Genomic DNA, 72,089 nt, shown 5'->3' on the forward strand with positions numbered 1-72,089 from the left:
TGACTATCAATAAGCTATGAATCACTTACCTCACAAAAATCTTCGTTACTCGAACTTCTGCAATACAGCGAGCGCCAATACTGCCAGCTAAATAAAAGATTCTAACTACTGAAGACACTAACTACTGATAGGCATAGTCTGCAAATGAATTTTTTTTTTGGTAGAGAACAAACAATGTATTTACTTTAACAATGTTCAAAAGTCATCATATATATATATGACCAAAGTAATATACACTCCTGGAAATGGAAAAAAGAACACATTGACCACCGGTGTGTCAGACCCACCATACTTGCTCCGGACACTGCGAGAGGGCTGTACAAGCAATGATCACACGCACGGCACAGCGGACACACCAGGAACCGCGGTGTTGGCCGTCGAATGGCGCTAGCTGCGCAGCATTTGTGCACCGCCGCCGTCAGTGTCAGCCAGTTTGCCGTGGCATACGGAGCTCCATCGCAGTCTTTAACACTGGTAGCATGCCGCGACAGCGTGGACGTGAACCGTATGTGCAGTTGACGGACTTTGAGCGAGGGCGTATAGTGGGCATGCGGGAGGCCGGGTGGACGTACCGCCGAATTGCTCAACACGTGGGGCGTGAGGTCTCCACAGTACATCGATGTTGTCGCCAGTGGTCGGCGGAAGGTGCACGTGCCCGTCGACCTGGGACCGGACCGCAGCGACGCACGGATGCACGCCAAGACCGTAGGATCCTACGCAGTGCCGTAGGGGACCGCACCGCCACTTCCCAGCAAATTAGGGACACTGTTGCTCCTGGGGTATCGGCGAGGACCATTCGCAACCGTCTCCATGAAGCTGGGCTACGGTCCCGCACACCGTTAGGCCGTCTTCCGCTCACGCGCCCAACATCGTGCAGCCCGCCTCCAGTGGTGTCGCGACAGGCGTGAATGGAGGGACGAATGGAGACGTGTCGTCTTCAGCGATGAGAGTCGCTTCTGCCTTGGTGCCAATGATGATCGTATGCGTGTTTGGCGCCGTGCAGGTGAGCGCCACAATCAGGACTGCATACGACCGAGGCACACAGGGCCAACACCCGGCATCATGGTGTGGGGAGCGATCTCCTACACTGGCCGTACACCACTGGTGATCGTCGAGGGGACACTGAATAGTGCACGGTACATCCAAACCGTCATCGAACCCATCGTTCTACCATTCCTAGACCGGCAAGGGAACTTGCTGTTCCAACAGGACAATGCACGTCCGCATGTATCCCGTGCCACCCAACGTGCTCTAGAAGGTGTAAGTCAACTACCCTGGCCAGCAAGATCTCCGGATCTGTCCCCCATTGAGCATGTTTGGGACTGGATGAAGCGTCGTCTCACGCGGTCTGCACGTCCAGCACGAACGCTGGTCCAACTGAGGCGCCAGGTGGAAATGGCATGGCAAGCCGTTCCACAGGACTACATCCAGCATCTCTGCGATCGTCTCCATGGGAGAATAGCAGCCTGCATTGCTGCGAAAGGTGTATATACACTGTACTAGTGCCGACATTGTGCATGCTCTGTTGCCTGTGTCTATGTGCCTGTGGTTCTGTCAGTGTGATCATGTGATATATATGTGTGTGTGTGTGTGTGTGTGTGTGTGTGTGTGTGTGTTTGATGACTTTTGAACATTGTTAAAGTAAATACATTGTTTGTTCTATATCAAAAAACTTTCTTTTGCAGACTATGCCTATCAGTATATATATATATATATATATATATATATATATATATATATATATATATATATATATATATATCCCCCATGAACCATAGACCTTGCCGTTGGTGGGGAGGCTTGCGTGCCTCAGCGATACAGATAGCCGTACCGTAGGTGCAACCACAACGGAGGGGTATCTGTTTAGAGGCCAGACAAACATATGGTTCCTGAAGAGGGGCAGCAGCCTTTTCAGTAGTTGCAGGGGCAACAGTCTGGATAATTGACTGATCTGGCCTTGTAACACAAACCAAAACGGCCTTGCTGTGCTGGTACTGGGAACGGCTGAAAGCAAGGCCGCAATTTTTCCCGAGGGCATGCAGCTTTACTGTATGGATAAATGATGATGGTGTCCTCTTGGGTTCGAATCCTGCCTCGGGCATGGATGTGTGTGATGTTCTTAGGTTAGTTAGGATTAAGTAGTTCTAAGTTCTAGGGGACTGATGACCACAGATGTTAAGTCCCATAGTGCTCAGAGCCATTTGAACCATTTTTTTGTCCTCTTGGGTAAAATATTCCGGAGGTAAAATAGTCCCCCATTCGGCTCTCCGGGCGGTAACTACTCAAGAGGACGTCATTATCAGGAGAAAGAAAACTGGCGTTCTACGGATCGGAGCGTGGAATGTCAGATCCCTTAATCGGGCAGGTAGATCAGAAAATTTAAAAAGGGAAATGGATAGGTTAACGTTAGATATAGTGGGAATTAGCGAAGTTCGGTGGCAGGCGGAACAAGACTTTTGGTCAGGTGAATACAGGGTTATAAATGCAAATTCAGATGGGGGTAATCAAGGAGTACGTTTTATAATGAATAAAAAATAGTAGTGCGGGTAAGCTACTACAAACAACTTAGAGAACGCATTATTGTGGCCAAGATAGACAAAAAGCCCACGCCGACGACAGTAGTACAAGTCTATATGCCAACTAGATCTGCAGATGACGAAGAAATTGAAGAAATGTATGATGAGATAAAAGAAATTATTCAGATAGTGATGGAAGATGAAAATTTAATAGTTATGGGTGACTGGAATTCGATTGTAGTACAAGAAATAGAAGGAAACGTAGTAGGTGAATGTGGATTGGGGGGAAGAAATGAAAGAGGAGGCTGCCTGGCAGAATTTTGCACAGAGTACAACTTAATCATAGCTAACACTTGGTTCAAGAATCATAAAAGAATGTTATATACATGGAAGAAGCCTGGAGATACTGACAGGTTTCAGACAGATTACATAATGGTAAGACAGAGATTAGGAACCAGGTTTTAAATTATAAGACATTTCCAGGGACAGATGTGGACTCTGACCACAATCTATTGGTTATGAACTGTAGATTAAAACTGAAGAAACTGCAAAAAGGTGGGAATTTAAGGAGATGGGACCTGGATAAACTGAAAGAACCAGAGGTTGTAAAGAATTTCAGGAAGAGCATAAGGGAACAATTGTCAGGAATGGGGGAGAGGAACACAGTAGAAGAAGAATGGGTAGCTTTGAGAGACGAAATAGTGAAGGCAGCAGAGGATCAGGTAGGTAAAAAGACGAGGGCTAGTAGAAATCCTTGGGTAACAAAAATATTGAATTTAATTGATGAAAGGTGAAAATATAAAAAATGCAGTAAATGAAGCGGGCTAAAGGAATACAAACGTCTACAAAATGAGATCGACAGGAACTGCAAACTGGCTAAGCAGGGATGGCTAGAGGACAAATGTAAGGATGTAGAGGTTTATCTCACTAGGGGTAAGATAAATACTGCCTACTGGAAAATTAAAGAGACCTTTGGAGAAACGAGAACCACTTATATGAATATCAAGAGCTCAGATGGAAACCCGGTTCCAAGCAAAGAAGGGAAAGCAGAAAGGTGGAAGGAGTATATAGAGATCTATACAAGGGCGATGTACTTGAGGACAATATGATGGAAATAGAAGAGGATGTAGATGAAGATGAAATGGGAGATATGATACTGCGTGAAGAGTTTGACAGAGCACTGAAAAACCTGAGTCGAAACAAGGCCCCGGGAGTAGACAATATTCCATTAGAACTACTGACAGCCTTGGCAGAGCCAGTCCTGACAAAACTCTACCATGTGGTGAGCAAGATGTATGAGACAGGCGAAATTCCCTCAGACTTCGAGAAGAATATAATACTTCCAATCCCAAAGAAAGCAGGTGTTGACAGATGTGAAAATTACCGAACTATCAGTTTAATAACTCACACCTGCAAAATACTAACGCGAATTCTTTACAGACGAATGGAACAACTGGTAGAGGCCGACCTCGGGGAAGATCAGTTTGGATTCCGTAGAAATGTTGGAACACATGAAGCAATACTGACCCTAAGACTTATCTTAGAAGAAAGATTAAGGAAAGGAAAACCTACGTTTCTAGTATTTGTAGACTTAGAGAAAGCGTTTGACAATGTTGAGTGTAATACTCTCTTTCAAATTCTGAAGGTGGCAGGAGTAACATACAGGAAGCGAAAGGCTATTTACAATTTGTACAGAAAGCAGATGGCAGTTATAAGAGTCGAGGGGCATGAAAGGGAAGCATTGGTTAGGAAAGGAGTGAGACAGGATTGTAGCCTCTCCCCGATGTTATTCAATCTGTATATTGAGCAAGCAGTAAAGGAAACTAAAGAAAAGTTCGGAGTAGGTATTAAAATCCATGGAGAAGAAATAAAAACTTTGATGTTCGCCGATGACATTGTAATTCTGTCAGAGACAGCAAAGGACTTGGAAGAGCAGTTGAACGGAATGGACAGTGTTTTGAAAGGAGGGTATAAGATGAACATCAACAAAAGCAAAACGAGGATAATGTAATGTAGTTGAATTAAGTCGGGTGATGCTGAGGGAATTACATTAGGAAATGAGACACTAAAAGTAGTAAAGGAGCTTTGCTATTTGGGGAGCAAAATAACTGATGATGGTCGAAGTAGAGAGGATATAAAATGTAGACTGGCAATGGCAAGGAAAGCGTTTCTGAAGAAGAGAAATTTGTTAACATCGAGTATGGGTTTAAATGTCAGGAAGTCGTTTCTGAAAGTATTTGTATTTAGAGTAGCCATGTATGGAAGTGAAACATGGACGATAAATAGTTTGGACAAGAAGAGAATAGAAGCTTTCGAAATATGGTGCTGCATAAGAATGCTGAAGATTAGATGGGTAGATCAGATAACTAATGAGGAGGTATTGAATAGAATTGAGGAGAAGAGGAGTTTGAGGCACAACTTGACCAGAATAAGGGATCGGTTGGTAGGACATGTTCTGAGGCATCAAGGGATCACCAATTTAGTATTGGAGGGCAGCAATGGAGGGTAAAAATCGTAGAGGGAGACCAAGAGGTGAATACACTAAGCAGATTCAGAAGGATGTGTGTTGCAGTTAGTACTGGGAGATGGAGAAGCTTGCACAGGATAGGGTAGCATGGAGAGCTGCATCAAACCAGTGTCAGGACTGAAGACCACAACAACAACAACTTTACAAATTTCCTTTTTCTGGCGGACACACGTCCAGATCGTCCGCTTATAGCAACCTCTCAAAACTCCGCCATCTCTCTCTCCACATCCACCACTGCTGGTGGCTCACCTCCAACTGCGCAATGCTACGCGCTGTTCACGTCCAACAGCCAAACACTACACAAGCGAATATTCCAACAATGAGTCTAACCAGCCACAGACTGCACACAGCACAGTCACTGATTTTCATACAGAGCGCTATGTGGCGTTACCAACATAAAAACTTAAACAGCCTATTTACAATGGGGATGCGTTACCCGATACAAAGTTAACTGTAAGATTCCTGAAACGTGTACTATTCCACGTTAGACATCGCTTATAAACACCTTCGCAGGCGTATTGTTGAGAATTATACCTCCATCTCGGGCACATATCAATATGGATAAAAAAAGAAAAGAATAACGTTCATAGATGAGAGACGTAAGTGGCCGCTGTAACCTTCCCGTATAAAATAATAAAAATGATAATTTTTTTGTTAACATCTTAACTCATGAAAACCGATAAATTCGACATAAACAGCGCTACGCCATGGCCCTGTGAAATCAGTCTGAATAAACTGAAAAATTCTTACCTCATGATGGTGTCGCCGGATAATGCTCTCTATATATCTGTTCGTGAATGGCTCAGCTTAATGCAATGCTGACCTATCTAACTAATACTGGACAACATTTGTCTGAGACCCGAATTGTTAGAAAAACTGACTTTGCTTATTAACACAGCTGCACAGCTGGTCGTCTGATTACTGAAGAAATCATGACTATGATCTGAGAAAATTTATGAAATATTTAAATTTAAATAAATGACTGGATCGGGACTGGCAATGACTTAAGGCAAAATTATTCCTTCCTTTTTTGTTGGCTCGTAAAAATTATTTTCTGAAAATCTTTTACATTATTGATAAAGATCTGCAATCCATTATACGAAAAATTAAATATTACAAATCTTGGTCAACTGGTGCTGACGATTCACAAAAAGATTGAAACAAATTCATATTAACATCTCAGACAAGTGACTTAACTACGCGCATGGCAATAAAATTAACAACATTTACCTTACAATACATGGCTGTGAACAGAGCTGTACCAGCAACAGACAACTGCCCTGTAGCAGCGAGCGATTGCAACTGCTGCCGAGACTCCTCTGGCCTGCGACTCTGTTGCAGCAAAGATATTTTCTGTCGCAGGTAGCGCGTGAGCAGTACATCGAAATTACATTTGCTCCAGCAGGGTGGTGAACCCCTTACACCACGAATTTGTTTAGTAAACATCGGGAGTCATAGAAATGCTCAACGAACTGCGATGGGTGCCTCTTGCGTAAAGTCGTAAAGACTGAACTTACTAACATTGTTTTACAGAAATAGAGACTCATGGGAAGAAGAGCAGGCAGACGTTCTTATCATCCCATTACATTCGTGTATTTAACAAAAACAGTTGCATACGACAATGCTGCACTGCACGCTGTGAACGTAGATACGAGGATCGTCAATGAGTAATGCAATACTTTTTTTATCGGCCAGTTTTGGTTGAAAAATTGCGGAATTTGCTGTGGGAAATCGTTGTTATTTCCGTTTCGGGCACCATAGTTTCACGAAGTTCCAATCGGTAGCGGCGCTATATGTAGCGTTCATTTTAAATGACGGTTAAACAATGAACTGGTAGCCAAGATCGCAGGAATTCTTTTTATTCCATGATTACCGATTTCGGTGAAACTAAAGCCGCCATCATCGGATCTTAGGACACATACAGGTTACAGCATCAAGGCAAACAACGGTGATATTAATAGTTGCCTATTATTTTGAATGACGTCTGTAAAGGAGGTGCTTTCCAAGCAGAGAGCTGTTGTAAGTTTCGTTTGGTGGAAAAGCAAAGTAGGTATTCACAGGAGCTTGCAGAATGTCTCTGGAGACCTGGCAGTGAACAAAAGCACTGTGAGTCAATGGGCGTGGCGTCCTTCATCATTGCAACAAGGTCACGCAAAGCTGTTGGATCTCCCGGGTCTTGGCCGCCGCACACAGCTGTCTTTCTTGTGATGTGGGAACACACGGGCATTCTCATTCGAGGTCATAGGTGGATCACAGTGAGACACCTCGTTACACATGTGGACGTCTGCATCTACATCTACGTAGATACTTCGCAAGCCACCGTACGCTGCGTGGCTGGGGGTTCCCTGTATCACTACTTGCCATTTTCCCTCCTTTTCCACTCGCAAATACACTCCTGGAAATGGAAAAAAGATCACATTGACACCGGTGTGTCAGACCCACCATACTTGCTCCGGACACTGCGAGAGGGCTGTACAAGCAATGATCACACGCACGGCACAGCGGACACACCAGGAACCGCGGTGTTGGCCGTCGAATGGCGCTAGCTGCGCAGCATTTGTGCACCGCCGCCGTCAGTGTCAGCCAGTTTGCCGTGGCATACGGAGCTCCATCGCAGTCTTTAACACTGGTAGCATGCCGCGACAGCGTGGACGTGAACCGTATGTGCAGTTGACGGACTTTGAGCGAGGGCGTATAGTGGGCATGCGGGTGGCCGGGTGGACGTACCGCCAAATTGCTCAACACGTGGGGCGTGAGGTCTCCACAGTACATCGATGTTGTCGCCAGTGGTCGGCGGAAGGTGCACGTGCCCGTCGACCTGGGACCGGACCGCAGCGACGCACGGATGCACGCCAAGACCGTAGGATCCTACGCAGTGCCGTAGGGGACCGCACCGCCACTTCCCAGCAAATTAGGGACACTGTTGCTCCTGGGGTATCGGCGAGGACCATTCGCAACCGTCTCCATGAAGCTGGGCTACGGTCCCGCACACCGTTAGGCCGTCTTCCGCTCACGCCCCAACATCGTGCAGCCCGCCTCCAGTGGTGTCGCGACAGGCGTGAATGGAGGGACGAATGGAGACGTGTCGTCTTCAGCGATGAGAGTCGTTTCTGCCTTGGTGCCAATGATGGTCGTATGCGTGTTTGGCGCCGTGCAGGTGAGCGCCACAATCAGGACTGCATACGACCGAGGCACACAGGGCCAACACCCGGCATCATGGTGTGGGGAGCGATCTCCTACACTGGCCGTACACCACTGGTGATCGTCGAGGGGACACTGAATAGTGCACGGTACATCCAAACCGTCATCGAACCCATCGTTCTACCATTCCTAGACCGGCAAGGGAACTTGCTGTTCCAACAGGACAATGCACGTCCGCATGTATCCCGTGCCACCCAACGTGCTCTAGAAGGTGTAAGTCAACTACCCTGGCCAGCAAGATCTCCGGATCTGTCCCCCATTGAGCATGTTTGGGACTGGATGAAGCGTCGTCTCACGCGGTCTGCACGTCCAGCACGAACGCTGGTCCAACTGAGGCGCCAGGTGGAAATGCCATGGCAAGCCGTTCCACAGGACTACATCCAGCATCTCTACGATCGTCTCCATGGGAGAATAGCAGCCTGCATTGCTGCGAAAGGTGGATATACACTGTACTAGTGCCGACATTGTGCATGCTCTGTTGCCTGTGTCTATGTGCCTGTGGTTCTGTCAGTGTGATCATGTGATGTATCTGACCCCAGGAATGTGTCAATAAAGTTTCCCCTTCCTGGGACAATGAATTCACGGTGTTCTTATTTCAATTTCCAGGAGTGTAGAATGATGGGAAAACGACTCTCTGTACGCCTCCGAATGAGCCATAATTTCTCGTATCTTCGTGGTCCTTATGCGCGATGTATGTTGACGGGAGCAGAATCGATCAGCAGTCAGCTTCAAATGCTGGTTCCCTAAATATTCTTAATTGTGTTTCCCGAATAGAACGCCACCTTCCTTCCAGTATTCCCGTTTGTGTTCCCGAAGCATCGCCGTAACACTTACGTTCTGTTCGAACAACCCGGTAACAAATCTAGCAATGCTTCTCTAAACTGCTTCCATGTCTTCCTTCAATCCGACCTGGTACAGATCCCAAACACTCGAGCAGTACTCAAAAATTGTTCGTACCAGCGTCGTACATGCGGTCACCTTTACAGGTGAACCAATCTTTCCTTAATATTCTCTCAATAAACCGAAGTCGACGGTTTGCCTTCCCTACCACAATTTTCACCTGCACGTTGCAAAAAAATGGTTCAAATGGCTCTGAGCACTATGGGACTTAACATCTGTGGTCATCAGTCCCCTAGAACTTAGAACTACTTAAACCTAACTAACCTAAGGACATCACACACATCCATGCCCGAGGGAGGATTCGAACCTGTGACCGTAGCAGTCGCGCGGTTCCGGACTGAGCGCCTAGAACCGCTAGACCACCGCGGCCGGCTGCACGTTGCACCTCACATCGCTTCGCAACGTTACGTCCAGATACGAGGGTTATTCGAAATGTGAGGAACGATCGGCCGAGAATTGGAAAATAAAGTGAAAATCTGATGAAGCTTTGCACAGATGCGTTGGGCAATGTGTCTAGTACGCTCGATCGCATCATGTCGCTCTTTTCAGTTCCGACCTCACAGTGAGAACGTAAAGGTCACTGGAAATTAGCGTCTCCCACCAAGTATGAGGGCCTGCCGAAAGATTTCGCCTGAAGCTATGCAATCCACATAACTGTCATGAGGTTCGTTCTACACGACAATTCTGGGCCGCACTCTGCAGGGGCAATGAAGATGCTCCTTCACCATTTGCAATGGAAAGTGTTTGATCACCCACAATACAGTCCGTAACTGGCTACCCAGAGGTTCATCTCTGCTCAAATGAGCCGCTTGCTATGAAGACAATATTTTGACATAGACAACGAGCTGCAGTCCAGAGTAGAAAATCGTCGAAAAGCACTGGCGGCTGTCGCCTATAACGAGGGAATTGGAAAGTTGGTACAACGCTACAACAGATGTCTAAGTCTGAGCAGCGACTGTGTAGAGAAGTAGCTGGAAGGTGTAGCTAACCGTTGCAAATAAAACAGTTTTGATTTTCACTGTGGTTTCCATTTCGCGACCTATCGTCCCTTACTTTCCGAATAGCCGTCGTATTTAAACGACTCGGCTGTGTCAAGCCGGACACTAATAATACCCTGGCACGCTTGTCCACTAGTTGGGGAACTCAAAGGTGTGTGCCCACTTTGTTCCTCGCCACCTAACAGACCATAAAAGCAACGAAGCACCATCTGTGCAGATTTGCTTGCGCGTTGATACGCTGATAGTGAATTTTTTTGTCAAACATCATCACACTTGATGAAACATGGGTTCATCATGTCCAGCCGGAAACAAAATGGCAGTCTGTGACATTATTGTTCATATTTTGTAAATATTTTATTGAAACTGTTAAAGCAGAAGTAGAGACATCTTGTTTGAAGCGAAATCGATACTGAAACTCTTTTGATAACATTAAAATGAATGTACATATTAAGAAAAAGGGTGTAGTATTTACTTTTAAATATTGTAAAGACATCTATTTCTTATAATTATTAAATGTAAAAAGGTGCTATAATGTAATTATGTATGTAATAGTTACTGGCAGTCATTTAGGGCTGTATGAGATATGTGTAGTATAAAAGATGGAGTACTTCCGTCAGGAACGGAAATCTGTGTAAGCGTAGAAAAAGGTAGGAGCGGAAACGTTTGGCGCGCTTTGGCGGGCGCAAACAAAGCCAGTCGGCGGCCAGTGATCTTAGAGGCAGCACGTACAGAGCAAACATAGTGCGGAGTGCGCCATATTGTTGCATCTTGCCTCGGTTGGAAACTGCAGTTTATCACGGCTTGGTATGGAGAGAAAAACAGGCTACTGGTTATAAGATGGATCATCGCTATGAAGAGGAAATAAGTCCGACATCGATAACTGCTCTTGGCCGTTGTGATATTAATGCAGTTGTTGCCACCAACGCCACCGTCGGTGATCACAGCTTACAGGGTACGACATTTTAGTTATGTATTATAGTGTGTGCCAGGAAGTTGAAATGTGCTTTAAGAATAATAATCGTCATCCAAATTAACAATTGTATGCACCTGGTAATTTATCCCGCTCATAAACCAAGCACGATCCTAACCTGGTAAATGAAAATGCCGAGTGACCTGTATTCAGCCAAGACTGTGAAATCTTTAATATATTGTTGGAAAATCAGTGATTAATCAGTGAAATAATTGATGGCAAGAATAACTGAGAATTTCATAATCAACATTACTATTATTTTCTGCGTTAAAATGATTACGTAAGGTTATGCCAGATTCAGAGACCACGTCAGATAAATTGTTTGCTGCTTTCACATTACGTATTAGTGAAAGGAAATACTAAGTTGATGATTAATTGTGATAAATAGTAACGTTAAAAGTTTATAGTGAATCAATGAAATATTGAGTACCAAATATGTTGATGTAGAAACCTCCCCTGTCCAAATTTACTTTTGTTTTCATGATATCAGTCTGTTTGATTAAGCAATTAGGTGCTGTAGTTTTGTTTCGAGCGGCTATACTTTTCTTGTATTGCTGAACCATCTTTTATCTAAATCTAAAGTGAAGTCTGTTAGGTAAGTAGGGAGTTGCAATCTTTTCTGCTGTCCTACTCAGCTTCATTACGTGTGCCTAATTAGACTGGCGAATAATAGTATACCACCAACCACATATATTGTTATCGACGCAGAATAGTAGTCTAACTACTGTTACTTGCCATACCTCTGAACTAATGACTTATTTGAAGAAACGTGTTAAAGTCTGGTGCTTATTCCTTAGGTTGACACACACGATTATTACACTTGTTTTTGTGGTTTTGCTGTCCGGATAGGTAACTGTATTTCTGTTTATTACATTGCTTATTATTAACAGTATAGTATAAGAATTTTACAGTTGGCTTTGTATGACAGTATGTTTTGTAAGCCAATTCAGACAACATACATGCAGGTGTTACATCTGGTTCTACATATCAGGACAGTAAATAACACACACGACATCAAGTCAAAAGGAGCAATATTGCTCCCCTCAGTAAATTGAAGAAACAACTTCAGCGTGTCCGTCGCCACAAAAATGCAAACGAGTTCCTCCGTCTCTATGACCACGCAAGGCCTCACACTAGTCCGCAGCTCATAAAACTTCATTGGACTGCTCTTCCTCATCCATCCTACAGCACGGATCTCGTACCTTCCGACTTCCATCTGTCTGGCTCGGTCAAGGATGCACTCCGCCTTAAGCAGTCCGTGATTGACGGGAGCGGGGATTGATGCAGTAAGACGTTGGCTGCGACATCGAGCAGTAGAGCAGCAGCGTGCGGGCATACACGGCTCACGGCTCCCAGTAAGGTGGCGTAAGGCCGTCGTGTTGAGCGCAGATTACGTTGAAAAATAGGGTTCTGTAGGCAAAGGAGTTGGGAATAATTTGATGTATTAGAAACTTGACTAAAAGAACCTGCTTTCAGAAAAATAATGTGCTACATTACTTGCTGAACGCCGCTCGTTCAAATCTGAGAAGTGTGGTAATATACAGAGCATGAAAATTTAACCGGTGATTGTTGTTGTGGTCTTCAGTCCTGAGACTGGTCTGATGCAGCTCTCCATGCTACTCTATCCTGTGCAAGCTTCTTCATCTCCCAGTACCTACTGCAGCCTACATCCTTCTGAATCTGTTTAGTGTATTCATCTCTTCATCTCCCTCTACGATTTATACTCTCCACGCTGCCCTCCACTACTAAATTGGTGTTCCCTTGATGCCTCAGAACATGTCCTATCAACCGATCCCTTCTTCTAGTCAAATTATGCCACAAATTTCTCTTCTCCCCATTTCCATTCAATACCTCCTCATTAGTTATGTGCTCTGTCCATCTAGTCTTCTGCATTCTTCTGTAGAAACACATTTCTAAAGCTTCTATTCTCTTCTTGTCCAAACTATTTATCGTCCATGTTTCACTTCCATGCATGGCTTCACTCCGTACACATACTTTCAGAAACGACTTCGTGACACTTAAATCAATACTCGATGTTAACAAATTTCTCTTCTTCAGAAACGCTTTCCTTGCCATTGCCAGTCTACATTTTATATCCTCTCTACTTCGACCATCATCAGTTATTTTGCTCCCCAAACAGCAAAACTCCTTTACTACTTTAAGTGTCTCATTTTCTAATGTAATTCCCTCAGCATCACCCGACTTAATTCGACTACATTCCATTATCCTCGTTTTGCTTTTGTTGATGTTCATCTTCCTCCTTTCAAGACACTGTCCATTCCGTTCAGCTGCTCTTCCATGTCCTTTGCTGTCTCTGACAGAATTACCATGTCATCGACGAACTTCAAAGTTTTAATTTCTTCTCCATGGATTTTAATACCTACTCCGATTTTTTTCTTTTCTTTCCTTTAGTGCTTGCTCAATATACAGATTGAATAATATTGGGGATAGGCTACAGCCCTGTCTCACTCCCTTCACAACCACTGCTTCCCTATCATGCCTCTCGATCTTACAACTGCCATCTAGTTTCTGTACAAATTGTAAACAGCCTTTCGCCCCTGCCACCTTCAGAATTTGAAAGAGAGTATTCCAGTCAACATTTTCAAAAGCTTTCTCTATGTCTACAAATGCTATAAACGTAGGTTTGCCTCTCCTTCATCTATATTCTAATATAAGTCGTAGGGTCAGTATTGTCTCACATGTTCTAACATTTCTAGGGAATCCAAACTGATCTTCCCCAAGGTCGGCTTCTACCAGTTTTTCCTTTCGTCTTTAAAGAATTGGCGTTAGTATTTTGCAACCGTGACTTATTAAACAGATGGTTCGGTAATTTTCAAATCTGTCAACACCTGCTTTCGTTGGGATTGGAATTATTGTATTCTTCTTGAAGTCTGAGAGTATGTCGCCTGTCTCATACACCTTGCTCACCAGATGGTAGAGTTTTGTATGGGATGACTCTCCCAAGGCTGTCAGTAGTTCTAATGGAATGTTGTCTACTCCCGGGGCCTTGTTTCCACTCAGGTCTTTCAGAGCTCTGCCAAACTCTTCACGCAGTATCATATCTCCCATTTCATCTTCATCTACTTCCTCTTCCTTTTGCATAATATTGTCCTCAAGTACATCGCCCTTGTATAGACCCTCTATATACTCCTTCCACCTTTCTGCTTTCCCTTCTTTGCTTCGAACTGGGTTTCCATCTGAGCTCTTGATATTCATACAAGTGGTTCTCTTTTTTCCAGAGGTCTCTTTAATTTTCCTGTAGGCAGTATCTATCTCACCCCTAGTGAGATATGCCTCTACAGCCTTACATTTGTCATCTAGCCATCCATGCTTAGCTATTTTGCACTTCCTGTCGATCTCACTTTTGAGACGTTTGTATTCGTTTTTGCCTCCTTCATTTGCTGCATTTCTATATTTTCTTGTTTCATCAATTTAATTCAATATATCTTCTGTTAACAAATTTCTCTTCTTCAGAAACGCTTTCCTTGCCATTGCCAGTCTACATTTTATATCCTCTCTACTTCGACCATCATCAGTTATTTTGCTCCCCAAATAGCCAAACTCCTTTACTACTTTAAGTGTCTCATTACCTAATCTAATTCCCTCAGCATCACTGACTCAATTCGACTACATTCCATTATCCTCGTTTTGCTTTTGTTCCAATATGTCATTTTATTCTCCACTCTTCTGTATGCAAAACCATTTCTTTTAACATAACATGCATTCAGTGCGACAGCCTCACGCCACGTTACGGCAGGTTCTGTATGTCAGCATGGTACCACTAATAGTCAACGTCGGAGCCAAATTCTCTTGCGGCATCAATATTCTTTCCGTCTTCCACCTATTGTTTCCCGCGGAATACCCTCTCCACTGGCCCAAACTGATGGAAGACGAAAGGTGCGACGTCCAGGCTGTACGGTGACTGAGGAAGAATAGTCCAAAGGAGTGTTGTGAGCTCGTTTACGGTACGCAGTCTTTGTGAGACATTGCGTTGTCATGTAAAAGGAGAAGTTCTTTTGCATTTTGTGGCGATGAACAACCTGAAGTTGTTTCTTCAATTTTCTGAGGGTAGCACAATACAATTCAGACTTTATCGTTGCACCATGAGAGACGACATCAAACAGAGTAACCCCTTCAAAGTACTTGGAAATCGTCGCCATGACTTCACAGGCTGAGAGTGTACCTATGAACTTTTTCTTCGGAGGAGAAGTGGTACGGCGCGACTCCATGGATTGGCGTTTTGCTTATGGTTCGAAGTGATGAACCCATTTTTCATAGCGTGGGAAGATGTTCCACAAAAAACTGTCACAGTCAGTCTCGTAAAACGTAAGCAAGATAGGTGGCAAGAATCCTATCGGGCACACGCCTTTGAGTGTCCAACTAGTGGACGAGTGTGTCAGCGCTATCAACAGAGACGTCCAGTTGTGCAAAGAGATGTTTGATTGTGATCCGTCGATCACTTCGAATGAGAGTTGAAACGTCCCCTTAGAAAAAATTAAAAATGACAGTACTGGAAAACCTCTTACGTGATTTTATTTTCAAACAGCAGAGCAAAACTGAATGTACTCAGACATTTCTCTCTTTACTTACTCTGATCATCACTAAACTGACACAATATTTTTAGCGCAACGCAATCTGACTTTCAATAATCCCTACAAAAGAATGGCTCTGACTAACAATAACCTATACCTTTCATGAATCACTTACCTCGCAAAAATCTTCGTTATTCGAACTACTGCAATACAGCGAGCGCCAATACTGCCAGGTACATAAAAGATTCTAACTACTGAAGGCACTAACTACTAATAGGCATATAGTAAGCAAATGAAGGATTTTGATAGAGAACAAACAATGTATTTACCTTCATAGTGTTCAAAAGTCATATCAATTCATGTCTTCCATCTTGACAAATTTCCTTTTTCTGGCGGACACACGTCCAGATCGTCCGCTTATAGTAACCTCTCAAAACTCTGGCATCTCTCTCTCTCCACATCCACCACTGCTGGCGGTTCACGTCCACCTTGCGCAACGCTACGCGCTGTTCACATACACAAGCGAATATTCCAACAATGAGTCCAACGAGCCACAGCACAGTCAGTGATTTTCAAACAGAGCCCTACGTGGCGTTAGAAAACATAAAAACCTAAACAGCCTACTTACAGAGTGTCAGCAGGAGTCACCGCTGTGAACAGCCGGCCGGCACGCAAGAGATAGGACAGATTTGCGCGAACTTGCTGCGATAATGAAAGACGCCTCACCCAACGATTCATAGTGCTTTTGTTCATTGCCAGTTCTCAGCAGACATTTTGCAAGCGCCCATGAACATTTGCGATGCTCAGTGAATAACATGCTGAAAGATCTGAACGAAGCTTGTGTGGAATATGGGATGCAAATAAACATCAATCAAATAGAATGGTCATCAGTACAAGACGCAGACTGTCCAGTATTAAAATAGGACAATCTACCATTAGCCAAGTAAGTGCATTTAATTATCTTGGAAGCACAATAGCTGAAGACTTGAGATGTCACCCGGAGGTGAAAACTCGAACTGCCATAGCGAAGGAGGCATTCAACAGAAAGAGGGGACGCTTATGTGGCGAATTAGATAAAGGTCTAAGGAAAAGCCTTGGAAAATGTTTTGTCTGGAGTGTGGCACTATATGGGGCAGAAACATGAACGCTGAGAAGAGAGGATGAAAAAAGGTTAGAAGCATTTGAGATGTGGATGTGGAGGAGAATGGAGAGAATAAGCTGGATGGAAAGAGTGAGTAATGAAAGAGTATTGGAAAGGGTTGGTGAGAGAAGATATCTACTGAAGGTTGGAAGAGAAACGAAAAAGAACTGGTTGGGACATTCATCGAGAATGGAGTGCTTGCTAGCAGATGCTTTGGGAGGATTGGTTTGTGGGGGAAGGCTGAGAGGAAGAAGGAGATACAAGATGATAGACGACATAAAGGGAAGACGAAATTATGCAGACCTGAAGAGGTTGGCAGAAGACCGGACAGACTGGAGAACTACCATGTGAAAACCTGCCTTTTGGCAGAACACTAATGATGATGGTTTTCCGTCAAAAGAAGCTCAATAACAGCTCTCTGCTTGGAAAGCGCCTCTGTTACAGGCGCCATTTTGAAATCTCCGTACAGCACCGCCACCTATCGGAACTTCACGAAACTATAGGGGCTGAAGTGGGAATATTCCGCGATGTCCCACAAAAAATTCCGCATTTTTTCAGCCTAAATAGGCAGAGAAAAAAAATGTGTGGCATTACTTATTGCACGGGCCTGTGTAAGTACTCTTCAGCTCCTACCTGTTCGTCCCGAAGAGATCGTGAACATAAAATTAGCGTGACAAGAAAATTCATGGTAAAATAAAGATAATTATTGTTCCCATTCATTCTCAGTGACTGAAACTGGCAGAAGCCTTGATATAAAATGGTTCAAATGGCTCTGGGACTTAACATCTGAGGTCATCAGTCCTAGACTTAGAACTACTTAAACCTAACTAACCTAAGGACATCACACACATCCATGCCCGAGGCAGGAATCGAACCTGCGACCGTAGCAGCAGCGCGGTTCCGGACTGAAGCGCCTATAACCGCTCGGCCACAGCGGCAGACGCCTTGATATAAGAACCTATAAAAGTCACTTTCTGTACATATTTTATGACACTGATCTGCTCATTGTAGATGAAGATCAATCATGAAATTCACAACGAAATGTCGTCTCTCACGACAGGCTTTGCAGTATGTCAGTCGGACTCAGTTCCCAATTGGTCTGCATTGAGGTGAGCAGTCTTAATTTCCTATATGTTACCTGTGGACTTAATATCCTGCATGTTAACTTCACAGGGGCAGTGATAGATGTCGAGAATCAGTCCAAAGGAACGCAGGAGAGAGTGAGTGGTGGTGGCGGGGGGGGGGGGGGGGAGAGGGGGGGAGGGAGGAGAGGATGGAGAGAGAGAAGAGAGAAGAAGGCGTGAGGGCAAGAGACTGTGTGCTGTCAGGAGCCAACAGCCGGACTCTGGTCCGGGCCAGCGGGGGGCCGCCTTGTTAAAGATCTGCCTCACCTCACCTCGCCAAGCCTCGCCAAGCCTCACAGATACAGATGCCAGGGGCCGATGACGTCAGCTAAGCGCTATGCCACTTTGGCGTGCGTCTACCGTCTAAGCCTGCCTTGTTCGGCCCATGTGCAAGCTATCACCTACCCTCACCAAACTACTGGCTGTAAGAACACACTATTAGAAATCGATTTACAATATATCGATGCTGGAACTTTAAACATCGATGTTTCAATAGCGATACCGCAGACAGTGGAACAACGTGACATCGATGTTAAAATATCGGCCATGGGCCCTGGCAATAATATCCGGCCAATAGTTACCGAGGCCATTATCTTTTTCACAATTTGAAATAAAATTTTTCCTGAACATATTTCATAACGACGCCAGTGCAATACATTTGCGCCTTGTCAGGTATGGCTCTTAGGGGAAGTGCGGAGGGGTGGGGGGACTGCAGCATTTTCCTACGAATGAACTCAGAAACGTTTGTTACTGCCGTAGCTAAGCTGGGGACGCAGATACTGTGGATCTGTCATATGTTTGTGACGTTCACCAGCCTTTGGAAGTGGCTAGTAGTGAAATTTGCATGGAAACGTACGTTGCAACGAGTAAAGTGGTCCCAGTAACTAAACCTTTGAATAGATAAATATCTGTTATGGAACCAATATATACTATTGCGATGGTCTTCACTCGGAAAACAAGTTTGCTGTAGCTCTTCACGTTAGTCTATCGTGCCAAGTCTCTCCATCTAACTACTGCAACCTACATCATGTGAACCTGCTTACTGTAGCCATCTCCTGTCTCTCTCTACAATTTTTAACCCCTTAGTTTCGTCGAATATTAAATTGAGGATTCCTTGATGTCTCAGAATGTATGCTGTTGATCGATACCCACATCTCTTCAGTATCTCCTCATTAGTTCCACAATTAATCCATTTAATCCAGAATCTCATTCTGGAAACATCCCCCAGGGTGTGGCTAAGCCATGTCTCCGCAGTATCCTTTCTTTCAGGAGTGCTAGTTCTGCAAGGTTCGCAGGAGAGCTTCTGTAAAGTTTGGAAGATAGGAGACGAGGTACTGGTAAAAGTAAAGCTGTGAGGACGGGGCGTGAGTCGTGCTTCGGTAGCTCAGGTGGTAGAGCACTTGCCCGCGAAAGGCAAAGGTCCCGAGTTCGAGTCTCGGTTCGGCACACAGTTTTAATCTGCCAGGAAGTTTCAACCCATTTAATGTCTAGCACTCATTATCGTCCACGTTTCGCTTCCGTACAATGCTAGATGCCAGACCAATACCTTCAGAAAAAATCCTCTTACGCTTAAATTTGTATTAAATGTTAACAAACTCCTCTTTTTCAGAAATACTTTCCTTTTTATAGCCATTCTACAATTCATGTCCTTTCTACTTCGATCATTATGTGTTATACTGCTGCCCAAATAGCAAATCTGATCTATTAAATTTTCTAACCTAATTCCTTCAGCGTCGCCTACTTAATTCCACTACATTCCATTATTCTTGTTTTGCTTATGTTCATGTGCTCTTTCCTGAAGCCATTCTTCCAAGTCTTCTGCTGTCTTTGACAATTACAACGTCAGTAGCTAATACCAATGTTTTTATTTCTTCTCCCTGATCTCTGATTCCTTCTCCAAAATTTTCTTTGTTTTCCCTCACTGCTTGCACGATGTACAGACTGAATAACATCAACAACCTTCTCCCACCCCCTCCGCAACTCTTGCTCCCTTCCACGCCTCTCGATTTTCCCGTTTGATTTCTGTAGAAATCCTAAATAAAATTGCGCTTCGTATATTTTACCCTTTACCTTCACATCTACAAACCGTGTATTAGAGTCAACATTGCAAAAAGCTTTTTCTAGATCTACAAATGCAATAAACATAGATTTACCTCCCGTAATTTATATTGTAAGATTAGTTATAGGGTCAGTATTGTTTCGTGCGTTCCTGCATTTCTCTGGAACCTAACTGATCTTCCCCGAGCTTCTACCAGTTTTTCCACTCTTCTGTAAATAATTCGTGCATTATTTTGCAAACATGACTTACTAAACACATACTTCGGTTATATTTACACCTGTCACTACCTGCTTTCTACAGACCATTGAAGAGAATATGTTGAGTAGCTTCATACCAATACTAACTGAACATGATAAAATACGAACCATTTCAATGTTACTCGGTTCTAGATTATAGAACACACAGTTTAGTGATGATTTACCGTGTTTGAAGGTAATCAAAACTATGAACGATTTGCTTGCAGTTGTTGAAACAGTTGTCTATGATGATCTTCAACATGTTGATACTACATGAAAAGAGAGAAATCAGATTTCATTTATGGAGTGAATATTGTAAAATAGCTCAAGGAAAGAATAATTTTCAGTTTGGAGCAGAAAAAGACCTACCAGCATATTTCAGTCATTATCTGAAAGAACGCATTCTAGACCTTGAAGAAGTACTGAATCACAGCATTGGTACCACCTTTCCAAAGGTAAAAAAATTGCAGTAAGTATTAGAGTGGTAGAGCCACATCGTCAGTTTACGAAAGACTGTTCTCAAAAGTAGGACATCCTCTCTGTCAACAATGCAATAGACTGTAAAGGAAGATTTTGCCAAAAATGTAGCTGTTATTGCCTATAGACTGAAATTTGTAGGATATCTAATGTTAATTATTGGTGTATTTATTGATTAATAAATGTGCCTTATAAATTCATCATTTAATATACATGTTTTGCGGTCGATTACTAATGGCCATCGATGTTCATACTCGATAATGAAATCGAAATTAGCGTTGATTTCCCAACATCGGCACATGCCTGCACAGGATACGATTTTCTGCCTGCCGGGTTCTTACTCATATGAAACGTCCCCTTTTTTGAAGAATTATACAAGACTGTGCTTTAACTGACACACAATATATTTTAGCGCAACGCAATCTGACCTTCAATAATCCCTACAAAAGAATGGCCCTGACTAATATTTACTTATACCTTTCACAAATCACTTACCTCACAAAAAAATCTTCGCTACTCAAGCTACTGCAATACAGCGAGCACCACTACTGCCAGCTAAATAAAAGATTCAAACTACTGAAGGCACTAACTACTGATAGGCATAGTTAGCAAATGAAAGATTTTAATAGAGAACAAACAATGTATTTACCTTAATAATGTTGAAAACTCATAATATACATAACAGATCATTGTATATCTTACAAATTTCCAAACTCCGCCATCTCTCTCCCCACATCCACCACTGCTGGCGGCTCACCTCCAACTGCGCAACGCTACGCGCTGTTCACATCCAGCTGCCGCTGCCCAACACTACAATGGCAGACAACAATGCAAACTAGCCACCGACTGCACACAGCACAGCCAGTGATTTTCATACAGTGCGCTACGTAACGTTGCCAATAAGAAAACATAAACAGCCTACTTATATAGCCCCCATGCTCCCCACAAAATATTTTACAAATTTTTTTTGGGCTCTGGCCAGTACATATTTGTTAAAATTTTTTTCACAATTACAATAACAAAGAAATCAAATGCACACACTTATTGATACAATGTTGGTCAAAAGCTAAAATTTTCTCACAGTCCATAAAGACAGTCCTGATCATTCATCACAGTAAAATTGCAGTGTTTTTTTTTTTCCTTCAAAGTCTGAGCAGTAAAAGAGAAGGCACACGGAAGTAGTGGATTTCCATGCAGTCTTGAAGAAGTATTGTTGTCCTTCCAACGGAAAGACAGTGCTGACTCTTGACATGGAGACAGGTAATGGGCCACAACAGAGCAAACCCACCGCAGAGTCAGTCGAAGTTTTGAAGAATATTGGTAGGTAGGTCATCACAGAGTAGACCCACTGTAGTCCTGGTAGAGATTACAGTATTGGTGGGCCATCAGAGGTGCAGACCCACTGCAGTCCTGGTAGAGATTGTGGTATTGGTGGGCCACCAGAGGTGCAGACCCACTGCAGTCCTTGTAGAAATAATGGTACTGGTGAGTCAGCAAAGGTGTAGACCCATTGTAGTCCTTGTAGAAATAATGGTATGGTTGGGTCATCAAAGATGCAGACCCACTGTAGTCCTTGTAGAGATGGCCAGCAGCCATCTGTTGTGACTGTGCAGGTGCACAATCACCATTGAAGAGTCTTGAGGATAATATAGCAAGTCCATAACCACCACTTGTGCACTCACAAAGTTTTTGGAATTGTCCTTAGAACCAGCAATGCTGTTATCCAGTCCCTTGCTGAATTATTAACACACGTGCAAAAACTATCAGTCCCTACTCCTCACATATTGTCCATACACTATGACCAACAGAAACGTGTGCAGTGAAATGTAACTTACAAGTTACTTAATTTGTTGAACTGGTGTCAATTACAATTTTATAACATAAGAATACAATAACAAAGGTACAAAATACATCATTAAAGAACATAACAATACAAATAAGATTTGTAGTAAAACAGGCTTTACAAAAGAATAGAAATAAACATGTACATCAGTGTTACAAGAATTATGACATAAGTAAATACATAAAAGATCAGAATAACTTTTGAAACATCAACTTCACACATGAGCATTAAAACAAAACAGAATAAATAATGTCTAAGCATATTTACAAGGTAAATAACATATTATTAATGCCAATTATATTTGAGGATAACAGTATTCCTCATCATAGTGAATGTAGCTTAGTATTAGAAGAAGAAAAAATTCTATGAAACTACACAGAGACAGGAAGAAAACAAATACACAAGGGTACACAAACATATAGCGGAATAATACAAAAGGAAAGGACAGGGTTTGTTGTACTGCAGTATTTTGCAAACAAAACTTTCTTTACTTCTTGGAGATCTCCCTTCGTTCATCATTAGTCCCAAAAGGTCCTATCTATACCTGCTTTCTGTACTTTTTTCGTATAACTTCTCAATGCATTTCTTCCAATTCATCATAACTCATTCTCTTATATAGTCTACCCCCTCTTAAGCTAACTTAAATCTACTGAGCTCAGATGCTAAACTAAGGGACGAGGCAATGCAGCAGCACAAAACAATTAACACAAACAGCACTGACAAATAAAATGGAAATTTGCAAAGCAAGCTACAGTAAATCTAAATTACCAAGCAATGCAACATTACAACTAATATGAGCCAATGTGCAGCAACAAGAAAAATAAGTCAGTAGTAAGACTAGCTTAACAGAGTAATACAAAGTGAAATTTAGTAGCACTATGCATGGCAAACTGCAGCACCAAATGCAATAACTTATATCTGAACATGACATAGCTCAATCAGAAAAAATATTACATTGAAGACAACAATGCAGATAAGGGAAATGTATATTCACATCTTAATGTCAATGTAATTAAAGTGGTGCAACACAAGAAGTTATTCTACAAAAAAATTACCAAGTAGTTGAAAAGAAAATTCCGTATAGAATTCCTGTGAAGGGAAATGTCTTTTTATGCTCCTTCGTTTTGTTTTGAATAGATCATAAAATTATTTACTGGATCTGTAGGCATAAAATATTTATATTAGTACATCTGTTAAATTTTATTTTAACCAATGCTGCTGTGCAGCTAGAAATTAGATATTAAACAAAATGAGTAAATAAATAGATAAAGCAAGCCATATGGCATTTCTCTAAACTAGCAAGACAATATCCGTGAAATGTTTCTCATCGTTTCATTAGGCATTTTAGTAAATATAAATTAAGAGATCCACAGTATAATCATATGTTTTCAAGTTTGAGCGTGTCGTATTTGTGATGATTTCTGCAAAGGAATGTCAATAGCGAGGATAATGGCCTCTCTTGTTTTTTCTACCTGTGCCTCTGAAAAGGCACACACTAATGGCTTTTTCTCCAGGCGTCTGGCACAGCTGGGTGCCCATGACGCATTACGTGCAGGTGGTCACTTAACTTTCTTACAGAAATATTTAGGACAGCAGTTTCCGCTACAGTGGCAGTCTCATATAAAAAAATTCCACAGGTTGAGAATTTGCGTTACAAATGTGTAGAAACAATATCCTATTGATATAACAGTATCCAAAAAATTTTCGTCGGCATTGTTATACATTCACGCATTTACATATATTTCATAACTCTTAAAGTACGATTCTTGGTTTCCAATTACCTTTTTCACAAACCAGAGTCCCTAACCACTACTCATTATTCCTTACCTTTTTACACATATACATATTCGTTGACACTTCTTCAATATTTCCTCATAACAGATACGTAGCATAATCAAATAACTCATATAGCATCAGCTTATTAATCATAAACATACCTCAGCAGCATAATACACATCGTCATCGTAATAATAACATCATAACACCTCAGTCAAATCTCAAAATCGTCGTAGCTTCCTCCAATAATTTCAAAGCCTAAAAAAATTCTCTGCTCATGTCAAAACTGTCAGCTGCCTCAAACGTACTTTAAAACTCGTGATCCCATACCAAATACGAGGGCTATTCCGAAAGTAAGGTCCGATAGGTCGCGAAATGGAAACCACGGTAAATATCAAAAATGTTTTATTTGCAACAGTTAGATACACCTTGCAGCTACTTATCTCCATAGTCGCCGACCCGACTTAGACGTGTATCGCAGCGTTGTACCAACTTTCCCATACCCTCGCTATAGAAGGCAGCCGCCAGTGCTCTCCGCCAATTCTCTACGCTGGCCTACGGCTCGTTGTCTTGTGCCGAAATGTTCTCTTCATAACCAGTGGTTCATGTGACCTGAGCTGAAACTCAGAGGGAGACAATTACGGGCTGTATTGTGGGTAATCTCACATTTCCATTTGAAAACGATGCAGGAGCATCTTCATTGCCCCTGCAGAATGCGGCTGAGAATTGTCTTGAAGACGAAACAGCACGACAGTTATGTAATGTTAGCTGCATAGCTTCAGGGGAAATTTCTCACCAGGCCCCCGTACTTGGCGGCAGACACTATTTTCTAGACATCTTTACGCACTCACTGCAAGCTCAGAAATGAGAAGAGCGACGTGATGCTAACTGGGGTTATACTAGAGACACTACCCAACACATCTGTGCAAAGCTTTATCGGATTTCCATAGTCGTTTCCATTTCGTGACCGATCGGACCTTACTTTCGGAATAGCCCTCGTACATCATTCAAAGCTCTCATAGTATCACAATGGTTCCGAAAAAATATGAGCAGTTCACAAAGTACAGACAAAATACAATTTCATAAGTGTGAAGTTACCCAACTGTGTAATTACATAAACATCTGTCACTGACGTAGTAAAAAAAATGTTTATCTCTCAGCTAAATAATCAGATAGCTGTGTAATTTGTGTGTTAGAGGAATATGGTACCGATGTGTAAAGTTGTATAAGCAAATACCATATTAGCTAGGGATCCTTGCGCTTGCCAAACACATGGTACACAAAGTAAGTGTGTACCCCTCTGAGGATTAATGTATAATACCCTCAGGCGTTACAGATTACAGCAATGGAATGAAATGTATCATGGAAAACCTTTGTATCATTGTAATTCAAAAATCTTTAAAAATAAATGTTTTAAGTACAAAATTAATCACTCAAATACGTGTACTGTAGCGCTAAACTGTGCGTCTTGTTGCAACATAATCTCTGTGGAAGTGTCGTAGTTATCGTCCTCCGAAAGCTAAGTTCTGCAGAAGTCAATGTACTTACCTCATGATAAACAAAGGTGAAATGCTTTGCTTATAGATATCTTAGTTATTACGCTTATTGGCGTGATGAAGAAAGTACTGTACAGTAACGTATTGTTGTGCCACGAAAAAGGCTGTCTCATTGTTGCAATACCACAAAAGTTACTACTAAAACATGTTTTACTTTCCAGAATAATACAGAAAAACTGTGCAGATATAAAACAGAAACAGCGCAAAAGCAATAATATAAATTGTGTCACTCATTAGTAGCGTCGTGATATAATCGTGTAGCCGTCACATAAAGTAACCACTGTGTCATCTGGTATCTCACACAAAGTACTTTAAATCCAGAATGTATTTTCAAGTAAACCAAAATGTTGCATTAAAATCTCATTAGCAGTACCAGTATGTGTTCTTAGTATGTAAGCCTTATAGTCGTTACGTAATCGTGCAACTAACAAGCAAGAATGTACACACACAATAACACTGTGACGTCTGTTCACTATAACAATGCATTCGTAATTTCTGTTTCAATAAGTTCTCTTGGTTCTTGACTGGATATTTAACTTCAAACATTGTTGCATGTTAACAGATTCTAAGTCTGACAAGCATAGTAGTAATGTAAAGTGAAAAGTTATATGGCAAAGACAAAGTTAAAAAGCAGATTATCTTTCAATAAACATGTGAAATGTGGTGTAAACCATTACTCTTCATAGTACTAACAGTTTGATTTGAATGCAATTATCATGTTGTATACGTCGGTAAGGAATGCTAAAATTTTTCTCAAGGTTAGCGTGTATGCTATTTTTCCCTGAGCCAGCCGGTGCAGGTGGCTGCCTGCGGTGTGAGTCATTGTCTGTTTCTTTGTTGGCGCGCGCCGTTATTGGGATTAGGAGACCTAGCTTCTACAAATTCACATTGTCGAAAGTGCCCTGCTCTGTTTGAATCCCGCCAGTTCTGATGAAATTCACGTCTGTCGTTATGAGTATCTCGTCTGTCATCATGTCGGTAGATTTCATAATTTCTTTCTTGTCGGTCATGTGGTGGAGAATTTCTTCCTGAATCGTAACTGTGCGCTGAACTGTTGCGTCTGAAGTTATTCTGTCTCCCTTGATAATAATTGTTTTGGTTCCCATATTGTCTGTTTCTAAGGTAATCTCTGTCATATTCATTACTACGGAAATGCGATCTTTCTCTGTAACTATTATTACTCTGTCAGTCGTTGTCATATGGGTGGTGTCTGTTTTGGTCACGATTTGCGTTGTAAGAATAGCCTTGTCGTGTCCAGTTATTGTTTCTGTCGTCACGGAATTGTGACGTATGTGACCTGTAGTGATTGTTTTCCTGTTCTCGCATCCGGCGACTGTCTGTGTCAATTTCTAATTCTTGTAGGAGTCCCTGAAAGGCTTCAATGTCGTCTTTGCAACGTCCTGCCAAAATAATATTTCTTAAATGTTCAGGCAATTTCATTAAGCAAATGCGGATGAGTTCTGAGGGGTTGTATGGGTTTGTCAGGTACTGATTCTTGTGCAATATGTCTTCAAAATATTTCACAAGACTGGAAAATTCAGATTGTTCAAAGTGTTTCATCATCATGATGCTATGTTTTACTCGGTCTTGTGTAGCTTGAGTCCAATATGCTGAGAGGAAGGCATGGTAAAATTCTACTTCACTGTGACAATCGTGAATGACCGATCGCTTTCTTTCAGCTGGTTCATTCTCTAAGTAGCCACACATAAATTCTAATCTGTGCTCTAATGACCAGTTAGGAGGAAAACAATGAGAGAATTGATGGAGCCACGCTTGTGGATGAATGTCGTTGCCAGAATTCTTAAATGTTTTAAATTTACGTGTAGTAATGAACAGCTTATAGTCAAAATCATCATGTCGGCGAGTCGCATATCGGTCATTGTTACGTCGTTTCGGCGGTTCCATTTCAAAATTCGGTGCACCTTGCCAATTTCTTTCATAATTTCCGAAATGCGCTGTGTTATTATTTTGTGGCTGTTCCGTATTTCTATGTCCCTCTTCCCGTATTGGGGCGCGAGTGTCCTCTGAAATACGTAATTCTTGTACTACCTGTGTCAGCTGATCTTGTACTTCCTGGATTTCTCTTTGGTGTTGCATATTAATTTGATTCTGATTTTGTTTGAATTTCTTAATTTGTTCATACTCTTCTGTGTCAGTGATGGCTACTGGTCTTGTGTCATTCATATCATCATCTACCTTTGTAGATAAGTTAGTGAACTGATCTGAAAGTTCGGCTACTTTATCCGTTAGTGAAATTATTTCCTCTGTGTGTTTTTCTGAACCAAGTTTCAGAGTGTCCATTTGTGTTGAAATCGTATCTACTGTGTCCTTTAAGTTTTCCTGAGTTTTTGGAAGTTGCATAACCGAATCGGTAGATGCAACTGAGTCAATTTTAGCTTGCAGGGTGTCGTGATTTTCATGAACAATAGTTTGCAGTTCTTTTATGGCTGCTTCGTGACTCTGTAATGCATTTTCATGACGCGAAAAAATAGGTTGGAAATGCTCACAAATTTGTGATTTTACGTCATTACAGACTTTTTGACATTTCGATTCGATGTTATGTAACTCAGTAGTTAAATCTTCACGTGTTTGTTCAAGCGTCGTGTCTAACTTTTGAAGATTTTGTTTCATTGTGTCTAACTTTTGAAGATTTTGTTCCATTGTGTCTAACTTTTGAAGATTTTGTTCCATTATGTCTAACTTTTGAAGATTTTGTTCCATTATGTCTAACTTTTGAAGCTTTTGTCCCATTTGTTGCATTAACTGTAATAACAATGCACTGGTGTCTGAAACATGTTCCTCAGTGCTTTACGGCAGTGAATTTGCACCAGCAACTTTCACGTTTTGACAAGCGGAAAATGTGTCTTGACTCATTTGAGAAAACGGTGAGAACCCAAAACCTGAGTCTACAGTATTTGCAATATTGTGTTCTGACATTCCCGATTCCTGAGGCGAGCTGTTGCCGACCGATCGATCGATAATGCTTCCCTGTTCACTACCTGTTTCACTGTCTACACCATTATTTGACGCCCGCTCCATTTCCCTATGCACAGTTACCAAATGACTACTTTGAATGTCTGTTAATTCACTACACAGTGGTGCTGGCAAGCTACGCTCGTCGTCACTATTATTTCTCAGTTTACTTTGGAGCCTAGTGTTACGTTTTTCACACGCCATTATTGTCACAATATTTCACACGATAACACAGAAAAGCACAACTTGAAGAGCAAAAATAAGAGAACACATTAACATAACACTGAAAATAATATCTAGTTAATTGCAGCTGCGAAATACTTGGTGCAAATCTACATGCATACCACAACTGTTTTACTGTACAACAATGAAAGACTGCAACTACAAAGGAGATTTTCTCTACAATTACGCGCTAGCAATAAACAAAAGCTACACTAATTACACAAACTACAAGAAAAAATCAGAAGATTCCAGTGAGGTATCCTCGGCTAAAGGTCGACATATGAAACGTCCCCTTAGAAAATTTATATACGAGACTATGCTTAAACTGACACACAATATTTTTAGCGCAACGCAATCTGACTTTCAAAAATCCCTACAAAAGAATGGCCCTGACTAACATTAAACTATACCTTTCACAAATCACTTACCTCACAAAAATCTTGGTTACTCGAACTACTGCAATACAGCGAGCGCCACTACTGGCAGCTAAATAAAAGATTCAAACTACTGAAGGCACTAACTACTGATAGGCATAGTTAGCAAATGAAAGATTTTAATAGAGAACAAACAATGTATTTACCTTAATAATGTTGAAAACTCATAATATACATAACAGATCATTGTATGTCTTACAAATTTCCAAACTCCGCCATCTCTCTCCCCACATCCACCACTGCTGGCGGTTCACCTCCAACTGCGCAACGCTACGCGCTGTTCACATCCAGCTGCCGCTGCCCAACACTACAATGGCAGACAACAATGCAAACTAGCCACCGACTGCACACAGCACAGCCAGTGATTTTCATACAGTGCGCTACGTAATGTTGCCAATAAGAAAACATAAACAGCCTACTTACAATACTCGATAATGAAATCGAAATTAGCGTTGATTTCCCAACATCGGCACATGCCTGCACAGGATACGATTTTCTGCCTGCCGGGTTCTTACTTTGTGCGATAACTGCAAGGGAGTCGTTCCCATCGCAATCAAAATTTCAAAGAATATAATCCAGTCAACTCCCTCAAAAGCGTTTCCTAAAACTGTAAATTTTACAAATGTGTGATCCATTTCTTCAACCTATCTTGTAAGAGACGTAGGGTCAGTATTGCCTCGGGTATTCCGACACTTCTCCGAAACCACAACTGATCTTTCCCGAGGTCGGCTTCTACCACTTTTTCCTCTCATCTGTAAGAATATTTTGGGAATATTTTGCAATAGTGATTTATTTATCCAACTTTTTAGCTATATTTGCATCTCTTAGCACTTGACATCGTTAGAACTAGAATTACCATATTCTTATTTACGTGTGAGGTAAATGGAAATAAGCGTATGGCATCCTTGGCCGGGAGGCCCCAGTCGGGGAAGTTCGGCCGCCAAGTGCACGTCTTATTTCATTCGACGCCACATTGGGCGACTTGCGCACCGGTGATGAGGATGAAATGATGGTGAGGACAGCACAACGCCCAGTCCACGAGCAGAGAAAATCTCCAACCCGGCCGGGAATCGAACCAGGGCCCGCTTGCATGGGAGGCGAGCACGTTACCAGCCAGCTAAGCAGGCGGACTAAATGTGAGGTTATTTCCAAGGTCTCATACACCTTGTACACCACGTGGAATTGTTTTGCCATAGCTCTCTCAAGGATCTCAATAAACCTTTAGGAATTCCGTCTACTCCAGGGGTCTTGTTTCCACTTAGGTCTTTCACTCAGATCCTAGTACCATATCTCACATCTCATCATCACCTACAAGCTGTTTTCGGTTTATAATAATATCCTCAAGCTTGCTTTATTTATATGGAGCATGTATATACACAGCGTGGAGAAAACTTGTGTCACGAAATTTTAACCCTGGATAGCTTATGCCAGTAGGAACCAAAATTACTGTGTTGTGTAGGTCGACAACGTACCAATTTTTAAACTACGGAAACTTGGCGCCACACGCTCTGATTGGCCGTGGAATTGCCCTGTTGCCGTCCGTCGGTTGACGAACAGCGCGCTAATGTTGTCGTTTCCAATCGGCGTACGTGGCGCCAAGTTTCCGTAGTTCAAAAATTGTGCTTTGTCGACCTACAGAATACTAGTAATGTTGGTTCCTACTGGCATCAGCTATCCAGGGTTAAAAGTTCGTGACACAATTTTTCTCCATCCTGTATGCAGGGTGAGTCAGGAGGAAAGGTACATGCTTTGAGGGATGATACTAGTGGTGATTCTGAACAAAAAACTCCTAATAAACAAGTGCCCTTTTCTTAACCGTTCCGGGTAAACCAACGGGTAAAACAACGAGGAATGGGAAACATGTAGAGTCGTCCTTACTAATGGTGTTTGTCTATGGCAGGGCCGGCCAAACGCTGCACAGTGTGCAGACGTGCGGAAGTGCTGCACATGTGCACACGTGTGCGACAGCGAGCGACAGCGACATCTGTTATTAGACATGTGTCCCAAATGAACGGCGGCGGCTCCACTTCCCTGTGGTAGACGCAAGAACGCAACATATCCAGTCTCGTTTACCCCTGGTGACCGTAACCTTAACAGAGAAGTACTGAGAAATGGCAAGTACTGTGAAAAAGCAAAGGACGGCAGATCTATGTTCTCAGTCGTTTAAAAATGACTGGGAACTGCAATAATTTTTTGTAGCCATTGGTGGAAACTCACAGTGTTTGCCGTGTCGCCGAATAATAGTCGTCCAGCGTTAAGTTTTCAATTGAAAGACATTACAATACATATCACAAAGACGAGTGTAGTGTACTCAACAGTGAAGAACGGCAAGCAAAATTAAATATTCAGAAAATGGATGAGACACATCAACTCGATTTTACTGTACGTCAAAGTAACTGACACTTCTTGAATTCTTAGTTTCTTGTGTTACATTTATGTCTGCTTTACTGTACGCAGTACAATGTACTGTTTTCAATTTTCCAGAATGACAACCACACTAAATCTTCAAGTTTTAAAATCGCATTAAGAATTGCACAATCTGGGAAACCCTTTTCCAAAGGGGAGTTTGTCAAACGGTGTCTGATTGATGCTGCAGAACTTGTGTGTCCCACGAACGTTAGCAGGTTTCAAGAAATCAGTCTATCCAAACAAACAGCGACAAGACGTATCAGTCCTATGGCCGGCGATCTGAACAGGCAGCTAATAAATAAGGTTAAATACTTTGTTGCTTTCTCTGTTGCGCTCGATGAAGCAACAGATCTTACAGTTACAGTCCAGGTTGTGATATACATACGAGGTGTCGATAAGGCACTTTGTGTAACAGAGGTGCGACATCTGTGCGTAGAAACATGCATTACATGAACGCTGACGGCTGCGGCGTGCACGCTGTGACCCGGAAGTTGCACATGTGCAAGAGCACTGCAAGCGTGCAGATTTTCTGGCCGGCCCTGGTCTATGGTTTGTCCAATAGGAATTCCACAGCTGCTGTGCGAGAATACCAACAACGATTTCCGAATCGCAGAGTGCCAGATAGCAAAGTGTTTGGCAGGGTGTTTCACGGATTGCGTGAGTGTGGTACGCTTCCCAGCGTAAATGTTGTCTCTGAACGTCCCGTACAAAAATCTCTTAATGAAATTGAAAAAATTCTTCAAGTAGTGGAACGCAGCCCTACTACTAGGTCTAGGAGAATTGCTGTCCAACTTGGTATTCCACAAACACGAGTGATACACACAGTACACGAGCACGGACTGTATCCCTTTCATCGGCAGAGTGTACAACATCTGCATGAAAGAGATGCTGCCGCACGGCAAGAATTCTGCCAATGCATCATAGCCAATGATCGATTACTTCCACGTATTCTGTTCACTAATGAGTCAACATTTACCCTCAACGGAATCAACAACACGCGCAACTCTCATATATGGGCACATAAAAATGTGCACGCTACTGTGGAAACAAATTTTCAACGACGTTTCTCAGTTAACGTGTGGTGCGGTATTATTTATGACAAACTCACCGGTCCAGTTGTTTTAGATAACCGTCTTACTGGCACACAGTATCTTGAGTTTCTTGAAAATGTGTTACCAGAATACGTGCCCCAATGAACCATGGAGCTTGCCGTTGGTGGGGAGGCTTGCGTGCCTCAGAGATACAGATAGCCGTACCGTAGGTGCAACCACAATGGAGGGGTATCTGTTGAGAGGCCAGACAAACGTGTGGTTCCTGAACAGGGGCAGCAGCCTTTTCAGTAGTTGCAGGGGCAACAGTCTGGATGATTGACTGATCTGGCCTTGTAACACTAACCAAAACGGCCTTGCTGTGTCAGTACTGCGAACGGCTGAAAGCAAGGAGAAACTACAGCCGTAATTTTTCCCGAGGACATGCAGCTTTACTGTATGGTTAAATGATGATGGCATCGTCTTGGGTAAAATATTCCGGAAGTAAAGTAGTCCTCCATTCGGATCTCCGGGCGGGGACTACTCAAGAGGACGTCGTTATCAGGAGAAAGAAAACTGGCGTTCTACGGATCGGAGCGTGGAATGTCAGATCCCTTAATCGGGCAGGTACGTTAGAAAATTTAAAAACGGATACGGATAGGTTAAGTTAGATATAGTGGGAATTAGTGAAGTTCGGTGGCAGGAGGAACAAGACTTTTGGTCAGGTGAATACAGGATTATAAATACAAAGTCAAATAGGGGTAATGCAGGAGTAGGTTTAATAATGAATAAAAAAAATAGGAAAGCGGGTAAGCTACTACAAACAGCAAAGTGAACGCATTATTGTGGCCAAGATAGACACGATGCCCACGCCTACTACAGTAGTACAAGTTTATATGCCCACTAGCTCTGCAGATAACGAAGAAATTGAAGAAATGTATGACGAAATAAAAGAAATTATTAAGATAGTGAAGGGAGACGAAAATTTAATAGTCATGGGTGACTGGAATTCGGTAGTACGAAAAGGGAGAGAAGGAAACGTAGTGGGTGAATATGGATTGGAGGTATGAAATGAAAGAGGAAGCCGCCTGGTAGAATTTTGTGCAGAGCATAACTTAATCATAGCTAACACTTGGTTCAAGAATCATGAAAGAAGGTTGTACACATGGAAGAACCCTGGAGATACTGACAGATTTCAGATACATTATATAATGGTAAGACAGAGATTCAGGAACCAGGTTTTAAATTGTAAGACATATCCAGGGGCAGATGTCAACTCTGACCACAATCTATTGGTTATGAACTATAAATTAAAACTGAAGAAACTGCAAAAAGGTAGGAATTTAAGGAGATGGGATCTGGATAAACTGACTAAACCAGAGGTTGTACAGAGTCTCAGGGAAAGCGTAAGGGAACAAATGGCCGGAATGGGGGAAAGAAATACATTAGAAGAAGAATGGGTAGCTTTGAGCGATGAAGTATTGAAGGAAGCAGAGGATCAAGTAGGTAAAAAGACGAGGGCTAATAGAAATCCTTGGGTAACAGAAGAAATATTGAATTTAACTGATGAAAGGAGAAAATATAAAAATGCAGTAAATGAAGCAGGCAAAAACGAATACAAACGTCTCAAAAATGAGATCGACAGGAAGTGCAAAATGGCTAAACAGGGATGGCTCGAGGACAAATGTAAGGATGTAGAGGCTTATCTCACTAGGGGTAATATAGATACTGCCTACAGGAAAATTAAAGAGACCTTTGGAGAAAAGAGAACCACTTATATGAATATTAAGAGCTCAGATGGACGCCCAGTTCTAAGCAAAGAAGGGAAAGCAGAAAGGTGGAAGGAGTATATAGAGGATCTATACAAGGGCGATGTACGTGAGGACAATATTATGGAAATGGAAGAGGATGTAAATGAAGATGAAATGGGAGATATGATACTGCGTGAAGAGTTTGACAGAGCACTGAAAAACCTGAGTCGAAACAAGGCCCCGAGAGTAGACAACATTTAATTAGAACTACTGACGGCCTTGGGAGAGCCAGTCCTGACAAAACTCTACCATCTGGTGAGCAAGATGTATGAGACAGACGAAATATCCTCAGACTTCAAGAAGAATATAACAATTCCAATCCCAAAGAAAGCAGGTGTTGACAGACGTGAAAATTACCGAACTATCAGTTTAACAAGTCACGGCTGCAAAATACTAACGCGAATTCTTTACAGACGAATGGAAAAACTAGTAGAAGCCGACGTAGGGGAAGATCAGTTTGGAATCCGTAGAAATACTGCAACACGTGATGCAATACTGACCCTACGACTTACCTTAGAAGCTAGATTAAGGAAAGGCAAACCTACGTTTCTAGCATTTGTAGACTTAGAGAAAGCTTTTGACAATGTTGACTGGAATACTCTCTTTCAAATTCTGCAAGTGGCAGGGTAAAATATAGCGAGCGAAAGGCTATTTACTATTTGTATAGAAACCAAATGGGAATTATAAGAGTTGAGGGGCATGAAAGGGAAGCAGTGGTTGGGAAAGGAGTGAGACATGGTTGTAGCCTCTCCCCGATGTTATTCAATCTGTATATTGAGCAAGCAGTGAAGGAAACAAAAGAAAAATTCGGAGTAGGTATTAAAATCCATGGAGATGAAATAAAAACTTTGAGGTTCGCCGATGACATCGTAATTCTGTCAGAGACAGCAAAGGACTTGGAAGAGCAGTTGAATGGAATGGATAGTGTCTTGAAAGGAGGATATAAGATGAACATCAACAAAAGCAAAACGAGGATAATGGAATGTAGTCTAATTAAGTCGGGAGATGCTGAGGGTATTAGATTAGGAAATTAGACACTTAAAGTAGTAAAGGGGTTTTAGTATTTGGGGAGCAAAATAACTGATTATGGTCGAAGTAGAGAGGATATAAAATGTAGACTGGCAATGGGAAGGAAAGCGTTTCTGAAGAAGAGAAATTTGTTAACATCGAGTATCGATTTAAATGTTAGGAAGTCGTTTCTGAAAGTATTTGTATGGAGTGTAGCCATGTACGGTAAATATTTTGGACAAGAAGAGAATAGAAGCTTTCGAAATGTGGTGCTACAGAAGAATGCTGAAGATTAGATGGGTAGATCACATAACTAATGAGGAGGTGTTGAATAGAATTGGGGAGAAGAGGAGTTTGTGGCACAATTTGACTAGAAGAAGGGATCGGTTGGTAGGACAAGTTCTGAGGCATCAAGGGATTACCAATTTAGTATTGGAGGGCAGCGTGGAGGGTAAAAATCGTAGAGGGAGGCCAAGAGATGAATACACCAGCAGATTCAGAAGGATGTAGGTTGCAGTAGGTACTGGGAGATGAAGAAGCTTGCACAGGATAGAGTAGCATGGAGAGCTACATCAAACCAGTCTCAGGACTGAAGACCACAACACAAACAACATCCCTCTGGCAACACGAGCTCGTGCATGACGGAGCTCCTACACACTTCGTACGGCCAGTGACACAATATCTCAACACAACGTATCCAGGTCTTTGGATCGGTCGCCATGGGGTCATTGCTTGGACACCGAGGTCACCCGATCTTACACCACTGGAGGTGGAGGATGGAGGGTGGCTGAATAGCGACGTCTACAAGCGCAGAGTGGACACATGAGAGGAACTTCTGCCTCGTATTTTACATGCTTTTGCCCAGGTAAAGGAATGCCAAACTGAGCTTCGATCGGCGACATAACACCTGTCAACAAGAGCAGCAACATGCACTGAAGTTGACGGTGGACTGTTTGAACATTTTCTGTGAGGAGACGTACACAATTAAACAAACAATGACATAACAGTACCTTAGTTTACCGACACCTGCACCTTCCCCATTCCTAGCTGTTTTCATTTGTTTACCCGGAGACGGTTAAGAAAACGTGCATATGTTTATTAGAAGATTATTGTTCAGAATCACCCCCGTCATAGTAAAATGTACCCCCATCCAACGGTATGATAAACAGAAACGATTTAATAACAGTAAAAGGGCAAGGTGTCGATATATGAAAAAACTATCAGCTGTTAAACAGTAGAAGCTTGAGGAGGGAAGAAGCTCCTTCCTTCGTCACTCTCGTTTGTCCGTCCTCACAAAGCAGACGCAGGAATCAGTAACGGCAAATCTTGTACTTGTATATATTGTCATATCGCTGACTTGGTTGCGGAGTATCTTTGCGAGCGGCCGCGTTTTTTGCAGAGTCGAGCACGGGACACGGGGCTGTTATGTTGTGCTGTCGGTAGCTCTACATGCAAAAGGCATTGTTATGGAGGTTCAAGTGCTATTACTGTGAAGTAATGAGATATGGAGATGAATTCAGTGAAAAGCGTGCAAAGAAATAATTAAATATGACCAGTGCCGCCGATAACGTTTTTGTACATCCGCTCGTTGCGTGTCGTACCGTACAGCATCAATCATCCGCGCCGTTTTCGGTATCCCAGAACGAAGTGATGTGAATCAGTAGAAATAAGTTACCACAAAAGAATGCAATCAAGTGCCAGTGTCTTGTACCGAGCGTGATGACGTGCGTTCGGTCATCACGTTTCCACATCATCAACATCAGCCACGCCGCGACGTTGGGCAGAACCAAAACAACAGCAATTTTGAAAGCAGTTTTGCCACCTGACACTGTCAAACAAATATGCGACAACCTTTGACTGGTCCACTGTGATTCAATAGCTACAGATGTGAGTAATCACAAGGCTGAAAAAATATTTCCATTACTTGTTCAATATTTTACACCTCAGAATAGCATTCAAGTGAAATTGCTTGAATTAGTGTCGCTGCCAAATAAAACCGCCTCTACAATAAGTACGTATTGCATTACTGCGTTAGAAGAAAATGAAATTGATAGGAGTAAGTGTACTGCATTTTGTGGTGACAATGCTAACACTAATTTTGGAGGAGTGCGACGAGCTGGTACAAACAATGTATCTACTAGACTGAAAAGTGAAGTAAGCGAAAATCTTTTTAGAGTTGGCTGCGCTGCTGACACTACAAAGTACTGCCAGGACAGCCGCTGACGGGGTGAGTGCTGACGTAGAAACCTTTGTAATTCAACTTTTCGATTACTTCATATACACAGTATGAACGGAGCGTCTGCAGCAGTTTTGCGAGTTTGTGGACGTAGAGTATCAGGCATTTTTGTGACATACAAAAACAACGTGGTTATCTTTGTTTCTTGCTGTAGAGCGAGTACTGAAGTTGTATGATGCTCTTGAATCATTCTTATTCTTAGAAGAAAAGGCACCTAAATTTATGACAACCCTCTTCCAGAATCCGTTAACGGAAGCATATCTTTGGTTCCTGTATAGTCAGTTGAGCGTGTTTCAGAGACAAATACTTAAACCTGAGAAAGCAGACAGCAGTGTTTTAGAAGTTGCTGCGATTTTAGAAAATACTTGCAGAATCGTAGAACATCGTAGAGAAGAAAGTTTTATTCCACTCAAAGTGACGACTCTCTAGCAGAGCAGCGAGGTTGCATTAATCAGTGAAATTAAAAAATTTCATGTTGAAATAGAATAGTTTTATGAAACGCGTACAGCTCATTTCGAAATATGGTCAACAAATCTCAATGAGTTTTCCATTTTTAAATTGCTGGGGAGCAATGTGACAAGTACAATAACATTTCTACAAGGTAAAGGATTGTCAGTAGACGATAGTTTATTGTTTGACCAGTTTTCTTTATTCAAGCAGTTCACTGAATCAGAAATCAATAAAAATAGCGATAACTGGGGTAGTATACCATCTCAGGAGAAATGGACCTATTTCTTTCGACAGATTGGATGCGAAGAACATTATTCTCAGTTGCTGGATCTGTGTGAATTCGTCTACAATATTCCAGGGCATAATGCAAACGTGGAATAAGTATTTTCTCTGATGAATGTGCAATGGACTGAGGAACGAAACAGATTACAAGTACAAACAGTCGAAACAATAATTAAATGTGTTTTTAAATATCGAATAAGTTTTATGAATGCATCATTCAGCGAAAAGATCTTCTCTCCAAAGCTGAGAATTCAGATAAATGAGAGGCGTAGGATAACAGATTATGTGAACTTTGCACTTCAACATACAGTCTTTCAGCAGACGATTTTGTATCTTATATTTATGTTTCAAAATAAAAAATTCTTGTGTTACCTGTACTTATATTATAAAATATGATTACCGTATGAATGCCCTCTCTTGGGTTAAATTACATTAATTACAGTATAAAGTGTTCATTTGTTTACTTATTTTACTAAATCAGTTGAATACAGCAGTAATTTGCACAAATATTTCACTTTTTTAACATCAAGAAAAGTGTCCCGAAATGTCCCGGTTTATGATTCACAAATTATGACCGTTTTTAGATAATTTTAGAGAAACGTCCCATTGTGCTAGGAACAAATTCTGGCAACCGTACACAGGATAGCGAATATACCAAACAGACAGAGATTACACATTGCTTACTGAACAAGAAACACACACCAGTCACATTTACAAACACCAACAAACAAACCAGATAAAGACCAAGGAGCACGTATACAGGGTGTTACAAAAAGGTACGGCCAAACTTTCAGGAAACATTCCTCACACACAAAGAAAGAAAATATGTTATGTGCACATGTGTCCGGAAACGCTTACTTTCCATGTTAGGGCTCATTTTATTACTTCTCTTCAAATCACATTAATCATGGATTGGAAACACAGCAACAGAACGTACCAGCGTGACTTCAAACACTTTTGTTACAGGAAATGTTCAAAATGTCGTCCGTTAGCGAGGATACACGCATCCACCCTCCGTCGCATGGAATCCCTGATGTGCTGATGCAGCCCTGAAGAATGGCGTATTGTATCACAGCCGTCCACAATACGAGCACGAAGAGTCTCTACATTTGGTACCGGGGTTGCGTAGACAAGAGCTTTCAAATGCCCCCATAAATGAAAGTCAAGAGGGCTGAGGTCAGGAGAGCGTGGAGGCCATGGAATTGGTCCGCCTCTACCAATCCATCGGTCACCGAATCTGTTGTTGAGAAGCGTACGAACACTTCGACTGAAATGTGCAGGAGCTCCATCGTGCATGAACCGCATGTGTCGTACTTGTGAAGGCACATGTTTTAGAAGCACAGGTAGAGTATCCCGTATGAAATCATGATAACGTGCTCCATTGAGCGTAGGTGGACGAAACTAAAATGAGCTCTAACATGGAAATTAAGCGTTTCCGGACACATGTCCACATAACATCTTTTCTTTATTTGTGTGTGAGGAATGTTTCCTGAAAGTTTGGCCGTACCTTTTTGTAACACTCTGTATACCAGTCAGAATGCCAAGATTGTGAAACAGTATATCTGTGGATGACAGGCAGGAATTTCAAAACTAGGCGTAAAAAACACATAAAAAGCAGCAAGTATGAAAATATTCTACCTTTGCTGAGCACCTGATATGAGATGGAGATGAACCATCCAATATGGAACAAGACATGAAAATTATTAGAGTGGAAAACGACAACAGAAAACTCATGACATTACAGGAAAACTTCCACACACAAAGAGCCCTCACAATGAAAAAGACAGTAATTAATGACCAAGTCAATATAAGCAGTAACACAGTCATCATGTTAGCTACTAAAACAATAACAAACAGAAATGAGAGGCATTACCAGAATAAATAAATAATGAGTCTCCCCCACTTCTCTCTCTCTCTCTCTCTCTCTCTCTCTCTCTCTCTCTGTCTCCCTTTATTTCTGTCACAGACACACACACACACACACACACACAAATATCGTCTCGCATAAAGAACAACACATTCACACAATAAAGAATAAATAAACCAAAAAGGTACTCTCACAAGGAACGACACATTCACACAGAACAAAATGCGCACACAGAGACACACAGACACAAAACAAATGAAAATTATCACACCACACACACATACAACACAAGCAAAACACGAACGATAAACACATAGCAACAACTGGCAACGCTACACACTGCTATCACACACAGGTTGGTAACAGAATCAACAGTGCGATTGATGTGTGGTAATACATGTGGGTGAAGAAATCCCGGAAATCAACCAATTGGAGCATGTGTACCGACAGAACTCGTCTTCAGAACCACGCACAATGACTAGCAACACTGGAAATGATAATTTAACGTCACGACATTCGTGCTACAAAAGTTGTTTCAAATTTGAAAAACAAGAGAAAAAATGAGAAAATATAACATAGTAACATATTACATAATACATTTATTATAAATATGAAGCAAACATGTATTACAGGCCACTGGAGATGCTTGATAAGTAAAAGAAGCGAAACGCCTATAGGAAAAAATAAACTACCTTTAATTTTTTTTCAAAGGCGGAACATAACTCCATGAATATTACTTCGCTTCCGTTCGAAAGAACAGCACTACATTTCTTTGTAGTAGGAAAGTAGAAGTGGCCAAACGGGAGAACCATGAATATAATGAATTTGGTAACCTACAACTAGAGGCGTACAACACAGAAATACAAAGACCGCGGACTGAAAAAGAACATTGTCGGTGCTACCGTCTTAGTATAACTGCGGCAATGAACAATAAACAGCGTTCTACATAGGTTCTCAATACTTCTAATCTTTTTGAAATTTCATCACCTATGTTTCCATGTTAATGGATAACAATTTGCCGATTCTTTTCTTTTGTACTTACATTCGTCGTGTGCAGCTCGCGAATGATTGTCGGTAAGCCTCTGTATTGGCTCTAATTTCTTGAATTTTCTCCTCATGGTCATTACGCGAGACTTATGAGGGGGAAGTAATATTTTATCCGACTCTTCCCGAAAAGTACTCTCTCGAAATTTCAATAGCAAATCCCTCCATGATGCACAAAGGTTCTTTTGTAAGATCTGCCAGTGGAGGTTGTCGAGCATGACGAAACGCGCTGCTCTTCGTTGGATCTTCTATCTCTCTTCTGTCAGTCTTACCAAGTAAGGATCCTGGATAGAATAGATGAACAATACTCAAGAATCGGTCAAACAGGCGCCTTATGAGCCACTCCCTTCCTGAATGAGTTACATTTCCCTAAGATTCTTCCTATGAATGTGAGTCTGGCATCTTCTTTTCCAACTGTTTGTTTTATGCGGTCACTCCACCTAATGTCGCTGTGTACAGTTACTCCTAGATATTTTACTATAGATGCTGATTCCAGCGGTTCATCATCAATAGTGTAGCAGTACAGTTGTGGATTACTTTTCCTATGTATGCCCAATATGTTACATTAATTTACGTTCAGGGTCAACTGTCAGAGTCTGCAACATTCTTCAATTCTCTGGGCGTCATTCTGCAAATCGTTAGTATCTTCTAGTGTTGCTACTTTGGTATAGACAACCGCATCATCTGGGAACAGCCTCGAAGTGCATCCGACTCTTTCTACTTCTTTAAGTCGATCTATTATAGTGATGTAACCATCTGGTAGCAAAAGAGATCTAGATGAGAATCGCAGTTTAAGAGATGCATCAAGCTTGTGTATGAATCATCCAGAATCAAAAAACTGACTGGTGATGACCAGTCAGGTTATAACAGGTCCACCGTTTTTAATACTGAAACTAGTCTCAACAGTTCTCGGGCAAATTGCTCTTACGATATATTTATAATCATGCTTCAACATTTTGGAAAATTTATGTGTTCAGCATCAGCCCATGTGTTAAAATTTAGGAAGCACCTTCAAGCTATTTCTCTACCATTCCACTCTCGAACAGCGTGCGGGAAAATGAGCACTTAAATCTGTCGTAAGAGTTCTGGTTTCTCTTATTTTATTATGACGATCATTCTTCCCTGTGTAGGTGGGCGCTAACATAACATTTTCGCACTCTGAGGAAAAAGTTGTTGATTTCTATTTCCTGAGAAGATCCTTCCACAGAGCCAAAACGTCTTTGTTCTAATGACAGCCACCCGAATTCGCGTATCAAATCCGTGGCACTCTCTCCCTTAACGGGGTAGGACGTCAAAAAAAAAAAAAATGGTTCAAATGGCTCTGAGCACTATGGGACTTAACTGCTCAGTCATCACTCCCCTAGAACTTAGAACTACTTAAACCTAACTAACCTAACGACATCACACACATCCATACCCGAGGCAGGACTCGAACCTGCGACCGTAGGGGTCGGGCGGTTCCAGACTGTAGCGCCTAGAACCGCTCGGCCACTCCGGCCGGCTAGGAGGTCAAACGGGACGACTTTGGGCAGGAGAGACACCACAGGACATTTTAATTTCCACTGCCTATACTTTTACAGACAAATTCATATAACTTTGCCAGTATGATCATGAATGATTCAGGATTCACGCTCATAGCAGCGGAAGTTCAAAAACATAACAAAGTAATTTTTTTTCCTTGTGAAATTTTATCATTTTTTTCACTTACTATTGGCTGCATTTTATTTTCGTTACGTATACTTTTCTTCATAGGTAAGACAGATTCTTCGATGAATTTTGCACTACTTATTAAACACGAACTCCTTAATGCAAGACTCTAGAATATTCAAAATCTTTTAAAAACTGTGGTAAAAATTCAGATAATTAACAATAAAATTTGAGTATTTTCTAAACATGAGGTTCAAAATGTAACAGCTCATTCATTTTTTCATTAATTAAATAAATTCTATAGTTTAACATACATGATTTGTAAGCCGTGAAAAATTCATCGAAGAATGTCTGTTACTTACGAAGAAAAGTGTACCTATAGCAACAAATGTAGCCAACCCCCGTTAATTCGCGATAGTACAAAACGAGCTGCCATTCTTTAAACTCTTTTGATGTCCTCGTCAATCCTATCTGATGTGTATTCCACACCCCACGACTGTACTCTAGAAGAGGGGGGACAAGCGTAATGTAAGCAATCTCTTTAGTAGACCTGTTGCATTTTCTAAGTGTTTGCCAATAAACTGCAGCCTTTGGTTTGCTCTATCCACAATGTTTTTTATGTGATCGTTCCAATTGAAGTTATTCGTAATTGTAATCCCCAAGTATTTAGTCGAATTTACCACCTTTATATTTGCTAAATTTATCGTGTAACCGAAATTTAATGGATTCCTTTTAGTACTCATATGGCTGACTTCACACTTTTCATTATTTAAAGTCAATTTCCACCTTTCGCTCAATACAAATATTTGTGTAAATCGTTTTGCAGTTTGTTTTGATCATCTAGTGATTTTATAAGACGGTAAATGACATCATCATCTCCGTTTCCTCTATCTCGTGAGCGTGCGGTGACCCGTGTGTACTTTTGGCCCGTCAATGTATTGCAGTAAATATGGCTGGGTAACCGTGGTCAGCAAGTTTACCACGCATGTGGCTACAATTCGGCAGTATTCAATCTCTGTTGCCCGTGTAAACGTACCTTAAAAGCCAGCTCAGCCCAATTATTAGAGTAGCCTGAGACATAGTATCCTCACACTTCCTCCTTAGTGTGCCTGCCCCCCTGGCGCTTGATGGCCAGTAAGGCGATGATGACGCCATTATGCATCTAGGATGTATTGTATACACGCCAGAGTAGCGAGCGTAATGTGAACACATTGCCTGTCATATCCCTAATAAATACACTTTGCTAGCGTAGATTATCTGACACTCGGTTAAAGCTACGCGCTTTCGACGTTACACATAGGAGGCGGGTAACGACGTGATTCGTGTAAGTGGCAGTAGAGAACGCCTCGCTGACTTTTCACTGGGTCAACTGTGAAGACGTTTTCATTCTTTAGCGTGTCAGAATCTTAAACGGCCGGACAACATCATAATAGGGCGCGCGTCCCTACCGTGTGTATACCTGCACGCCAGCCGCAGCAGAACGCAGGCCCGGCAAGCCACGCAGTGCGACCGTCGCCAGATAAGGACGTGGCTGGGGCCGCCCGCTGCGCCACGGGAAACACTTTCCCACAGCCCACGGCCCGGGGGGCGGCGGTGGGGGGCAGCGGGGTAGGCAGTGCGCGGATTTGACACCGCGATAACGCCTCACTCTCAGGTAAACAACTCTCTCGGGACCGAGATAAACGGCCTGCGATGAACACGCACTTCTCGCGATAATTAATCGACCCGATAGCCCTTAATGGAGCTGTACTCTAGTTAATAGTGAGGGAGCGCGGGCGAATTAGTGGCGTGGTAAGTACTCTCACGTAAAAACGTCGACGGGCGAAGATCGATGGCCCTCTTGCCTTTCTCCGCTCTTACATGAGCTTCAGAAGAGGAACATATCTCCTAGTCTTATGTTGTCCATACTGAACCGGGCTTTGGAAACTGCGAATATTTATTACGAAAAACCCAAATTAAACCAGTTACGTGCGTGAGTCCCTTATCCCCCCGCCCCGACGCGTTTCGACGGTTTAACCCTTATCTTCATGTCAATCAGCGGATTACATTAGAATTTCGTTTGCTGCACTCAACCAGCAGTCTGTCTTGAACTTCATTTCGCTACAGATGAGGTATAATTTGTCACCCGTTATCGTAATATGGCACTGAAATTATAAATTTCAGTCGGAATTAGAAGAACTTACCAAATGTTCCAGCAGAAAGAAACACGAGGGTCGTTATAAATACAAATTATCATCATTAAATATCTACATCTTCATGATTACTCTGCAATTCACGGTTAAGTGTATGGCAGAGGGTTCATCGAACCACTTTCAACGTAGAGATGGCTACGGAACTCGGCTGTTTGATAGAGGCTGTCAAATTAAATACCTTTCAGCCGTCAAGTTTCCAGCCTTATCTTATTTGGCAACAAGTGTCAGCGTTTTACTACGGCATCTTCAATCAGTAGAATATAAGTGTTAAATGTGCCTTTGTGTTTAACCGTAATTTTGCTATGTCATGTACCTCAGTAGGGTCCTTACCTAAACGAATTTATTCCGAGTACCCTGATGTTTATTGAAGCTAGAATAATAGTAAATTACTGGCAGTAGTACTGGTTTGGTAGTAAATTCTGTAAATCATTATTAAATACTAAAGTTTGCACGTATCAGTTTAAGGGCCACCGCTTTGGTGGCCATGAGGATACGTTTTCAATAGTATTTCTGAAAGTAAAGTAACATAATTGCTTAACTGCAACAATCTTAACAGTAATTGTTCGTGTTGCTTCTCCATGTCAAAGAAAGCCAGACAAATACTGGTGTTGGTAAAACGTTAACAAATAACAGTCCTAAAGAAATGAAATTTAGTCGTGTTAAATAACAGTTTTGGTCACATGAATGATAGCTATAAGTTTAAAATTTTTTTTTTGTATCCTTGTTGAAACATATGTGTGTCTTCTTTAAATAATTACTGAAGTATAGTGATAAATTCTATAAGTAACAGAAAGCGGGATTAATAGTACTTACTGCCAAGTGACTGTAATAAGTGAAAGTCGTTATTTATTCAGTGTCGAAAATTTACTTCATCTTTTTGTGTAAACACTGTGCCCGATTCGGGCTGGTGGCCGTTTTATTAAGCGAAACAGTTTATTGTTATAACAGGCTTTGTCTGATAAAGGGTTTCCAAAAGTAATTATTCTCACTGCTTTTCCCACAAACTGTATGATTCGGAGAAAAATAGTTCGATACTTTACCATTAGGTTGAACACGGTTAAAATCTCTCTCCGAGAGTCGATGGTTTGGAGTGTTAGTGCTGCGTAATTTTGTGGTGGTGTTCCTGCCGTTACTTCTTACACTGTTCTGACATTCCGAATCGTGGGTCTTCCTTCTTTACTGTGGTAGAACTTAAACGTTCTGGTACCATATTGACGAGAACGTGAAAGTACAGTTGCACACTCTGCTTATAGTTAGGCCAACAGCCAAGTCACCGGCATCTGCGTCAGACTTCATGATTACCCTTACGCACATAACTATTGAAAGGTGGCTACACTGAGCCACAGCGCCAGAGATCGCGCTAGAGAGCATTGTTCCGCCGCCTCCACTGGCAGTGATTATTGAGATGTCGTAGTGGGCAGTGGTTGTTGAGAACTCGTAGTAGTCAGTGCTTGTTAAGAACTCGTAGCAGAGAGTGTTTGTTGAGATGTGCTAGTAGGGAGTGCTTGCTGAGATGTGATACTGAAAAGTTCTTGTTGAGATGTGGTAATAGCGAGTCGGTGTGGAGATATATTGTAATGATTAGAGTGATTTGGTCAATATATGAAGGTAACGAAACTTGATTTATTTTTCATTATTTCCATGTTTTAAATAATGCGTCATTACAGGTTCAGTCAACAAAGCATCTGGCTTGTGTTCTTGTATTAGAGTGTAATTCTGGTTTTCTTGAGTAATTATGGTATTTTTATTTTCTTTAATTAATTCAGTATAAATGATATTTAAAATTTCTTGTGTTATTGAAGAAGAACCGTGCCAGATGCGTACGTTGAGTCATACTTCCACACACAGAACAGTTACACTTGTGCTTTGGTTTCGTAGGTTTTATAGTTGCTGGGGACTTAATTAATTAATTGTGTTAATGAAAATTTCCATTTCATTCTTTGTTATTGTTCTATGCAGTCAGATAGCGTAATAATACTATTCAGGGCCAACCGTTACGAGACTTCGTAACTGAACAGACAGCTACTAAAGCAAAAAATTAAAATTATTTGCATTTTATATTAATTAAGCCACCATGCACGTGGCGACCGCTGCTCCGGATCGTCCCTTGGAATTCTTCTGATTGTAGAAATAGTAGACAGTAGGATTGTTGTAGTAATTTGTAGTTTAGTAATTGTAGTCTATATTGCATGTGTAGATTTGGTAATTGACATTCTTCTAATGGTATATTGCAAAATTTATTTTTTTTGTTGTCTTGTCTACGGGTTTGATAATTTAGTGCAATTATTTCAATTGTTCGTTAATCGTGGTTGAGGGAAGCATTTCGTGTGAATGATATTGTTGGAGATAAAGAGCCATTGTGTGTAATTTTCGTACAGTGACGAGTTTTGTATGTTTTGTAAATGATTACGCGATCGATGAAAAAGGCAAAAATGATGGATAGTCAGAATGATGAAATTGTTGACATGGCGAACTCGCCAACACAGGAGAATAGAATGATGAATAATGAAGTGGAAAACAATTTAATAAGTGGGGAAAATAGTCCGGAACCATTTCAAAATTTTTCTCAATCAGAAAATTTTCAGAATTAGAGATTAACGACAGAAGATTCTGGAATAGTATCGAACACAGATAGCTTTACAGCTATGACGAAGGAAACTGGTTTTGCGGGAAATGTTAGGGGCGAAAAGAATTTTGAAACACTTAACACGGAGCAGTTGATGAGTGCAATATTAAATTTGGGATCACGGTTCGACTCACTAGACTCACAAATGGGAACAATTAAGACAGAGATAGGAACAATTAAAACTGATATGGGAACAATGGAAACACGGTTAGGATCTGAATTAAAAACAGTGGCAACACGTTTAGAGACAGAGATGGAAACAATGGAAACACGGTTAGATTCACGAATAGGGACATGTTTCAAAAACATGAAAGATGAATTAAAGAAAGAAATTAGAGAAGAAGTACAACCGATTTTGAATTCTCACAATAATAGATTAATTGCAGTAGAGATTAGACAAAGGGAACAAGATAGAGAACAGGAAGAAAAAGGTCGCGTGATAGTACAAACATTTTCAGAATTAAATTTACAACGAGCACACGATAAGGAAGAAATATTTGAAGGAATTGAGGAATCCGTACCAAATGACTTAACGCAACAGTGTGAACAGTCAACTACTAAATGTGACAATACCGAAACCCGAGTTGCGGCACTTACGGAAGACGTAGACTTGTTGGAGAGAGATGAGGAGATTTCGGATAAATTGACAGGTCTTGGTTTAAATGGGGACAGAGATTCGGATGATACAGCTCCATTGCCATTTGCAGAAACCGAAGAGTATCAGAACATAAATAAACATGTTGAAAATCAGGGAAAATTTAATGATGGCGTTAAAAAGGAATTTGAGGCATTACGAATGCAAGTCAAACAAACTGAAGGCGAAATTGTAGGAATAGACAGCAAAAGAAATTTAGAATCACAGATAGCAGAGGGCTTTGAAGAAAGTAATTTGTTTTATTTACGAGATGCAACAAGAGAGCGCCAAGCGCGTGAACTTGACAATAATCGACCTTGGGACTGGGACAGACGCGGTAGGTCTTTGTCGCCACGAGGAGAAAACTTTGACTATAAACACTTCTTAACTGTTCGGAAATTTAAGATCTTTCGCAATTCCAAGAACGACATACATCCATGTGCATGGTTAGATCAATTTACGTACGCACTTCCGCCAAGTTTGCCACTAAGTCACAAAACGAAAATTATGTGCAGCTATTAAGCCCTCAGGGGATTCACTACACTAAGTGAATATGTGCCGTAGCGCTCACAGGGCCCCGAGCTGTAGTGGTGCTATTTCCCTTTTAGTTTTCTGCACCGCTGCCTACTCTTTCACTATTCTTTGCATCTAAAAAAAAATAAAAAAATAAAAAAAAACAATTCTTCTACTATCCATCTATCTAGACAGTAGGTAAAGATTAACCGGATTTGACTGTTTTACCCAAAAGTGACTTTGGAAATTACCGTTTGGACTTACTATATTTTCTGCAGCATTCATTCGTAGTTTAAATGAAATTTTACCTGTTTATCTTCGTGACAATATTACTTCATATGTTGATGATATTCTTATTGCTAAACATTCTTGGAGTGAGCACAACAAAATTTTGGATTCATTATTAAGTATTTTTGCAAGAGTTGGCATTACTGTGAACTTGGAAAAATCTGAATTTGGTCGTTCTCAGGTGAAATTTCTCGGTCACATTATTTCTACAGACGGTATTCTTCCTGATCCAGAGAAACTAGACGCTATTCGTAATTATGCTGTTCCTACCACAAAACGTGATGTTCGTAGTTTCCTTGGTGTCTGTAATTTTCTTAGACGCTTTGTTAGATTGGATGATTTGGCCACACCTCGTTTACACATTTCAGTTATGCACACTTTGGTCCCAGGAAATGCTTTCATAAATTACGGGAAAATTGCTATTTCAGTAATATGGAAAAACGTATTCGATCTGTTCTTGCCAAATGCAAATTATGTCAAAAGGCTAAGCCGCCAACTGTTTCTCACAGAGCACCATTGTTTCCTATCATTCCAGCGAAATTAAAGGACATGGCTGCAGTCGATTTGTTCGGTCCAGTGGTTCGTTCTACTAATGGTTTTGCGTACATTTTCGTAGCAGTGGAATTGACATCAAAATACGTGTGTTTTACACCTTTACGCAAGGCAACAGCTCGTTCAGTATCTAATGCTTTCATCAAACATTTTCTTAAAGAAGTGGGTCATGTTGATAAGGTTATATCAGATAATGGATCACAGTTTCACTGTAAAATTTGCCTTCGTACTCTACGGCGTCGTAAGATTAAACCAATTTTCATTTCACTTTTTCACCCTCAATCTAATGCTTCAGGGAGATGGATGAAGGAAATCAATAAATTGTGCCGTCTTTATTGTCATCAGAATCACAGAACTTGGGATCAGTATCTTCATATTTTTCAAAACATTCTGCATGAACTTCCTAATGACTCAACTTCTTTACCGCCTCTTTGATATTAAAAAATAAAGCACCGTCAAATCGCATTTCTGAAATCGTTCCTTTTCCGCCTACACGGAAACTGCGGCATGCTGAAGTTGTCAACCTGGCTCTACGAAATATTGCATCTGCGGCTGCTAGAAGAAAGAAATCAGCTAAACGTCCTGGTCGTTTAAAAATCTTGTCAGTTGGTCAGAAGGTGTTAATTAAATCTCATCGTTTGTCTCATAAAGGAAAAGGCTTATGTCGCAAATTTTTTCTGCTTTATAACGGTCCATATAGAGTTCGCAAAATCATTCATGATAACACTGTTGAATCACGACGCTCTAAAGGAATACATCATATATCGAACGTTAAAATTTTTGTGGAATGACATACTTTAGAGAAACTAACAGCTACATGTGAACATGCAGAGAATACAAGGATACCGCGCTGTGTTTTGGCGGCGGCACAGACTCAAAGCAACAGTGAAGTCTGCGCGCCGCACAAGGCAGTCGTTGACCGCAAACAATCACTTCCTACGTCACGCGCCTACAGCTGATCGAGCGCTCAGTGCGAATGCACTGACAGCCGTAAACAAATACACAGTCTAATTTTTCCGACTAAATTCTGTATAAAGCTATGGTGACTTTATAAATTATGTTATTAACGTTCAGTATTTTTCAGGATACGGTTGTATAAAGTATTTAAGACCTTCATGTAAATTCTGTGTGTGTCCGACGTTATGAGGACTTGCTATGGAGAAAATTTCAGGAAGAATGTAATTTCGAAAAAAAAGTAAAAAACCAAAAAGGTAACGATTAATTGAGTTTATTTTCAGGTAACATATTTCCACTTAGGTACGTAATTTAGACGTAATTTGCTGCTTGCGATTACGTGACTCATACTCTGTGCTAAATTTCATGTTCCATGAATTTATTTGTGAAGCGACGTGCTTGTGTACATTTACTGATTTTGACAATTATTGATTAATGAACAGTGTTATTACTTGTGTATATTATGCATCGCTTGGCTGCTATGCTTTTTCACTGATGTCATATTTTTTTATTATGTGTCTGCTGTGCTTATTTATTTAAATTGTAATTGTCAACTGATTAATTGTGCTGACTGTGGTTATGTATGTAAGTTATACTTTGTGATTTATCTGCTTGCGCCTTCATGTTTACTTATTAAGATGACACACGAACATTTATTTGCTTATGCTGATATGATGCTAATGACCTGTTTATTATGTAAGATATGTATTTGCTGCTTTGCGTATGGATTGTATATTTACACATTTCTGTTTGTTGTCATAACTATTCTTTAATTTGCTATATATAGAAATGCTGATATACTGTGTACGAACATGGAGTTTAGGTTACACTGTGTTATTAATTATAGATTGTTCGCTTGGCAGAGCCTCGTTGTAGGAATTGTGCTGCATCCACTTGTTGACATTCTGCTCTCTACTGGTATATTTACTCGCTATTGCTTGTTTTGCTTATGCTCAGTGCCTTACATTTTTAAGATAAGAAAATGAACTGCAGTAATTCGACGAACGACATTAGTACAAGAAACTTCATTGAAGTCACATGAGCTGGAGGTTTTATGGAAGCTGTATAAATTTATGCTAATAGGAAGGAAGCTAACGACATGACACACCAACATTAGGTTTAGACCATTGACAGTTATTACACTGCATTCTTCGTGAGCAATTGAAATAGGAAGTGACGACACAAGAAATACTCCACATGTTTGCTTCTGAAGTGGTGTACACACTGAAATATCTCGATCATTAACACATCGTAATCGTACTTACTTACTGAAAGTTATTCAAACTAAAGGCTGTCAGAGGTCATGTATGCATTTCTGTTATTTAATGATGGACAAGGAACCAAAATGTATCTTATGATTTATAATGAGTAGCAGATTTGGGTCAGATGGATTACACAGAGGTTGTGTGTGGACACTGTGTCTTCGGATTGTATGGGATGATGAATTGAAGTTGCACTAGGATTTTGTCTGTACTTGTTCGAGGAGACTGACTAGAGGAAAGAGTTGTTATGGAAGTGAAATGATATTGGTGCTGAGGTTTATATATATCGACGTAGTGAAGAGGTATTATTGAAGTATTAAGACTAAGTGATGATGATTGGAGTTTTCGTGGACAAGAGGTAAGGTAAATGATATTGATGATAAGGTTTATATGTATCGACGTATTGAAGAGGTATTAGTGAAGTATTGAGATTATGTGATGCTGATGATTATTGGAGTTTTTTACGATAAGAGGTGAAGTAAGTGAGGAGCATATTTTTTTTTTTTTTTGGTTGGTCTATATGGAACAAGGAGGATGAAGATGGCAAACTAGAACACTCAAGTAGAAAGAAGATTGTCTACACACACACTTTGTTAAATCACTAAGCAGTATATACTTTTTTTTGGAGAGAGGAAGTAATTGCATATCTTGGCTCACTGACAGTTGTTCAGCAACCGTACAATTTGATCTGGCTTGGCAAACATTGGTCTTGACATGATGACTATGACGCTGACTAACTATTATTGACTGTTATACATTGCTGCCACTACTACTTGATACACATGATGAACATAAAATTTTGACAGAATTGCATTTACACAGTTAACACTATTCAATTACGCAGTAGCACTAATGTGGATGAAAGATGAGTGAGTGTTTCCTGTGTGTTTTGTGTGTGTTGTGTGTGTTTTCCTTTCCCTATCCCAAATTGGTACCAACCTATCTCCTAAATATTATTTTACTTGTTGTTGTGGCTTGCACTGACACCCATAAAATTATAGGTTTACTGGTATTTGTGTATTGTAATAGTTAATAGGACAATTATCTGATATCATTTGTGTGTTTGTTATGATTTGTATGTTTAGAGTAAAAGCATTGTATGTGTATTCAAACTATTGTTCATGCCTGAACTGTCTGATTAGTGATGGTGCTGCACTTATCAACATGATGTGTGACATTTAGTCATGTTTAATTTCTGCTGATGAACTGTGTGATTAGTGATAGGGAATATTATGGACTGTTATTTGCACTTTTTCTACATGATTGGTGCCACTAGGACATGTTTAATTTCTGCTTATAAACTGTGTGATTAGTGATAGTGAATATTATGGACTGTTACTTGCACTTTTTCTACATGATTGGTGCCACTAGGACATGTTTAATTTCTGCTTATAAACTGTGTAATTAGTGATAGTGAATATTATGGACTGTTACTTGTACTTTTTCTACGTGATTGGTGCCACTAGGACATGTTTAATTTCTGCTGATGAACAGTGTGATTAGTGAAAGTGAATATTATGGACTGCGGTCAGCACCTGTTCAACATTGCTGGTGCCACTAATGGAACTGCTTATACTGAAATGGTGTTACTTGTTGGTGTCTGCACCTGCTCAACATTGCTGGGTGCCACTGATGGAACTGCTTATACTGAAATGGTGTTACTTGTTGATGTCTGCACCTGCTCAACATTGCTGGGTGCCACTGATGGACTGCTTCTACTGAAAAGATGTCACCTGTTGCTGTGTGCACCTGCTCAACATTGCTGGTGCCACTAATGGAACTGCTTATACTGAAATGGTGTTACTTGTTGGTGTCTGCACCTATTCAACATTACTGGGTGCCACTGATGGACTGCTTCTATTGAAATAATGTTACTACTTGGTATTTGCACCTGTTGACCATTGCTGGGTGCTACTGCTGGAACTATCAACTACTTGTTTTTTCTAAATCAAAAGCGTTTATGTGAATATTTGTATAACTGATTTTTTGTGTATTACTGTTTGTGAAAAGTTATGAGACTCTTACCTGCACATATTCGTCATTGCTGACGCTATTGATTCAACTGTTTAACCACATAATACTTGTGTAAACTGTTATGTAAAGTCACATGTATGAAAGAATTTGTATTGCTTACTGTATTTTATATATTAGGTTATTGAAAGGTCAGTGCAAAGCCAAAATTTTATCTAGTTATATGATATTTACGCATGAATATTATCTTTTATTTTTGTCTGTATTTTTTTTGACGAATTTGGTGGTATTTTCACCACCAATGCTGGCAAAAATACCATCAAATTCTAGCCTGTGGAGGAAGGGCATATGAAAGGTGGCTACACTGAGCCACAGCGCCAGAGATCGCGCTAGAGAGCATTGTTCCGCCGCCTCCACTGGCAGTGATTATTGAGATGTCGTAGTGGGCAGTGGTTGTTGAGAACTCGTAGTAGTCAGTGCTTGTTAAGAACTCGTAGCAGAGAGTATTTGTTGAGATGTGCTAGTAGGGAGTGCTTGCTGAGATGTGATACTGAAAAGTTCTTGTTGAGATGTGGTAATAGCGAGTCGGTGTGGAGATATATTGTAATGATTAGAGCGATTTGGTCAATATATGAAGGTAACGAAACTTGATTTATTTTTCTTTATTTCCATGTTTTAAATAATGCGTCATTACAGGTTCAGTCAACAAAGCATCTGGCTTGTGTTCTTGTATTAGAGTGTAATTCTGGTTTTCTTGAGTAATTATGGTATTTTTATTTTCTTTAATTAATTCAGTATAAATGATATTTAAAATTTCTTGTGTTATTGAAGAAGAACCGTGCCAGATGCGTACGTTGAGTCATACTTCCACACACAGAACAGTTACACTTGTGCTTTGGTTTCGTAGGTTTTATAGTTGCTGGGGACTTAATTAATTAATTGTGTTAATGAAAATTTCCATTTCATTCTTTGTTATTGTTCTATGCAGTCAGATAGCGTAATAATACTATTCAAGGCCAACCGTTACGAGACTTCGTAACTGAACAGACAGCTACTAAAGCAAAAAATTAAAATTATTTGCATTCTATTTTAATTAAGCCCCCATGCACTATCAGCACAATATAACTGACAGAAAAATACACTGCACAACACAATAAAAGGACCTCGTTTTCGAAACTCCGCTACCGTCTCCCATTGCGACGTACGAGTTTTAAATTTGGTTCAAGGATGCCTACAACTTTCGTCTGTAGTGGTGCAAAAGTGTGACTCCCTGCGACTTCACTCTTGGGCTTCAAACATCGAGGAATCGACACATGCGAGAAAAAGGCCAGAGATCAGAAGTTCATGTCACGTGTTAGGCGGTCACATTTGCACCAAATTTGTTCTCACTCCTTCCCAACGCCAAAGTGTCGCAAGGTTGGAAGGTCGTCATACCCCGTATTACTCACATTTCACCCCTTACTTTGACGCCTCTGCGACGGAGGTCGAAACCGTGTCGCCGAGTTTTGGAATCACGAGGTTTTTTAATGTGTGGACGAGGAAAACAACTCAGACACATCACCTCTGAGATTCGACACGAAAAGGCAACAGTAGATGGCACAAAAGGCGTCTGTGGAATCACTCCTTCCTTTGGAGCCTTTATTCCCACTGATTTCGCGCCTGACAACGACAGTTTTCAGTGCGACGTACAACGACGTTATTGACAAATATTGCCAGTGCTGACGTCCCCCGGACGATTTAACCCTTCTCTAAGGCCATCGTGCAGCTGCGACCACATTTAATGGGTTCTCACCCCTTTGGAGTGTAGTGTGACCGCAAGTTTGCTTTGGTATACACGATGGAAAGACTAGAGACAGTTCAAAACCATTCGACAAAATCAGAACATCATCCGAAGCAGATAAGGGTGTTTATGCATTTTGATCCCCCATTTTTCGCGCCCTCCTGTAGAATGTGCAATGGGGGGAGGGGGAGGGGAGTTCGTACCATATCGAAACGCACGTGAATAAAATGGCAAATTGCTAACAGTTTGGCAGCACCATCCGTGCAACCTGCGCACTTTTCTTGGGCGCTCTAATGATGTCTCTGTACAGATACACTACTGGCCATTGAAATTGCTACACCAAGAAGATGCTGTGCTACAGACGCTAAATTTAACCAACAGGAAGAAGATGCTGTGATAGGCAAATGATTAGCTTTTCGGAGCATTCACACAAGATTGGCGCCGGTGGCGACACCTACAACGTGCTGACACGAGGAAAGTTTCCAACCGATTTCTGATACACAAACAGCAGTTGACTGGCGTTGCCTGGTGAAACGTTGTTTTGATGCCTCGTGTAAGGAGGAGAAATGCGTACCATCACATTTCCGACTGTGATAAAGGTCGGATTGTAGCCTATCGCGATTGCGGTTTATCGTATCGCGACATTGCTCCTCGCGTTGGTCGAGATCCACTGACTGTTAGCAGAATATGGAATCGGTGGGTTCAGGAGGGTAATACGGAACGCCGTGCTGGATCCCAACGGCCTCGTATCACTAGCAGTCGAGATGACAGGCATCTTATCCGAATGGCTGTAATGGATCGTGCAGCCACGTCTCGATCCCTGAGTCAACAGATGGGGACGTTTGCAAGACAACAACCATCTGCACGAACAGTTCGGCGACGTTTGCAGCAGCATGGACTATCAGCTCGGAGACCATGGCTGCGGTTACCCTTGACGCTGCACCACAGATAGGAGCGCCTGCGATGGTGTACTCAACGACGAACCTGGGTGCACGAATGGCAAAACGTCATTTTTTCGGACGAATCCAGGTTCTGTTTACATCATCGTGATGGTCACATCTGTGTTTGGCGACATCGCGGTGAACGCACATTGGAAGCATGTATTCGTCATCCCCATACTGGCGAATCACCAAGCGTGATGGTATGCCACTGGTTACACGTCTCGGTCACCTCTTGCTCGCATTGACGGCACTTTGAACAGTGGACGTTACATTTCAGATGTGTTACGACCCGTAGCTCTACCCTTCATTCGATCCTTGCGAAAGCCTACATTTCAGCAGGATGATGCACGACCGCATGTTGTAGGTCCTGTACGGGCCTTTGTGGCTACATAAAATGTTCGCCAGAGGTGGTTGTTTTGGTTATTGATTTCTCAGGATCTGTGCACCCAAATTGCGTGAAAATGTAATCACATGTCAGTTCTAGTACAATATATTTGTTCAATGGGGAATACCCGTTTATCGTCTGCATTTCTTCTTGGTGTAGCAATTTCAATGGCAAGTAGTGTAAATCTCTCTACCGCTCCTAGCCGCTGGCAGGTTAGGCAACCATTTCGACACCCCTTTGATTTTACATGTGACCAGCAGGTACAGGTTGGAGTGGGTTGGCTGTCCTGCCGGCGGGTAGGGATTGGTGAATGATTAGCCTTTTAGAGGGGCGTTTATAAAGTGCCCAAAAAAGGTGTTCGAGTGGCACCAAGGGTCTAGCCGAGTTTGGGGGAAAAGGGGGGGGAGGGTGTGACCATAGAGGAAGACTTGTCATTTCATCACACCCAACGTCTCCCCCTCCCCCATGGACATGCCACAGAGGAGGGCACTAAATAAGAGGGATAAATGTGCATGAACACCCTTTACTGCTACAGATCATATTAATATGTCGTCGAAATGTTTTGAACAGTCCCTAGTGGTTCCACCCAGCATACGAAAGCAAAGCTTGCGATCACATTACATTGCACTCCAAAGGGGTGAAGGCAACTGCAGCCCCGTGATGTCCTTAGAGAAAGGCTGAATCGTCCAGGGAGATCATCAGTGACAAAAAATTGTCAATAGCTTCGTCCTGTTATACGTCGCCACACAAACTGTCGTTGTAGAGTCCAAATTGTGTGGTAATCAACCCTCCAAAGGAATCGGTGGTTTCTGTGACGCCCTTTATGCCACCTCCTTAGGAATTTTCGTGTCCATTCTGAGCGGTGGTGTTGAAGGTAGGTTGTTAAGGTTTTTTTGCTGGTAACGCTACGTAGCGCTCTGTATGAAAATCGCTGACTGCGCTGTGTGCAGTCTGTGGCTGGTTGGGCTCATTGTCGGGATATTCGCTAGTGTACTGTTGGGCAGTTGGATGTGAAGAGCCCGTAGCGTTGGGCAGTTGGAGGTGAGCCGCCAGCGGTGGTGGATGTGGGGAGTTTTAAGAGGTTACTATGAGCGGGCGATCTGGACGTGTGTCCGTCAGAAAAATGAAATTTGTAGCACTGGATGTCATGAACTGATATATATATATATATATATATATATATATATATATATATATATATATATATATATAAATGACTTTTGAACACTATCAGTAGTTAGTGCCTTCAGTAGGTAGAATCTTTTGTGTAGCTGGCAGTATTGCGCTCGCTGTATTGCAGTAGTTCGAGTGTCTGCAGCTCGTGGTCTTGCGGTAGCGTTCTCGCTTCCCGCGCACGAGGCCTCGGGTTCGATTCCCGTCGGGGATTTTCTCTGCTTCGTGATGATTGGGTGTTGTGTGTTGTTCATCATCATTGACTCGCAAGTCGCCGAAGTGGCGTCAACTGAAAAGGACTTGCAATACGGCGACCGAACTTCCCCTCATGTGGCCTCCCGGCCAACAGTGCCATACGATCATTTCATTTTCAGTAGTTCGAGTAACGAAGATTGTTGTGAGGTAAAAGATTCATGAAGGGCCATTCTTTTGTAGGGCTTATTGAAAGTCAGACTGCGTTGCGCTTAAATATTGTGTGTCAGTTTAGAAATGATCAGAATAAGTAAACAGAAAACTGAGTACGTTCAGTTTTATTCAGCTGTTTCTGTATCAAATAACGTAAGAGTTTTTCCAGCACTGTCATTCTTTACATACAAAGGGAGAGTTTCAGTGTGTCTGAAATGTTCTCCTCTCCTACCCATAAGAAAATCACGTGATTTCAAAGCACGGCGTCATGGTTCTGACGTCCATAGAAGAAGCATCAAAGGAGGGATGAAATGTGGGTAACATGGGGTGCGACGACTTCGCCATTGCGTGACACGTCCACTGTGGCGTTCGGCAGAAGTGTGGTGAGACTTGATGCCAGTCTGACATAATTAACCCACATCGCACCTCTCATGAATTCTTATGCTCTGGTCTTCCTTTCGCATGTGTCGACACCTTGCCGTTCGAAGTGTCTGCGAAGCGGATGGTGACGTCGCATGGCGCCATGGTTTCGCAGCCCTGCAGGGGACTCAAAAAGTAACTCTTTAATCGGGTTGCGCAATGTATATAGAAAACCAGTAAACATAACAAAGAAAATTCTGAATATCTTTCAGTAAATCAAAACTGAACAAACTGCGTATTTTAAGGTAATTTTCTTTTAATTCATCAGTCTTGTGATTGGTTTGATGCGATCCGCCACTAATTTCTCTCCTGTACCAATCTTTCTACTCATAGTAGTAGTTGCAACCAAACCCTCAATTATTAGGTGTTTGTATTTTATTCTCTGTTTTTCCCTGCAGTTTTTACCATATATAGCTCCTTCTAGTACCACGGATGTTATTCCCTGATGTCTTAGCAGTTATCCTATCATCTTGTCTCTTCTTCAAAAAATGGTTCAAATGGCTCTGAGCACTATGGGACTTAACTTCTGAGGTCATCAGTCCCTAGAACTTAGAACTACTTAAACCTAACTAACTTAAGGACATCACACACATCCATGCCCGAGGCAGGATTCGAACCTGCGACCGTAGCAGTCGCGCGGTTCCAGATGTAGGGCCTAGAACCGCTCGGCCACCCCGGTCGGCTGTCTCTTCTTCCTGTCAGTGTTTCCCACATATGCTTTTCGTCGCTGATTCTGCGGAGAAAACCCTCATTTCTTACCAAAACAGCCCATGCTATTTTCAACATTCTCCTTTAGCGCCACATCTCAAATGCTTCCCATCTGTCCAGTTTTCTCACAATCCATCTCACATCAATGTTGTGCTCCAAACGTACATTCTTAGAAATTTATTCCTCAAATTAAGGTCTGCTAGTGGACTCCTCTCGGCCCGTAATGGCCAAATTTTCGCCAGTAGTAGTCTGCTGCTCTTGTCCTCTTTGCTCCGTGCATCACGGATTATTTTGCTTCCTAGGTAGCAGAATTGCTTAACTTCATCTTCTTCGTGAAGGTTTCTCGCTCGACCCGTTCCTTCTAGTTCTCATTACTTTCGTCTTCCTTCGCTTTACTCTCAGTCCATTTTCTGTGCTCACTACACTGTTCATTCCATTCAACACACCCTGTAACTCTTCTTCACTTTCACTAAGGGTACCAACGTCATCAGCGAATTTTATCATTGATATTCTTTCACCTTTAATTTTAATCTCACTCTTGAACTTAATTTTCATTTCCATCATCGGCTCTTCAATGTATAGATTGAACAGTAGGAGTGAAACACTACGTCCCTATCTTACACCTTTTTAAACCGAGCACTTCGTTCTGGCTCTACAGTCTTATTATTCCTTGTTGGTTTTTGTATGTATTATATATCATCCGTGTTTCCCTACAACTTATCCCCATTTCTCTCAGAATTTCGAACAGCTTGCACCATTTTACACAGTCGAACGCTTTTTCCACATCGACAAATCCTAGAAACGTGTTTCGATTTTTCTTCAGCCTTGTTTCCATTATTGAACCGCAGCGTCAGAAATGCCTCTTAGTGCCTTTACCTTTCCTAAGGCCAACCTCATAGTCATCTAATACATCTTCAATTTTATTTTCCGTTCTTCGGTATATTATTCTTGTTAGCAACTTGGATGCATGAGCAGTCAAGCTGATTGCAGAATACACACTCACAATATGAAACATTATGACCTCCTGAGTAATAACGCACTGGTCCGCTTTTGAAATGCAATGCAGCAGCGATTTTGCATGACACTGATACGACAAGTCCTTGGAAGCTATGCACAGGTCACACAGTTCCTGTGAATTACGAGCTGTTGATTTGTCGAGGCTGAGCTGGTGGCCGACATTGCCCCAGACGTATCCCATCAGTTTTTAAAGAGAGGGACCAGGCGGCCAAGACCTTAACATCAGATGGCTTGAAAGAAGATTAATGTTAATGAAGTAAACATCCACGCAGTGGACACCAAGTGAAAAAGCTACTCCTTATGTTTCTGATCTAGACTGCCATAAAAATGCGAAGGAACTGTTAATCGGAACTCAGGGAGAAGTTGTAGTCTAATTCACAATCGATTTATTGATCTTAACCATGACAGGACAACAAAAATATTAAAGAAACGTCATACAAAAAAATATTTATTTAGCAAAAGCCTTACTAAAATGGGATCTATGGTGGACAAAGTGATCTGCTGGGGATCGACACTAACCAGAATACGACTCGCTCTATCTCACTTCATACACGTGAATCCAGGTTATGGCATCAAACTATGCCACCACCAATCATCTATATTCTACCATATAAACAAAAAAAAGGAAAAATATGGTTCGAAAGAACAGGGTGCTGAGAAATAGATATTATAGCCCTATGTCACAGCAGCGAATACTTTACCGTCCTACTGGTCAAGGCGGCACACCACGATGCGTTCGGCGACTGAAGTCATGGACGGCGGCAGTCTGTTATTAAATGGGCGTTCCCGAAAAATGCAAGTACTCGATCTCGCGTTCGGTTAATTCAGAACGCAGGTACTTCCCTAAGAGCCTCTAAAACTCCGACGGATTCCAGTGTGCAGGTGGACCCGTTTGCTGGTCTGCCAAACCAATTTGACTCCGTGCCACGACTGTGTGTGTCGGAAAACGTCAAATATTTGGACGGCCGACTCAAGACAAATAAGTACACCCACGCTTCACTCGTTGTGACCGTGATGATATAAGCAGTACCTCTGATGGTTCAGAAGGTGACTGGCACAGGCTCTAAGTCGCACGCCAGCAAAGGACACAAGTCTCACCGTTTAGGTACAGACCTGCAGTTCTTTATTAGCGAAGCGCCAGTACAAGAGACTTGTACAAGAGTGCCGATCTCCCTTCCTCCCCATTTCCTCGTTAGCTCGGTTCCAAAGGCACATATCTCTTTTTTGACTTCCCCCATTTTCACACAAGCCAATCACGAGCCGGAGCCCAGCATTCTAAGCTCGGTGAATGGTCATTGCACTGCAAACTGATTTGACCAATCAGAGACTTAAAGTTAATTGGCAGAAAACGGAAAAAAAATTCAGCTTTGCGGCCTCTTTCCCACACGTTTGCCGTGTCTTTTGCTAACACAATACAGGGTGGAAGCACAGCCCTCCATAAACAGCTTGTTATCTCCTCTGTTGCATTCATTTCAAAGTTTGCAAAGAATGGCCATAAACTCGCATTGACAAAATATGTTTTGAAACAGAGTCTGGTCGTCTGGGCCCCAGTTTTCCTGTCCCACGGACTTTTGCAGAACGTTTACCTTTCTTTTGGCAGCTTGCTCGCTAACAAGACCTACAATGCGCTGTCGGCAACTTTTCGGCGGTAGGCCGTATACCTGGACGTCTGGCTCCAAAGCTAGGGTTTTTACACAATGCGACTGCTGCACACGGCCGTCTGGAAATGTCTCTTCATCGTTTCCCAGGAAAATCGCGCTTTGTCGCCCCACCAATGTCGCGCTTTTACTGCAGTCATTTAAGTCGGCACCCTGTTCCTTTGAACGCAGGTAAAGCTTACTGTATTTCTTTCCCTAGAGCACCCAAACAAGACCATAAACTGCTGCCCACCATTTGATCACAATGTATGAAGTCAAATCGCTGTTCCTCGTATTCCCTACACCGAATCAGGAGTGGGAGTGGCCTGCAATCTCTCAGGCCATCATGCTCCTCAAACCACTGTAGCTCGATTCTGGCCTTGTGACACTGATGGTTATCGTGCTGGAGGATGCCATTGTCTCTATGAATACATCAGCCATGAAGGGATGTAGGTGGTCTGAAATAATATAATGTGGCCCACAGCTGTCTTGGTGTGTAGGATTACTACCACATGCCCCATGGAAGCCCAGGTGAGTGCGTCCTATAGAATAATAATAAGATAGAGTAATGTGGCCCACAGCTGTCTTGGTATGTTGGATTACTACCACATGCCCCATGGAAGCCCAGCTGAATGTGTCCGATAGAATAATACTGCCGTCATTGCCCGAGGTCTGTGCCGCTGTGTGTGTTTCAAGCAGCGATTCGTCTGGATGATGGATTGTCTGAACACGACCATCGTCCTGGAGTAGCAAGAACTGTGACTCATTCAACCAGGTGACACATTTCCATTGGTCAATTTTCCAATCTCAATAGCCCCGTGTCGACTGCTGTCATAGATTACAATGTCGTTGGGTCCACAGGGAAACCTGGAGGAGACGTTTGCGGCCGAGCCCCCAGTTCTACAACAGGCACTATGCAAACTAGTTGTTTCACTTTTGGTTGTGGGGACTCTGAAATAATAAGAGTGAAATCATTCGACAATTTTAAGTCCTTCTTATGTAGGCGAGCGATAAGACCTGGTTTACAGAGGTAATAAAATGAATGGAATTGTTTGTGGCTCCGAATATCATGCAACTACGTGTTTTTGCACCACTTCGCTTCTGATTTTACACACAGCTTGTCTGGGCAATGCTGCTGCCGCGCGTTCTGAGGCACCAAGCTGGTAGCTGAGTGGTCAGTGCGACGGAATGTCATACCTAATGGCCCGGTTTCGATTCCCGTCTGGGTCATGGACTTTCTCCGCTCAGGGACTGGGTGTTGTGTTGTCCTTATCATCATCATTTCATCCCCATCGACACACAGGTCGCCCAAGTGGCGTAAGCTCGAAAGACTTGCACCAGGCGAATGGTCTACCTGCCGAGAGGCCCTAACCACACAGCATTTCCATTTACTTGAGAAATGTTCTGAAGTTGATGCTAAGGAATTTTCTTTCTCTTTTGTGTTAAAATGTAATATTCTATACAGTATCATGGCTTGCAGCTAAAATTAGTGAGGGGGATGGTCCACAAAAATTTTAGTAGTTTTTTTCGAAATTGTGTAAAAGCAAACAAAGATGCTCAAGGAGAAAATTTATTCAAAAAGTAGATCAAATCCTTAAAAAGCCAAATCTAAAATTTCTTGCCTGCTTTAACCTGAATTGCTATAGTTAAAGCTCATTTAAAAATTTAATCTGTTTGCCTTGTTTTTATTTGTGTGAAAAGATCAATAATTTTATCCTTGTTCACTGGATGACAACTGAGTAATTTTCTTTCCATTGAAAGAACTGCAGTTCCTTTTAGCATTTCAGAATTCATAGAGCCTCTTAGAAAATTTTTTATCGGTTTCAGTGTTATAAAGCAGTATTCTGTCTCTGATGTAGTCATGGAAACTATCAAGAGGATACCTTGAAAGGTGGCTACACTGAGCCACAGCGCCAGAGATCGCGCTAGAGAGTATTGTTCCGCCGGCTCCACTGGCAGTGATTAGTGAGAACTCGTAGTGGGCAGTGCTTGTCGAGGACTCGTAGTAGTCAGTTCGTGTTGAGATGTGCTAGTAGGGAGTGCTTGCTGAGATGTGATACTGAAAAGTTCTTGTTGAGATGTGGTAATAGCGGGTCGGTGTGGAGATATATTGTAATGATTAGAGTGATTTTGGTCAATATATGAAGGTAACGAAACTTGATTTATTTTTCATTATTTCCATGTTTTAAATAATGCGTCATTACAGGTTCAGTCAACAAAGCATCTGGCTTGTGTTCTTGGATTAGAGTGTAATTGTGGTTCTCTTGAGTAAGTATGGTATTTTTATTTTCTTTAATTAATTCAGTATAAATGATATTTAAAATTTCTTGTGTTATTGAAGAAGAACCGTGCCAGATGCGTACGTTGAGTCATACTTCCACACACAGAACAGTTACACTTGTGCTTGGTTTCGTAGGTTTTTATAGTTGCTGGGGACTTAATTAATTAATTGTGTTAATGAAAATTTCCATTTCATTCTTTGTTATTGTTCTAAGCAGTCAGATTGCGTAATAATACTAGTCAGGGCCAACCGTTACGAGACTTCGTAACCGAACAGACAGTTACTGAAACAAAAAATTAAAAAAGTATTTGCATTTTATTTTAATTAAGCCCCCATGCATGTGGCGACCACTGCTTCGGATCGTCCCTTGGAATCTTCTGATTGTAAAAATAGTAGACAGTAGCGTTCTTGTAGTAATTTGTAGTTTAGTAATTATAGTCTGTTTTGCATGTGTAGATTTGGTAATTGTCATTCTTATAATGGTATTTTTTTCTCTGAATTTGATTTGTTGTCTTGTATACGCGTTTGACGATTTAGTGCAATTATTTCAATTGTTCGTTAATCGTGTTTGAGGGAAACATTTCGAGTGAATGGTATTGTTGATGTGTAATTGTGTGTAATTTGATGTGCAATTGTGTGTAATTTCCGTACAGTGACGAGTTTTGTATGTTTTGTAAATGATTACGCGATCAATGAAAAAGACAAAAATGATGAATAGTGAGAAAGACGAGATTGTTAACATGGCGAACTCGCCAACAGAGGAAAACAGTATGATGGATAATGAAGTGGAGAACAATGTAATAAGTCGGGAAAATAGTCCGGAACCATTTCAAAATTTTTCTCAATCAGAAAATTCACAGAATATGAGATTAACGATAGAAGATTCTGAAATAGTATCTAACACAGATAGCTTTACAGCTATGACGAAGGAAACTGGTTTTGCGGGAAATGTTAGGGGCGAAAGGAGTTTCGAATCAGTTACTATGGGGCAGTTGATGAGTGCTATATTAAAAATGGAAACAGGGTTTGGATCTGAATTAAAAACACAGATGGGAACAATGGAAACACGGATGGGAACAATGGAATCACGGTTAGACTCAGTGGGATCACAGTTACGATCTGAATTAAAAACAGATAGGGGAACAATGGAAACACGGTTAAACTCACTGGGATCACAGTTAGGATCTGAATTAAAAACAGTGGGATCACAGTTACGATCTGAAATTAAAACAGAGATGGAAACAATGGAAACACGGTTAGATTCACGAACAGGCACGTGTTTCAAAAATATTAAAGCTGAATTAAAGAAAGAAATCAGAGAAGAAGTACAACCGATTTTGAATGCTCACAATAATAGATTAATTGCAGTAGAGATTAGACAAAGGGAACAGGATAGAGAACAGGAGGAAAGAGATCGCGTGATAGTACAAAAATTTTCAGAGTTAAATTTACAACGTGCACACGATAAGGAAGAAAGATTTGAGAGAATCGAGGAATCCGTACCAAATGACAGATTAAATAACCTAACACAACAATATGGACAGTTAATTACCAAATGTGTCAATACTGAAACCTGAGTCGCGACACTTACGGAAGACTTAAGTAAACAGAAAGAAAAAATAGGTGACTCATCGGAAAGAGTTGAGGAGATCTCAGATAAATTGACAAGTGTTAGTTTAGCAGAAGGGTGTGAAGAAAGTAATCTGTTTCATTTACGGGATGCAAGAGAGCGCCAGGCGCGCGAACTTGACAATAATCGACATTGGGACTGGGACAGACGCGGTAGGTCTTTGTCGCCGCGAGGCGGAAGCTTTGACTGTAAACACTTCTTGACTGTTCGGAAATTTAGGATCTTTTGTAATTTTAAGAATGACATACATCCATGTTCATGGTTAGATCAATTTACGTACGCACTTCCGCCAAATTTGCTACTAAGTCACAAACTGAAATTTATGTGCAGCTATTAAAGTCCTCAGGGGATTCACTATACTAAGTGAATATGTGCCGTAGCGCTCACAAGGCCCCGAGCTGTAGTGGTGCTATTTCCCTTTTAGTTTTCTGCACCGCTGCCTACTCTTTCACTATTCTTTGCATCTATAAAAACAACTCTTCTACTATCCATCTATCTAGACAGTAGGTAAAGAATAATCGGATTTGACTGTTTTACCCGAAAGTGACTTTAGAAATTACCGTTTGGACTTACTGTATCTTCTGCAGCATTTATTCGCAGTTTAAATGAAATTTTACCTGTTTATCTTCGTGACAATATTACTTCTTATGTTGACGACATTCTTATTGCTAAACGTTCTTGGAGTGAGCACAACAAAATTTTGGATTCATTATTACGTATTTTTCCACGAGTTGGCATGACAGTAAACTTGGAAAAATCAGAATTTGGTCGTTCTCAGGGGAAATTTCTCGGTCACATTATTTCTACAGAAGGTATTCTCCCTGATCCAGAGAAACTAGACGCTATTCGTAATTATGCTGTTCCTACCACAAAACGTGATGTTCGTAGTTTCCTTGGTGTCTGTAATTTTCTTAGACGCTTTGTTAGATTGGACAATTTGGCCACACCTCGTTTATGTGAACTATCTGGAAAAAATTCTAATTGGTGTTGGGATGAGGAAGCTCAATCAGAATTTGAACAACTTCGTGATGCTTTAGTTGCTGCTCCACTTCTTTCACATCTGGATTTATCTAAAGATTTTTGTTTGGCGACGGACTCATCGTACAAAGGCCTAGGTGCACATTTATTTCAAGAGATAGAAGAAAACGGCGTTGTAGTACAGAAGACTATTGCATTTGGAAGTCGTGTTCTCTCTAGATCCGAAAAGAATTATTCGATTACGGAACTTGAAGTTTTGGCTGTTGTTTGGGCTTTCACAAAATTTCGGACATTTTTGTTTGGCAGACATACTAAAGTTTACACCGATCATCGAGCTCTGGAATTTCTTATGTCGACAAAATTAACTCATGGCAGATTGTCACGATGGGCGTTGTACCTACAGGAATTTGATTTTAGTATTGTTTACATACAGGGATCTTCAAATATTGTTGCTGATGCTTTATCACGTGCACCTATGGGTTTGAAACAAAGTGCTGAAGAGGACTGCAAAGAAAACCATTATTGTTTGATGTACAGTCGTGGACAAAACGAGCGAGACCCCTCGCCTTTTCGTTATGCTGATCCGCACGGCTTTAAAGTCTGCTACACAGCATAACAGGCAAGGCGACGAAGTGCTACCAACATACTATGCGCAGGCGTGAAATTGACAAACTATCTGAACTTTTTTAGACTGTATTCCATAATTTCTAAGACTATATTAATGCTGATTAGTGTGTTAAATACAACACGTAAACATAAGACAGAACTGAAAGAAGAAACGCTAATTTGTATGAAACGGACGAATAAAAATGAATTTCAGCTTATCCAGATAACAGACAAAGAACCCCAGACCGTTACGAATTAGCAAAATATTATCCGCATTCGCCCGCGAAACGGTCTGTGTCAACGTTCAGACCAGTCATACTGGATTACCATTGCTGACCTACCATGAAAGTGTGCAAATTTAGCAATGCGTGAAGATTCATAACGAAATTCACTTAACATCATTCAGTGCCACACTTGAGTCAATTCCATTATTGACAGAAGCGGAAAAAGGAGGCAGTATCATGTATGAAATTCTACAAGAGTGTCATATTGACATCCACAGAGCGCCAGTACAGAATAAAGGTAGCGATAAATCGTATTGGGTGCGCGAGAATTTCTTAAAATTGCTTTACTGATATTCTACCTGCCTCCATAGAGATTAGAACCGAAAACAAACCAGACCTTCCTTTCACTATGCTAGCAGACAACCTAGGCAAACAGCCCTCTATTATTACCCCAGACATGAACAAGCCGGCAATTTCGCAATAAAAATCTGCAGTTTCTGTTGCATAGAGCTTTCTGGACTCAAAAACATGAATTTTCTTCCTTTATGTCACCACTTATGCGACAATCATTCGGGATGATTATCGAAATAACAAATTACTGTTATTAGAGAGTAAATTTTGTAGGATAATTCTGCACCACCCCAGGAAATAAACGGCTACATAGCTGCCAAACGTATTCTGCATTGTTTCGAATTCTCCACTAGACTCGCCACAGCCAGAAAACGTTCATTAGCAGAAGTGTTTCTTAAGCTAGCTAGCAATGAGAATGTTCGTACTTCTAAAACGCGGTGGCATTAATACTGGGATGTGAATTACCACGTGTATAGGCAAATACATTCTATTTGCATTCCTGTAAACGTGATTTGGATCGAAAACGTAGCTACGACTAATATGCTTATGTATCGACAGCAACTAGAACATTTCGAATAAAGAGTAGCGGGTGTTATTTATGCGGCCCTCATCTTCAGTGTTTTCGTTGTTAGGATTTCGTCACCTAAACCGGTAAAAACGGAACCCTACTAGTCTCACTTTCTTGACCGTCTATCGGTCTACCCAACCCTTAAAACCCGTTTACCTCCAGAACGGGTGGACATAATAAGCGGAAATGTATCGCACTTCTTGCTGTAACCGGTCCCTTGCTGGTGTAAAAAAGTGAGCTTCTATGTCAACGCAATCAAAAGATACGACGGTTTATGTAAAGAAAATTTACGCGAAAGGTCAAAAAATGGCTTCAAGAACTATGCGACCTAACTGCTTAGGTCATCAGCCCCTAGACCTAGAACTACTTAAACCTAGCTAGCCTAAGGGCATCACAGACATCTATGCCCGAGGTAGAATTCCAACCTGCGACTGAAGCAGCCGTGCGGTTCGTCACTGAAGCGCCTGGAACCGCTCGGCCACCGCAACGCGGCGAAACCCTACTCACCTCATGTATAATGATAATATATACTGTCTAGTGAGGATAAACTGTATTCTCCAGCAACTCAGATCGTTTGATCACGGAACTTTTACGAAGCTACATTCAAACTTTGTCGAAGTCGTCTGCAATATCCATTACAAACACCCTAGGAACTTCGTATGCGATATCCACTTCTGAATACGCTGGCAGATAATGCAGTACTATAACAAGTAGGTGGGAACTTATTGTTATTGGCCCATGCATGACACTTTATTTCAATATCACTTTAACGCGCCTAGGTGGTCGTATATGGCTGACATTAATGAACAAAAAGTAAATAAACAGTAAACAACTTCGATGTTCAGATCAAGTGAAAGTCACACGTCGTAATTACAACATAATTTCGTTGTTACATCTACATGACTACATCAACAGGATTTCTTTGCAATCCGGACTTACGTGCCTGGCAGAAGGTTCGGATTATTTCTCTACCGTCCCACTCATTAACAGTGTGCGGGAAAAGGGACTACTTAAATCTTTTCTTGCGAGCCTTGAATTACATTATTACTATGGTTTCTTCTTGTGTAAGTACCCTAGGAAATAATGTTTTGGCATTCAGAACATATGGTGGTGATTGAAATTTCGTGAAAAGATCTCGTGGCAACGAAAAACGCATATGTTTTCATGAATGTTACCCCAACTCGATTATCAAATCTGGGATCCTCTCTCCCCTATTTCGTGACATTACAAAGCGTGCTACCGTTCCTTGGACGTTTTTGCGTGCACAGTCAATCACGTCTGTCAAGGATATTATAGCAGTGGACGGACAAACGTAGTGTAGGCAGTGTTTTCAGTTGGCCTGTTGCGTATTCTTAGTGTGCGGCCAATAAAACGCAGTCATTCGTTTGCCTTCCCCACAAAAGTATGTTTTCGATCTTTCCAGTTTAAGTTTTACTGGGTACTGAGATGAACTGACAGTGCTTCGACTTGTGTTTTGTCATGTAACCGAAAGTTAATTATTGTTATTGGACGCAGCTTTCGTGTTTAATGTATTCCTCAGTCAACAACAGTAGACTCCTCGTACACCACACATAACTGTTTCAAAGTATTAAATTGTTACTGATCTTACCATGTTGCAGTGGTCATCTTAACTTGCCGTTTTGAAAAAAAGGAAAATATTTTAGCGAAATGTAGCAACTAAGAAGCGGAGTATCCAAACAAACAAACGTTTCCGGTTTAAGTAGTTGCAGTAGGTCTACTACACAGTAACGTAAATTAGGAGCAAAGTCCATAAGTAGATCCTCATCAGGAAAACCAGCCCTCATAATGCAAAGTGCAACTACAACAAAGAAAGTTTCCAAACATGTCAATGAGTAGTCGAGGAAAGTGGACGCATTCTGTCTACTGAATCCCAACGCACGCAATTTACGAGGGGGCACGCCAAGTGTCAGACCCCGATCTTGCTTTTAACTACGCTCATTGAAAGAGGGGACAAAATAAGCTTAAACTCTACCGCTTCTGAGAAAACGACGGTCAAAGTGTTCAATGCGTTGTTGCTATAGTGTAGATACCGCTTAGCGGTTAAGGATTCAACTGAAGCGGTGGCTCTGCGGCTACCATAGCGACTTCGGAACTTTGCGCTGCGAGTTCGAAACCCGGTTTTTCCTTTTTTCCCCCCTCACTCTCTGAATTATCTACGAATGTTTATTCCAATTTATGATGAAACACTGTTGTCGTTATTCGTCAGTTAATTTACTGTGTAAAGAAATAAGTTAAAAAGGGAACACACAGTGCGTAGTGGGGCGATCACTCTGTTGTAGAAATAATTCAGAAGCCAAGATCGCTTAAATACTGTCTACTGGATAACCGGTTTCAACACACTAAAGGTGCCATTATCGGATCTAAATGTAGATTAACATTGATAAACCATTTGGATATAACGATACATGAGGCAGACGAGATGATTTTATATCAGCTTGTCTCATTCGTTTATTATTTTTTTAATTCATTAATTACACATAAAGTTAATTGTCGAGTAATGACAACATTATTTCAACATAAATTAGAAAAAAAACATTCGAAGATAATTCTGATAGAGAGGCAGGAAAATAAAATAATTAAAAAACCCAATATGGTCTCGAACACGGGAATCAGTGCTAAGAAGGAACGACGGTAGCCACTGAGCCACCGCTTCAATTGCGTTCTCGGCTGCAGAATGTATCTACACTAGAGCAACAGCGCGTTGA

This window comes from Schistocerca nitens, chromosome 4, assembly GCF_023898315.1.
Source record: "Schistocerca nitens isolate TAMUIC-IGC-003100 chromosome 4, iqSchNite1.1, whole genome shotgun sequence".
Lineage (NCBI taxonomy): Eukaryota > Metazoa > Arthropoda > Insecta > Orthoptera > Acrididae > Schistocerca > Schistocerca nitens.